General features: G+C 46.5%; 1 protein-coding gene across 1 annotated transcript; it reads left to right on the top strand.

Annotated features, from left to right (window-relative positions):
* Window positions 1–16,731: 16,731 nt before the first annotated feature.
* On the top strand, window positions 16,732–56,208 carry DUSP10 (dual specificity phosphatase 10). Its single transcript, XM_015061649.3, has 4 exons — window positions 16,732–17,206; window positions 19,409–20,247; window positions 50,920–51,291; window positions 54,881–56,208. The coding sequence occupies exons 2-4, from the start codon at window positions 19,452–19,454 to the stop codon at window positions 55,144–55,146; spliced, it is 1,434 nt and encodes a 477-aa protein (XP_014917135.2). The 5' UTR covers window positions 16,732–17,206; window positions 19,409–19,451; the 3' UTR covers window positions 55,147–56,208.
* The last annotated feature ends 15,498 nt before the right edge of the window (window positions 56,209–71,706 follow it).

The following is a 71,706-nucleotide window of genomic DNA, read 5'->3' on the forward strand; positions in this document are numbered from 1 at the left end:
TGCCCAACGTTTCAGAACAGGATGTTCCAGTGAGCAGGTACTAATCAGGTGGCCTAATTTCCATGACTGACTCTATTAATACCTGGCGGAGTTACTAGTTCTGCAAGTCGTTTGATAGTAAGGTTATTCCAAACATTGCAATTAACGCGCATCTAGTGATGACAACCAGAAATTACAGTCTCTAATATTCACTTTGTAACTAACGTTTTTGTGACCTTGAATAAGTCATTTAATTTAAAAAAAGTTTTAATGTTTATTTATTTTTGAGAGAGAGAGAGAGCGAGTGTGTGTGTATGTGTGTGTGTGCGCACGTGTGTGTGAGCGGGGGAGGGGCAGAGAGAGAGGGGGACACAGAATCCGTAGCAGGTTCCAGGCTCTGAACTGTCAGCACAGAGCCTGAGGCAGGGCTCGAACTCATAAACAGTAAGATCATGACCCGAGCCAAAGTTGGAAGCTTAACCGACGGAGCCACCCAGGTGCCCCAAGTCATTTAATTTTTATAAATTCCATGTTCCTCTCCTGAAAGAAAGGGGGGGGCGTGCATTACATAATTTGTATGTTGCCTTCCCACCTCACATAGTATCTCTGTAAGGTTTCATGAAAGAAATCATCACAGGGGATTAAGGACCGGAATGGAACCGAGCGGATGCTGGCATGTTGCATGCCAGATGCACGAGAAAAGCATCCCATCAACCAGAGAGGGGTCAGTGCTGACAGCCCGGACCTGGGCATCCTCTTGTATCGGGAGCCCTGGATGAGTGGTTATATAGACTATAGGCATCACTCACTCGGGAGATATTTTGTTCTTCTCCCCGTAGTTCACGGGCATGCTGTTCGTGACCATTTGTATAAATGCTGGAGGTGACTCAAAAGCAGCTGCACCCAGACGGGGCCCTCGGAGAAGGAGGCACTCTGCATGAGTGAAGTCCCAGAACACCCAAGCTTACTTCTGCAGGCATCCACACTCTTTTCTAGCATCTAACCTACTTCCTCAGGGCCAGCACGAGGAACACCTGCTACTGTTCTGTGTTGAGCTTTTGCAACACGCTGTGGCTTTTGCACCGGGGTTAGGTCTGCCCGCCAGATCACCGGGCACTTTTTATCTTGAAAGCTTTTATGTGTCTGTTTGCTTGCTTGCTGATTTCTTTTCGTTCTTCCCTCTGCAACCCCCTCTCTTATCGCCCTTGATTTTTTTTTTGTTTCATTTTGCGTTTCTTTTACATATTATCTTTATTGCTTGGATGAGGTCCCCGAAGGCACTCTTGCTTCCCGAATGTACGTTACCTGTTCCTCAGAATGAGGCTTTTTAAACTCTCTATCAGGGTGATCTACACGGCTGATCTTCATGTGGTTACAGGGTATAAAAAAAATGTATTTAGCAATAAAGACTTAATTCAGGAAATAAACAATCATTTGCTTTAATGAGTCAATTTTAAATGCGGAGGATGTGGGCACTGGGGATAAGACCTGGAGGGAAAAATCAGATGTTGTCAAGCCAGGACTAGCTCTTGCTCTGTGAAATGTGAAAGACTGCCTCCTTCCTTGCCTGTCACGCTTTTTTATCTGCAAAATGAGAATAGGAACGTGCACCGCAAGAGCTGTTGCAAAGTTCGTATGTGGTAAAAGTGTCTGAAATCACTTTGCAAAGGACAACAGGAAATACAGTTGTAACCATTCTTATGAGACAGCATTACACTATCCTTGTTCCTGGGCATACCTCATCCTGTAAACTGTAAGCTATTTTAGGACAGAAAGTTTGCCTTATATCCAAGGGTGACATTCAAAATATTTAACAACTGGTGGGGCATCAGCCAATTAGACGCTGGCTATAAACAGCCAGAAAGCCTAAGCCGATGCTCAGACCAGCCCTACTCACACGCATGGGAATCCCACGAAGGAACTGGTACAGTGCCTTAACATAAGGGATGCTCAGTGAATGAATTTAAAATATGTGAAACTTTGTGAAACTTTATTTCACTAGCAAAATTTTTAGAGGAACTTCAAAATAAAAATAAGCCATGTCCTCTCCATTTCCCCCTGATTTCTTAGGGGCGGGTGATCTCCCCCTGCCCTACTTGACTCCCCAACAGAATTGTTTTTTTTTTTTTTTTCCAAGTTCAGTTCCAGGTACTAATCCCTGAACACCTGAAGCCTCTTTTCTTTTACCTGAGTTACAGATTCATTAACCCAGACTTTTTAGAAATGTTATTATTAGAACTTTAATCACCCATGTCCTCCTTTTAAGGTCTTTCTAAAATTACTTTCTGGCAATAATAATTATGTCAATCAGGGGCCAGCCAAATATAGCTGTGGCCCTTGAGCCAAATCAAGACGGAGTTTCCAGCTATTATCTAGTATTTGGCTCCGAAAGGCTGTGCTAGTTTCCCTCCACCCCTTCTCTGTCCTACTATGATTCTTTTGGCATAAAGTGACAATGTGACAGCATAGCAAACAGAGTCCTGAAGACCAGGGGAGGATGTTCGACCTCAGCCTTTCTTACCAGCTAGTGCTACATTGGAATCTGGGGCCAGATTCTGCAAGCCATCTATTACAGGAATGCAAAGGAGGCCACGGGATGTTAAGTAACAGGATCTAAGTCAAGGGCAAAAGCCCAAAGGGTAGTGGTGTCGGTGGGGCTTGGGAGGAGGGTGCCACTTGGGTTGCAAGAGAAACCAGGAAGCCTAGACATGAAAAGTAGCCAATGATATGCACAGGTGGTAAGAATCTCATTGACAAAGTTGGTGCTTTCCAGAGGTCCAGGAGACTTTTCATGAATGTACCAGAGTCAGTGAGCGAAGCCACAGCCCGTGGCAGCATTGCGGGGAGAGCCCCCACCTCTACTGCTGGAGTTCTAGGACTCCATCCACAGGCTTAGTCCAGCCCCGGCTCTGAGACCACCTGGACCATAGTCAGGAAGCATTTCATGACCCCGCTTCCAGCACCTCTGCTCAGTACAAGGTCAACTAAGTTGTCCTTTTCTGCTTGATCCATTCGTTCATTCAACAAACATGTACGGGCTGTTTACTATTTTCTGGGGACCAGGCTAGGTGTTGGTATTGCAAAGATTCTAAGGGACTGAGGTCACAGACACCCACGCCGATGATCACATGTGAAGGGAGCAGCGTGCATGAAAACTTGGAGGTCAACCAAATGGCCAATGCCAGGGGTTCAGAATGCCTGGCTGAAGGGGAGGGGCCGTGAGCCACCCCAGGGTGTTCATGTGGGCTAGAAGGAACCACTGGAGGGGTTAGCCAAGGGAGTGAAGGGTTTAGCTGTTGGTAGCGGGGTGGAGCATGGCTTGCCTATCACCTGCGGAGATATCCAGGCAAGATGTCCGTGGTCTCGACTGGATCCTTCCAACAAGGATGGAGAGAAGAGTGGATCTGAGACCTATGTGTATATGTAGGCGGAGGGGGGCGGGGGGAGCAGGTTCTACCCGGCTGATGAATGACCATGACCGGTCAAGGTTGGAGAGGGAGATGTGAGATACAATACCCTCCCTGACATTTCTGGCTTGGAGACCCGGTCGAGGGAGATGCCGACTCACGGAGGACAATGAGGGAACAGGAGCAAGTTTGGAGCTAAAGGTGATGAATTCAGTGTGGTGAGAGGCACCTGTGGGGCACGGAGACTGAACCGCCAGTAGGAGACTGCACCGATCAGTGCTACCCAGGAGCACCTTCTCCGTGCACCGTGATGAGCAAAGGAGCCCAGCCAGAAGGTACAATAACGCTCTGCTTCATCCAGACAGAGGAAAACAATTCAGCTGAACTAAACAGCGTGCTCAGCAGTGCTGTTTATTTGCATCCGAACACAAGCTCCTTCTCTGAATTCAGAGCAGCAGCAAACAGTGTGTGGTCCGGCACTGGTCCTCAGACCAGACTTCTAGAAGCCTAGGTCTGGGTTGTAAGTTCAGGAGAGCCCGGGCTGGAAGTCCCCTGGGCTGGAACACCAACCTCTGATGCCCTCCTCACTCTCCCTAGAGGGTCCTGCCTCCTTCTTCACTTCATAACGGTCCTTCTCTCCCCTCAACATAGAACTGAATATTTATCACACTCCCTTTTCATCTCAGAAGCAAAGGTGCCCCCCACTTTCTAAGGCTACTGATCGCCCCTGTTCTGCTGACCCACTCGTCCCTCTCCCTTCTGCCAGGACTTGGGGCTCACAGCTGCTCTCGTCCTCTCTTGTACCACCTCTGCCTCCTTTTAACCAGCGGCTCAGCTCAGCTCAGCCTCCACTGCGCTCGTGTCTTTGGTTCTAAAACAAAACAAACGGGCATCTGGGTGGCTCAGTCAGTTAAGTGTCAGACTCTTGGTTTCAGCTCAGGGGTCACAATCTCCCAGCTTCATGGATTCGAGCCCCACATGGAGCTCTGTGTGGGCACTGCAGAGCCTGCTTGGGATTCTCTCTCTCTCTCTCTCTCTCTCTCTCTTTCTCCCCCTCTCTCTGCCCTTCCCCTACTTGTGCTGTCTCAGTCTCTCTCAAAGTAAATTAATAAACTTTCAGAAACAAGCAAACAAAAAGCTCCTTGGTGCTACTGCTTCCTCTGTGAGGCTCTTGGTTCCCTCCTTTTCTTAACCACAAAACATCCTAAAAGAGGAGTCCTTGACATTGTCTCCAGTTCCTCACCTCCACTGCCCCTGGGTCCCCACCTCCCGGCCTCTCTACAAGCTGCTCCCAGCTCTCCTCTGGCTCCAGGCACCTGCTCTCCTCTCCGACTGCTTTTCCACAAACTCTCCTCCTCTCCTTCCACAAGAGCCTGGCAGGTGTGACCGGTGTGTTCTCTCCCAAGAGGGATTGTTGGAACTGTGTTCCTGGATAAGCTGCATCAACTCTGGCTTCTATCACCTTCTGCAGATGAGGAGGTTTGTACCAGGACTCTTGGAAGGTCTGTCCCAGGTATAGTTTGACTCAAGAAATGTTGACTGAATGCTTCTTATGTGCAAAGAGTTGAGTTAGGCAATGTCGCCAAGAAGTTTGAGTTCCATCGGGAGTCAAGATTCACCTACCGTCTGCAATGTGACAACAGCCTACCCAGTTCCTACAGAACGCTTCGTAGAATGACGCATCGTCCTACTCACGGTTCTCCAGAGAGACAGAATTGACAGGATATATACAGATATCCAGAAAAGGAGATTTACGTTTGTAATTGGCTCACATGGTTATGGAAGGGAGGCTGAAAAGTCCACGAAGTGCAAGCTGGAGAACCCAGGAAAGCCGGTGATATAGGACAATTGAGTCCAAGTTCAAAAGCCTGAGAACCCACCTGGCAGCGGGGATGGGGAGGTTGGGGAATCATCACTGGTGTAGGTCCTGGAGTTCTGAGACCAGAGAATCAGAAGCTGTGATGTCTGAGAGCTTTTTCACCTGTTGGGTTCTGTTTGGACCCTCACTGGATTGGGTGAGGCGTACCCATGATGCTGAGAGCTATCTTCTTTCCTATCTACTGATTCAAATGCTAATCTCTTCTGGAAACAGCTCACAGACCACACCCAGACATAATGTTTATTAGCTATCTGGGCATCCTGTGTCTCAGTTGAGTTGACACATGAACTTGCCCATCACAGGCTAGCATATAAATAAGCAAACAAATAAATATGATCTGGGCTGCTCAATTTTATTTAGCCAGCCAGCAACTGTTTGCTGAGCACCTACTCTGGGTCAGACGAATGCTAGCTATGCAAATGTAATCGCTATATCTAGTCCTCACAAAACCCTGGAAGGGGGTGCCTTATTCCCGATCCAAAAATCAAACTGAGGCTCAGAAAGGATAAGGAATGTTTCACATGAAAATGAGAGATGCTGGGATTGTATTTTGTCGTCTCTTTATTATATGCTTTCTAGCTTAATGTCTGTTTTCTCTTTTGAACGTTAAGCTCTTTGGGGGCAGAGAGGGTGATACTTTTGCATTGAATCCCTAGCACCTAAAAGACAAGCGTAGTATAGCTTAGTGGATTAACTAATTAATAAATTGATCAAATTAAACTCCAGAGTCTCTTGGTTCTAAAGCCCAGGCTCTTTTTGCTAAGAGGCTCGGTCCCTTATAAAGACAGTTTGTGTGCCACAGACTTTTAGGGGAACACAAGAGAGCCCCATTAATGAATTTTTAAGAGTGTTTCCATGTCATGTTGGGCGAGGCCTTGCTAGAGAGCACTCACCCTGACTGATGGGACCCAAGCTGGCCAAGCTGGCAGATGACCCAACTTTGAAAGGGGTGGGGGGCAGGGTGCTGGGGGAAACACTAGAGCAACAGTCCTGAGGCACCACAGAGACGGATCAAGAGATGAATTCAGTGCCTGGTGAAAAGGAACCAAAAGAGTAGGGGATTCACTCCCTCACACATGTCTCCAGGGCCGGCTCTGTTGATCTGGAGCTGTTCCCTCCGAAAGACACTCAATGCAAGCCACAAATGCAAGCAATGCATGCAATTGAAAATTTTCGAGTAACTCCATTTTTAAAAAGTAATTGGTATTGGGGCACCTGGGTGGCTGAGTCGGTTAAGTGGCCGACTTTGACTCAGGTCATGATCTCACGGTCCGTGAGTTCAAGCCCCACGTCAGGCTCTGTGCTGACAGCTCAGAGCCTGGAGCCTGCTTCCGATTCTGTGTCTCCCTCTCTCTCTCTGGCCCTCCCCCATTTGCGCTCTGTCTCTGTCTTTCAAAAATGAATAAATGTTTAAAAAAACTTTTCTTAAAAGTAATTGGTATTAAAGACAGTAAAAGTAGTTGTAATATGTTATTTAACCCCTTTTTTCTAAAATGTCATGTCAACATGTAATCCAGATGAAACTATTAATTTGATATTTTGTCTCTTTTTTGCTACTGAACCTTCAAACCCTGGTATGTGTTTAATACTTAGAGTAAATGTTAATGCAGACTAGCCCCAATTCAAATGCCCAAATGGCCACACGTGGCTGGTGACTTCTGAATCGGGTGGTCTGGGTCCAGATGTGTGATCTGTGGACCAGCTCCATCAAAATCACTGGGAAGAGTGTTAGGCAATGTAGACTCTTCAGTCCTAGCCTCGACCTGCTGAATCAGAACCAGCATTTTAACAAGATACCCTGGTGATCTGTGGGTACTCAGAGTTGGAGAAGCTCTGGTCTAGAGAACGGGCTTCCAGTCGACTCGAAACCCGGGAGGGTGAGGCGGAGTTATAGATTCACAGTCCAGTTCTTCACACATTCCTGATAAAGAGCTAGGGAAACCTAAAACACGAGGCAGCTGCGAAAACAGAGTACATTTTTGTCTCCAAGGTGGTTTTGTAAACTGTGACCCCTTCGTGTTGAGAAGTCCACTCTTTAGGCCCTTGCACCGAGATCTTATAATAACCTAATTGCATGTCGATTACCTTGGAAAAGCAAAAGTAACAAGAAATAAGTAACTGCAACATTAAGTCTGCGATTTAAAGTGGCTCTTTCTTAACACATGATGGAAAATTGGGACTGCAATCTGTATTTACTATGGAAACTCCTGACAGGCTCCAAATTCAGGATGTTTAGCTAAAAGATTAAATATGCATTTGGAGGAAAGCAAACATATTCATATCTTTCTTCCTTCAGGCTAAATGGACACAAATAGGGGCTCAGAAACATGACTCGGGTTTATTTTTATCTTTCCAATCTCTGGATTGCTTTAGAATCCCAAAGCCAGAAGCCTCACTGGGATTTACTAGTTTTTCCTAATAAATTGTGGAGGGGGGGGTGAAGTGGGATATTTGTTTTCCTTCTGTATCAGTAATTCTATCTTAGATTAGATTTAAAAAGAATTTCTGTTTTTAGATTTATCTAGTGTATCCTCATCACCCTTTCACCAGTTTTAAACTCTTGTACCTAGAGGCACTGAGACAAAGATGCTCTCAATTCAGTGTCTTGAGTAATTCAGGACAGGAATGGAGATGTGTTAACATGTGATACAATGTTTCATCTCCCAAGCTTTCCTCTGCTTTGTCCACAAAAGGAAAGAAAGATATATTGGTCAGGGTTCTCCAGAGAAACAGAACCAAAGGGTGTGTGTATGTGTGTGTGTGTGTGTGTACCCAGAGACACAGAGCGATTTATTTTAAGGAATTGGCTCATGTAATTATGAAGGCTGGCAAGTCCAAATTCTTCAGGATGGGCAGGCAGGCTGGAGACCTAGAAAAAGCCGATGTTGCACTTCAAATGCAAAGGCCATCTGCTGGTGGCATTCTTTCTTGCCTGGGTGAGATCAATCTTTGTTCTATTGATGCCATCAACTGATTAGGTGAGGCCCACCCACGTTATGGAGAGCAACCTGCTTTACTCAAAGTCTATCAGTTTCAGGGTCAGTGTTATCCAAAAAACAACCCTCCTGGAAACATACAGAATAATGTTTGACCAACCAGCTTGGCACCATGGCCCAGTCAAGTTGACACATGAAATTAACCAACAGAGATGAAGATCACAGTAGCTTAAACACACAAAGGGAAAAGCTCTGCGTCCTCTTAGGAGAGAGGCACCATCTGCTCCTCCTACTCTGGGATCAGAGAAACTTGCCTTTGGGGTTGCCCTGGACTTCAATAGAGTGACTCTCCATTCACTTCAACCTCACGGAGCTTCCCTTCGCTCAGCTTTCCCAGAGGGCAGGGACTGGCTTCTTTCATCTTTGAGGCCCCGTGGCCCGGCACAGGTCAGCTGCTACCTGAGTCAGCGTCCTGGAGAGATGCATCGAGACCAAAGCCCAACCGCTTCCTTGCCACCCCAGTGTCTGCTGGGGACAACCAGGCTCAGCTTTGGTGCTGTGCGTGATCTCGCTGCACAGCATCCCACAACCCCTTGCAGCAGCCAGATTCTGTTTGCGTCTCTGTCTTGCTTGTGAAAACGAAAATGTCTGGAACCAGCAACATTTCCTCTATTTGTCCACTCTTTGCTTTGTCTCTCTCTCCAGGTGTACCCTTCCCGACCCTGTAGTCAAAAATACAAGCAGAAAAAAAAATATATATATATATGTATATATATACATATACACACACACACACACACACACACACACACACATATATATATAATCTCTGTCTTCCTTTTGCCTTCTTTCTTTCCTTCTTTTGGTCTTTCCTTCTTTCTTCCACAACCAAGTTTGATGATTGGAGGGCAGGAAGAGGGAAGGCAAAAGTTTGACCTTTTGGAAAATAGTCACGAATGTTAGATGGGCTGGGAGCAACCCTCGGTGCAATGTGTTGGATGAGCTTGGTGGGTAAAATGTCTAAGTCTCTATGCATATTCTGGAGAACGCATGTAATACGTGAGGATTGGGACTGTGCATGGAAAAGGGAATCAGAGCCTGCCCGCGTTTCTGTTCTGTGAAGAATACAGAGGAAACACTTCAATGGACGGGTTGTTGTTATTCACCTAATTTAAAGTTCACAACAGCAATTTCAAGTAGTATCCATTTTCCTAGTTCCCAGGAATAGGAATTGCACAAGGAAGCACTGCAGGAGGCTAAGAATTCCCTGTAAATTACACGTTAATGCATTCCTTCCAAAGGGGACACAGTCGCTCAGCCGTGCGCACCTGCTACGTCCACGCTCTGGGCTCTGGCAGGTGAGTGAGATGCAGCTCCGACTCTGTGTGGCTGCCTTCGGATCCAATCCACTTACCTTCCTTAAATTCTGAATTTTTGTGAACACTGGAAGTGTATGGCATCGATAACATTTCCTTCTTCTCTGAGATTCCTACTTGAACTAAAAATCTAGTCAACTTCAATAGGGATCTTACTCTGACCCATTGAATAACTTGAAGTGACATGACCTGACCTGACCTGCATTCATTTGGGCACCTATTATTATTATTATTCAGGGTGTTACAGTGGGCTCGGTCGTCAGCCCACAGGGGATGCTTCAATTCACCCAGAAGGGGACTTCTCCACCACATGTCTATATTCGTGGCATCGGAAGCCGAGAGCGTAATTCTAAAGTGGTTGCTTTATCCACCACATAAATCAGGGGCAAAACTGAACACCCACCACCCGCCCCCTCTGGGCAGGTGTCTAGGGGGACATGGGCCACATTATCACAGAACACTAGAACCAGGACTTTTCAGGTTGGAATAATGCCAGAATATCTTTCTTTTCTTTCTTTCCTTTCTTTTTCTTTTCTTTTCTTTCTTTCTTTCTTTCTTTCTTTCTTTCTTTCTTTCTTTCTTTCTTATTTTTATTTATTTTTTTTCTGAGCACATCACCGACTCCCAGGAGAAGGCAAAGTGAGCCTCCAGGCACCGGTCTGGATGCCATGCCTCTTTCTGAAAAAAGCGATTCATCAGCATCAGTCACATGCTGGAAAATAAACACTGGCCGGGCGGCAGGTCCGGGACAGGAGCACACAGAAACGGATGCCTTTGGATGCTAAAAAAGGGAAGATGTTGAAAGTGAAAAAGAACGTGCCTTCCTTCTGCTCAAACTCAAGCGAGCAGGAAGGGCGAATTTTTCCTGAGCGTGGAAGATAGCACAACACACAGGGGGCGGCCACATATGAAAGTTCGAGGATGGACCAGAGTGAGATGTGCGCTAATGGAGATGTGCGCTATGGACCAGAGTGAGATGTGCGCTAACGAGAAAGATGCTGATGTTTGTTTGCGTGGAGGCCAGGAGAAAAAGAAACTGAAGTTAAACTATGAACGGAAGACTGAGGAGCCAACGCGGCGATCCACAAGCAACAGGGCTCCCGTGGTTAATATCTGCGTTAAGTATTTCAAAAGAGGACTGAATTTAGGGACTTCCCAGGGGCCTTGACTTCCCCCTATCGCAGAAGGCCCAGATCGGTAGCTTCAAAGGCGTCAGCCCAGCCAAGCTGCGCATCTAGGGAAAAAGAGTTCAAGGGGCTGAGTTAAGAAAAATGCGCAGTGGGGCCATCCCCTTGCGTGGAACGTTCTGCGCTCCCGCTGCGCCCTAGCTCTGGGGCCAGGCGCTGGGATGGGAGCCTGAGCGAGACGCCGTCGGGGTAATGGAGTTGTCCTAGCCTCTTCCTGGACTCTGGCAGCATAGCCTGAAGCGGGGACCAAAACACTGACCGAGTTTAGAGCACTCTTTGGGAGGATTCTGGAAACACGGTGGAGGTTTTGATCCCGTCCCAAACGTGGAGGATCCAGCAGTGAGAGAGACCATGTGAGGACATAAAGGACTCCAAGAAGTGCAGGAGAAAGCAGGGGAAAAAACAGCGAAGTCTCACAAGCAGGCAATTAAAAGTACGCTGGCAGTCTGGAGGCTGAAGGGGATGTGATAGAAGTTTATAAAATCACAGAGAGAGTGAATTAAATCACACAGAATGGTTAAAAGCAGATGCTGTGGCGCCCGGTTGTCTGGGTTCAAATGTTGCCTCTGCTGCTTTGTAGCTGTGTGACCTGGGGCAGATTCTTGCCCGGTCTGTATTTCTGTTGCCTCCTCTTCCAATTAAGGCTAATCAAAGCAGTGCTTCCTTATAGCTTTCAGTGTGGATGGGAAGATTTCTACGAGTGGATGCGCCTAGATGGCCGACAACAGCAGTGGGCCCAGAGCAAAACGCTCCGTGCGTGTTAACCCGTTATGATTGTTTCCCACTGCCAGATCCCGAAAGTGCGGTCAATGCCGAATTGTAAAGAAAAGCGAGGCGCATCGTGACACGTTGGGCAAAACGGAAAGGAGTTTATTCTACCCAGGGGCGGTACCGTCCTCAGCCACCGAGGGTGTTAGATTAACGCCTTCACTCCTTAGACCTGAGGCAAGCCGGGAGGGGCTCTAGGAACGCTGAGCGGGAGTGTTTGCCTTTCGTCTTTGCAGCCGGCAGTCACAGCCTCCTGGGCTGGAGCCACTGTGGGTCCAAGAGCATTTTCTAATGAGAGAATGATTGCTCAGCCTGGCAAAGGGGAAAACGGGAAGCCTTTGATGTAGCAGCTCATAATAATAATAGGCCATCCACTGCAGAGCAAGGCATTGCTGGAAACCTACCGCCAGTGAGTTTTTGGTTTGGTATTTTCAGAAGGAAAATTGTGTCCGTGATCCACACACTCGGGCCTAGCCAGAATTCTCTCTTGACAAAGAGCAGTAGGCATCTCTGAGGTCACCAACGGAGGGACGAGCCGAGGGGGACGAACAGCTAACTGCTCGGGAAGGGGACCGGCTTGCCTCAGTTGACACAGGGAGTTTATTAATTCCCCCAAAGGGGCACTCGCTGCCTGCACTGTAGGGACCACGCTGGACCTTGAAGTGAAGTTGAGGTCAAGTCCTGAGGTCAAGCATGGCTTTGACTCAGTTATCGCCATTCGCCGGACCTCAGATTGCCTTACGGGCAAAGTGATGGGCCCTGAGTAAAACACCACAAAAGAAAACAAAACACCAGCCAGAATCCTTTCTTCAAAAGCAATCTTACTTTGGAGTCTCAGGAATAAAAGAATACATCTCCAGTGTGTGAGGAAGGAGGAGTGGTCCCAGAGCTCCTTCAGCTCACCTCTCAGGACTTTTTCTCTTCTTTGTTTTTTCTTTTTAATATGTACATATTTTTTAACGTTTATTTATTATTTAGAGACAGAGAGAGATAGCGCATGAGAACAGGAGGGGCAGAGAGAGGGGGAGACACAGAATCCAAAGCAGGCTCCAGGCTCAGAGCTGTCAGCACAGAGCCCGACGCGGGGCTCGAACTCACAAACTGCGAGCCGGTGACCTGAGCTGAAGCCGGAGGCTTAACTGACTGAGCCCCCCCCGCCCCAGGCGCCCCCCAGGGCTCTTTCTTTAATCTTCCCCTGGCCTGGGTGTCTCTATTCCCTGTGGCTCATCCTCACACGGTTTGAAAAACACCAGCCTAGATAAGCTCTAAGGCCGGTTCAGATCTAACACTGAGTGGTTCTGGTCCCTTTGGCCCCAAAGTGACCTCAAATCAAAGGAGAAATTGCAGGTTCTAGAACGGCACTGCCCACAAACCTATGTCAAGTGCATAAGTCTTTTTGAATTTTCTAATAGCTCTATTCTCAGAAGGAAAATAAACAAATACAAAAATAGGGAAAATTAATTTCATCAACATATTTTATTGAACCCAACATATCTGCACAGTTCCACATGTAGTTGATACAAAAATAATTGAGATATTTCACATTTTTACGTGAAATTTTCAAAATCCGGCATGTATTTTGTTACTTTATTTGTAAAGTTTGTTTGGGAAAGAAGAGAGAGAGAGCATGAGAGAGGGACAGGGAAGGGAAGAAAGAGAGGGAGAGAGAGAGAGAGAGAGAGAGAGAATCCCAAGCAGGCTCCATACTCAGCACGGAGCCTGACTTGGGGCTTGATCCCATGAACCATGAGATACTGACCTGAGCCGGAATCAAGAGTTGAAAGCTTAGCCAACAGTGTCACCCAGGCACCCTCGGCATTTACTTTAAACGCACAGCACATTTTAATTCCCATTTGCCACGTCGCCAGTGTTCAGTGGTCTCATGTGGCAAATGGCTACCCTACCAGAAAGCACAGAAGCACAGAATCTTAAATGGCTCGGGCATAGGTCCATCCCATCCATGACTTTACCGGGAAACATCTGCGGGCTCCCCGTTTCCAAACTCATGGAGAGAGACACGCAGATGGTCCCGCTTGTGTTTCCACGGCCGCACCAGATGCTGCCGGAGCCACTCTTCTTCTGGGCCTGGAAAGTGCTGCGCGACGTTTCATCAGGCTGGCCTCGGTGACCTCAGCTGCTCGACACCTCACCTTTCTGTCACTCAGCTCATGTTCCACCTCTTGTGGATCCGCGATCACCTTTACCCTGGGATTTATTCCTTCTAAGTTTTCCTTAAGCCTTTCTCTGCCTTCATTCTAGAATTCTAGAATTCCTCCAGGAATCCACCTTGACCCGGAGGAGTATTTTGAAAACCCGGCTGTCACACCCATCCCTACCTTCTGCCGTCATCATCTCACACTCATCACCATTTGAGTGCCCATTAAGGAAGTCGTTTAATTAGTACGTGTTTTTTTTTTTTTTCCCGACGTTATCCATATTATATCTTCTGTGTCAGTCTAAGTCGTCTCCATCTTTTGGCTTTAACACATAGTGCTTTGCGGTGAAACAGTATTTTCCTTATGATGTTTGTCGGAACAAAGATATGGCTCAGCATAATCACATTAGAACACTCAAATACGGCGAAGATGTTTTGCTGTCTCTTTGGGACTAAAACTGAACATTAAGGCTTTGCTGGTTATTTGTATACGGATCAGGTTCATAGCCATCGACTGGCTGGTATTACGGACAGCGTTCTCACATTTATGACTCAAAACAAAAAATTAAAGGAACACAATCACCTCTGTTTGTACAAAAGAAGCTCAGAAGTATAACGACTGAAACAACATCCACCTGTAAACTGTTTCCTACCATTCTATAATTTGAACATAAGCTGTACCTTTAGAGATGCTTAGTTAAAAAAAAAATGACATGTTTGTGTGTGAATGATCTGGTAATTCTTCCATGTTTCAAGTTTGATAAATGAGGAGGAATGTCGTTTTTCCTAATTTTGCAACTTGGATGGCTTCGATTCTTAGTCAACTAAATTATAATAATCCACTAGTTTGAAACTATAATAAAATAATCATCTCATTAAATGGGTTACATTTGTTTTTGAAGTGACATTCCCCTTCTGGGCCTGTGGCAGAAGCTGTTATAAACTCCTCTGTAATTGTATAAAGCCTACTTTGTTTGGGCTTAGTTCGTGAGGCATTAGCAATGAATTCATAATCTAGAGATCACAAGTGCTTTGAAACAGAGGCACCCAGTTATCAACACAAGTGTTCGATTCCCCCGCCCCTCCCCACCAGGACTTTTCCTTCTTCCTTCTGGGCTGGGGTATTACCGTTTTACAGATAAACAAATGAACACAGTGACTCTGGATGAACAGACACAACAGATGTGTGTCAGAATCAGGACTTCTATCCAGAACTCTCTGACCCTGAATTAGTGAACGCTTATTCAATAGTCGTCTATGGTTAAGCTATTAAAGCTCCAAATAGATCCAGGGTAGACCCTCTGGGAACTTCTTCTCTGAGGTCTATGGAAATTACCCAAAACCAACTTCCTCAGCCAGGACCTGCTGATCCCCAAGGTGTAAGGACGAACGGGCTTGCCCTAAGTACTCAGTTATCATGAAGGGTGTAGGTGCCTTGGTCTGTTAATGCAGAAGGGTTACACAAAAGATGATCATATGATTTTTTAAGATGACTGTATTCACTTACTGCACGTTGAAACCCTGGAGTGAAAGCTGGACTGTGTATGTGGACACACCTACGTGAAAAACTATACAGGTATTTTCCCTCCAGAGGAACCCGAAGGGGTTGCTCTTAGTAGCTCTTGGAGCACAGCCGGCCATCGTATGGCATCTTCTGATTTCCGATCTGCACTTAAAGCAATTATAAGAATATGTCACCGCCACTTAGCTTACTTAATAGGCCTGGAGCCTGAAGAATGTCTCCAAACACCTTCAAGCTCCTAAGGAAAAATCATCGCCAAATGTCTTCAGTGCTCCTAATGCAATGTCCTCCACTGTAATTATTTCACTCCTTCGCTCCCGTCTGAGACCAGTGAGGGGAACGGAAAAAGCTCTTTTCTCTTTAGGGCTCTGTGACGCAAGGCTCTCCGCAGTCCATTTCGTCATCTCCACCCCTTTTCGCACCCCAAGAAAACCTTCCCGCAGTGGCCCTGATATTTTCCCGACCAGGCGCGAGCCGGCTTCTCGCCCCCCACTCTTTTTCTCCGGACGCGTGCCTGGGCCCGCGACTTCCGCGGGCGGCAAAAGTCTGGAAAACCCAGAGGGTCGGCGCCGCCTCCTCGACGCTCCGCGAGCTGCACGCAAGCTGGTTGTTTACTCTCAGCTCCAGCTCCTGTCCGCCAGCGGCGGGGTTCCAGAAGCGCCGGGCTGACTGTCCAAGGCTCGCCTGGGGCCTTGCGGGGTGGCGGGGCGGCTGCCCAGGACGCGGGGAGGAGGGCGGCAGGCACGGCGCGGGGATGCCGCGCGCCGGGCGGCAGACGGGTCCCCGGGGGTGTGGCGAGCGCACTGCGAGCCCCGTCGCGACGCCGGGCCTCGTGGGCGCGCACCCTGTAGCTTCTGGCCTGGACGCAGGCCGCCGCCACCTCTGAGCAGCCCTCCGCAGCGCCGCCTCGGCCGAGCCCCGGGACGCGGGCGGGGGGACGGCGGGGGCGTGACCGGGGCGCAGATGCAGGCGAGCCAGAGGGCGCCGCGCCACCGCCGCGCGGGGTAGCAGCAGGGCAGCCGGAGGGGCAGCGACATCTGCGGGCGGGCGGGCGGCCGACGCTTCCCGGAGACGCAGAGCCGAGTCGCGCGGCCCGAAGACGCGGGGCGCAGCTCGGCTGGGTGGGCCTCGCTCCCCGGGGCCGGCCCGCCCGCCCACTCGCCAGCCGCGCCCGCGCCCCGGCCCCCAGCGCGCGGCGGGTGCTCGCGGGCCGCCGCCGAAGCGACGCCCCTGGCAGCGCGCTCACGTCGGTCCCACGGCTGGCGGCTCGGCGACGTCCGTGGCTCTCGGGTTCGCGTTTGTCAAAGCACCTCGAGCGACTCGGAGAACCCGGTTCGCCCACTGGGGACGGTGATTGTTCTTGTTTCTTGCCTGGAGAAAGTTACTCCGACACTTTTGATCTTCCGTCCCGAGTGAGAAGGAAAAGGAAAGCGCGGTCTGCCCACCGGGAGCGGGGGTGCAGGGGGCGAGGGGGGGGGGGGGATCCTGGCAAAGGGACCCAGCCAGTTTTAGCCGGAGCGGCGAGTCCAGCCCACTGACACTTCAGCCCCGGAAAGGGTTAACCGCATCCAGCCGGTTCGGTTTACATGTAAATAGAGAGCAGCTGCTCCGCGCGGGCCCCGGCTGGCCCTTTTAAGTTTTTGATTGGTTGCCAATGACATCACCGCCAGTGTTCTAACTCTGAGGACCCTGAGCGGCGTCGGATAAACCCTCCTTAAAGAGACGAGGCCACGCCCCCGGCTCCTCCCCCCAGGCTGCCCATTGGCCGCGGGCCACTGTGAGGCCGCGGTCAGCTTTCTCCTGATCCCTATTGGCCCAACGTGCCGTCGGTCGGCAGCCGGCCCGCCCCCCCAGAACCTTACATTTACAGTGTAGCAAAAGAGAAAGTAACTATGTTGCTGCTGGAGATCAATGAAGCCAAGTGAATGGGGGCTGAATGGGCGAATCCATAGCTGAAGCGGAGCGCCAGATGGTGGAGGGCTACGCTTATTTATGAAGTAAGTTGGAAGTCACCGCGGCTGCTCCCGAGAGCCTGGGAGTGTAAGGCGGTGTGAGTGTGAGTGTGAGTGAGTGTGTGCGATGCGATGCTCACGGGGGAGCCACAGCAGGTGAGGTTAGAGGGTTCCGGCTGTTGGCTCACGCTGCCCTGTGCGTTTACTCTGTCTGCAGTCCGGTTGGGTTTGGAGAGAAGAAAAAATGAGGTTTGTTGGGATGCTTTGCGGCAGTTTTAAATGCCAGGGGCTTGTTCGTGCGCTCTGTTGCGAAGGGGGATAAGCGCCCAGGAGTGGGGAAGTAGCATTCTCGAACGACTTAATTTTCTTTCCAGCCCCTGCCTTGAGGTGGAAGGACGACTAGCAAGGGAGAGGGGGTAGCTCCGTGTTTCGCTGGGAGGTTTCCTGGGCCAGTCTGGATGGTTTCACGGGCAATATATACGCCCGACCCTCTGCTGCAGGGATGCAGATCTCTTTATACACTCCGTGCGCGCGCGTGTGTGTATGTGTGTGTGTGTGTGTGTGCGCGTGTGAGCCGCGCACTCTGTGTGGAGGTGGGGGTCCCAGCCTGTGTCTCCGTGAAACACGCTTCTGCGTCCCTCGCAAAGGAAACGGGCTGTTGATCCCGGGACGAGCCCTACCTGGTAACACAATAGCAAAGACTTTCCCAGCTTGGTCCAGCTGGGAAACAGTTATAGCTTCTGGAATAGTACTTGCTCTTCAAAAAAAAAAAAAAAAAATACTACGCAAGGGAGGGAGGGAGGAAGAAGAGAGGGAGGGGGGAGGGAAGGGGATGGAACCTTCTCTCCCATCCAAAGGTGGGAGAGAGAAACCTGAGTCGGTGGGGATCTGTGGACGTGTTGGGTGGGTGCCTCTGTGTGTATGCGTGCGCGCGCGTGTGGATTCTGCCTGTGACACTTTGGCTCTGTGTCAGAGAATGGTGACGGTCGTGTGTAGACGGATGATAGATGACATTTTTCCAGCCATCTCTTAAAGTTCCTTTAGGTGAGCGATTCTTGCATGGGGTTTGGTTTCTTTTCTCTGTGCATGTCTAATAGCGGAGGACCCAGGAAGGTCTGGTCAGAGAGTGCCCCTGTGCCCACGGGAAGGAAGGAACTGTTCCTTTGCAGGCGTCCTCTCATGAAACAGGAGGTGGACCTAGCGGGCAACCCTTCCCTGCGCCCTTTAACAGGGACCGGCTAATCGGGAAGTCCTTTCTATGGAGTTCATCCTCTTCAAGGGGCAAGGGTCTATCTGTGGGGGATTGAAATGTCCTCTATGGTGGCTGCCTGCCATTGAGAGAAGCTCTGGGATGCACAGTGTGTGCCAACAGAGAAATGAAGGAGGGAGGAGAGTCGAAGTGGTCCTTTCCTTAAAGGCAGGAGTGGGGGTGGGGGGGGGCGATGAGGTCGGCAGCAGAGGAGCAAAGGGTGATGGGTCCGCCAGAGCTGGGGGGTTACAAGACTTGGCTCCTTGGCCCGAGGCTTTGTTTCGGGACATTTCGTTCGTAACAAAAGGGGAAATGCAGATTAATTTATAGGAGACTGACAGGAAACATGGGGGGGGGGGGGGGTTAATGTGACCGAGCTGTGCCTCTCAAAGGAGTGGGAAGCGAGACTAGCTGCTGGTTAAAGAGATTCACGAAGGGGGACACTTTCATTCTGATGTGCAGAAAGTTGCCATCCGCCCCCGATGTATATTTAGCTGCTGTATATTTTGGTGAGCCATGCCAGCGCTCTTGGTCATTGCTTTGCCTTTGCAGCGGGTGAGGGGATGAAATGGAAAGTATGTAAGGGTGGACAAGTGGCTCTTTCTCAGATGGCTGCCCGATGCTTCTGCCCAGGAGATGAGGCCCAGAACAGATGCCTCTGAAGAGCCTTCCTTTCTGTCTTCAGCTTGTCTGAGTCTTCGTGCCTTTGCTGTCTCCGAGGCCGACCTTTGCTGTGGGTCCGCGGAAGGTCGTTCGTCAGCGTTGGTGTAGATGGTCCATGCAGCCGTGGACTTGGTGACCACGTAGGCGGGGGCCCTCAGGTTGACATCCTCTTGGCAGCTCTAAGGACGAGCTCCAGGCTTGGAGAGTGGCGTGGTAGAGGGCCCTTGGGACCCCTTCCCTCAGAGGGAAGCGGAGACCTTGCCCAGGTTTTGGAGCCGACTGCCTTTTGTGTCACGTGACTTTATTCTCTCTTTCCCCCCTCCCCTTCTTTACAGACTGTCTTGAGTTCTTCTTGAATTGCCAGTTTTCAGCCTCCTCATGCCTCCGTCTCCTTTAGACGACAGGTTAGTGGTGGCATTGTCTAGGCCCGTCCGACCTCAGGACCTCAACCTTTGTTTAGACTCAGGCTACCTTGGCCCTGCCGCCCCCGGCAGTAGCAGCCGCCCTCCGGTCATTGCCACCACCGTCGTGTCCCTCAAGGCTGCGAATCTGACGTATATGCCCTCATCCAGCGGCTCTGCCCGCTCCCTGAATTGTGGATGCAGCAGTGCCAGCTGCTGCACTGTGGCAACCTACGACAAGGACAGTCAGGCCCCGACCCAGGCCGTCGCCGCTGCCATCGGAACCTCTACCGCCTGCCCTGCCAGCCAGATGGTCAACAGCAATGAGAACGCAGGCCCTTTAAGTCCGTCAGGTGGGGTGGGAAGCCCTGTGTCAGGGACCCCCAAGCAGCTAGCCAGCATCAAAATAATCTACCCCAATGACCTGGCGAAGAAGATGGCCAAAGGCAGCAAGAGCCACCTGCCGAGCCAGGGCCCCGTCATCATTGACTGCAGGCCCTTCATGGAGTACAACAAGAGTCACATCCAAGGAGCTGTCCACATTAACTGTGCCGACAAGATCAGCCGGCGGCGACTGCAGCAGGGCAAGATCACTGTCTTAGACTTGATTTCCTGTAGGGAAGGCAAGGACTCTTTCAAGAGGATCTTTTCCAAAGAAATTATAGTTTATGATGAGAATACCAATGAGCCGAGCCGAGTGATGCCCTCCCAGCCTCTTCACATAGTCCTCGAGTCCCTGAAGAGAGAAGGCAAAGAGCCTCTGGTGTTGAAAGGTAATGCCCTCCCTGCCCCCTTCCCCCGCGCAGTCCCGGTCAGCCTGGGTCCAGTGCGGGTTCGGTCTTAGAAGTTCCGGCAGCCTCCTTACCCTGGCGACCCGAGGCCAAGCCAGGCTTTCTTCTTCTCGTCTTCCCTTCTTGGCCCTTCGTTGTTCTGGTAAGAGTGAGAAAAGCCCAGTAACACAGAACTGGAAGCTAGAAGCCCTGGGTTCTAGTCTCAATTCAGCCGCTCGGTTGCGTGGTGCAAGCATCTCACCTCTCTGAGACTGTTTTCTCATCTTTCTAAAGAGGGGCTTTGTGCCACCAGATGGTTTCTCAAGTCCTATCTGGGCTGGTAGCACCATTCCAGTCAATAACCAGCTGGAAAGGTATTGTCTCTCAGATTTAACCCAAGTTGATGGAACGGAGGAAGCAGCAACTATGGTGAACTACAAGTAAACCTACAGGTACCAGTTCTTTTGGTGGGGAAGCTTCTTCCTCACCTCTCTGGCCAGCTGGGCTTTTAGGTGGTTTATAAAGTGACCTTCAAGAAGGGCAGAGACCCTTCTTATAAGGCCCCACAGAAAGCGTTAAGAGTAGCCAAAACGTGCATTCTTCTGCCAAAGCTCCAGGGGGACAGAGACATTTTTATGAAATACCTCCCCAACCCGTTGTTCTTTCTGGCCTCACCTGGCAACCATTGGCATCATGGCTCCTTCCAGGATGGAGTGGTGGGTCACTTGCCCACGTACCCTGGATGCGGAATAACTGTGAGGTCAGCGTTGCTGAGCCCTGGCAGGAAGAGTTAGTTACCCACTCTTTCCTGAGCTCCTTTTCACCCAGGGTTGCCGAACCCAGCAGGGGAGCCCTCATCTGGGATCTTTCCCTGTTGCTCCTCCTTGGCGTCCGATATTGTCCTTTGGGGCACTACGCACTGCTGTGCGTCTTCGGTGTCTTCTGTCCTTTGGTGATCGTGAGAGACAGTCATCCTCTCTCTTTTCTTCTCTTGTATTTAGAGCTAAGGTATACGGTTTCTGGGCCACATCACCACCAAGTCTCCTGAAGAGTGTTGACCAAAGGCATTGCTGGGTTCCTTTAAATACCTTCCATATTTCACTTGCAGCAGGCCACTGGGATGAGCAAGTCGGTTGTTCTGTCTTTGTGTGACAGTTCCGCCATTCTCCTCGTCTTCCCAGTGACGCATTCTGCCTTTTCTTAAGTAGTGTTGTTGGAAATACGGTTCTGAATTGCTCTGATATTGTCCCCCGATCCCATCCTCTCCTGAGCTCCTCAAGCTTGCTGTCATTGTGCTCCCACAAAGGCACAACTTTTCTTAGGGTCGGTGGGGTCTGGTGGGAAGGAGAACATAATGGAGGTCACATCCAGAGAGTTTCAGCAGGGCCCAGACTTTTTTGTTGTGGTTGATGGGTTTTCTCAGGGTTACGGATATATTCAGATTTCCTCTGTGGAGGAAAATCTGTGTATTTTATCGTTTCCTATTCTGGTTTGGTTGACTTTGAGTAATTCCCAGTAGGCTTACCCAGCTAGTGTTCTCTCACCACGGTCTTGGCTTGTCTTGTCTTTTTTCGGGTGGGAAAAAATACGACCTACAAATTTCCCATTTGTAATAGTGGGGAGCAAAGAGAGGGGCTAGCCGGTGGTCGTGCGGGGCATCTCTTTGCTCACGTAGAGGAGATGTTGTTAAGAGACAGTAGACCTTTTACGTCTGTATGATCTGAGGGCAGGCATCAAACAATAGAAATGAAGATGACCCTGACCTTGAACACGAGGGTGATTAGGAGGAGTTGTAGATCCTACCCTCTCGTTTGCTGCGGACACTGTTGTGTTTGGGGGTGGCTTGTCCATCGCTGGGAAATGAGTCTCCTGGGTGCTACTGATGGAAGTGGGGTTCCTCTCTGGTGGATGCAGCTTGAGAGTCCAAGCAGCCTGGGCTTGTTCCTCGGTGTCACTGAGTAAGACTGCCTCAGTGGGGCGGGGCCGGACATGCTGCTGACCTCACCACTGGGCACCCTGGGCAGCCGCCCCGAGGGCTCGTCATTTTCGGGTTGGTGAGACACAGCGGCGGTCGACCTGGAAGACGCGCTGGTGGTAGAGGTTGGATTATTTGTAGTTTTGGGGGCTTTTTCTTCAAGTATCTGGGAAGTTGGTTGAAAATACATAGTTTAGGAGCAAAAGGGCCTGTAATCTAATTATTTATTATTGTCGTCATTACCGTTTTGGTCTCTTTTGGGGGAACGGCTTAACATTGGGACCAAGATGGGAAAGAAAGGAAAGCGATCGCGATGAGAATCCCCCCCCTTACCTACGCTTTCATCTGGGTAAATAAACCAAAGGTTAATCCCATAGCACCACTGAGGTGAAGAACGGGGTGGGCCTCTCGCAGAAGCGCATGGCCAGCAACTTCTCCCAAGTTCTCGAGTGGGTCAAGCCGACCACTCTGGTCTGGGTTCTCTGGTGGGGTTCATTCTACTAACCCCTCCCTTGGTGATGTAAGATTTTATGTTAGCGAGGTGGGAGCGGTACCATTTTGGAATGAGCGATTTTCACAGGGAAGCTATGGGGGTGAAGGTGGTTGCAAGTCTAAGGCGGAAACTTCTGGGGCCTCATTAATTTCTCTTCAGAGATTTCGGTACAATCTTGGGTAATTTATGGCTGGCCCAACTGATTCTCCGGGTTGTGTTTGTAAACACTGGTTGCTACCCTCCCTGTCCAAGTTTCATGTCCCCCTATTTCAATGCCATGTTCTCCATTTTTGGTGCTATCAAATAGAGTGGCTGCTCAGTTACCATTTTAGTAATGCTGTGTCAGGTTGGGAAGAAACCGATCAGAGGCGCAGAAGCCCCTGGGATTAAGTTACTGTTCTAATTTACAGTCCCCTCCCTGTGGTGACCTATGTCTGAATCTATGCTTTATTCTCAGCTTCCGAAGAATAAATGGCATCAGACCAGTGCTTCTGCTCATCCTGGTGAAAATGATCCAAATGAATAAATACGTAGGGATTTGCAAAGTCTCTGAAAGGGCCACAATCTGTTTCACCCCAAGTTGCTTTTTGGTATAATTTCTAACCAAACGGAGTAAGAAGACTAGACCATTCCGGTCCCTTCCTTAATGGGAACTACCACCTTTGTCATGGTGTTTATAGGGTACCCTTACTTTTCAGGAAAGCTGGATTCAGGGAACTATTTTATCACCGATAGGCCTATGTTGGAAAGGATAGTCTATAGCTTTGCTCCTCTCGAAAGACGGTGTGTGCCTTTAAAACTTTAATAACGATTTTCAAATAGATAGAAAAGTAGAAAAGAGGTTAAAGAGCACCCACATGCCTATCACCTAGAGTAAACAGGTGTCACTATTGTCCCAATTGGCTTTCTCTTCCTTTTTCGGTTGCTGAAATATTTCCTAGCATAGACCATAATGTATTCAAATATGTTTCACGTTGGAACTCAGTGTCTTAGCCTTGAGAAGGCTGGGAATATTTTATAGTCTAGCGTGGACAACATTTGCACTCCTAAAACCTTCAGGGTCGTGTGACCATTTTTGAGAATTTTTCAAACTTAGAATTCCACTCTGGCTAGGTAGCTCTCAGGTCTGTGGAGAAGCGAGTGGGGGAGGGGGCTCTAGGCACTTCCTTGGGGGTCTGTAGGGCCCCTGCCCATACTTGCTCTGTGCTGTCAGGATACAAAGACTGACCAACTGCCTCGGTCCCCCACAGGCCTGCTGCCGTGGCTAGAGGTGTTGAGTGGGGAGCAGGGGAAGAGAGGAAATCACGTCAGGAAGGCTGATCCATAAGGAAGATTTGATAACATAGAGAGTTAGATTGTTATACCATAAAATCTTCCATCATGATTCCTGAGGAATGAACAACATAGATTGCACATTTTTCCATAATCACAAAGGATTCTGAAGTTAACACTTCTGGGCAATACTGAGTATGACAAAATAAATGCCCGTGCTTGGAAATCAGGGACCCTGTGACAATATTCTATTCCTGCTTTGTTTTGGGGGGGAACAAATAGTCTTCCTCTTGTCTCTCAGGGTGTTAGGAGGATTTTTTTTTAAGATATGTGAAATCAAGACATACCTACATGCACGAACTTATCGTTGTTATTCTGAACCTCCGCTTACCATCCAAACGTGCTGAACGTTTGCCTTGTAGCAAATGGTGGAGACCTTCAGGTGGGATTTGGGATCCCGTCTGTCTGAAGCTAGTCTTGGTCCCCTCTTACCAGCCATGCGCCCTTGGGCAAATTGCTAAATCCCTTACTTCCTTAGTTTCTGCACTTATAAAAGAGGATATAACAGTAGCTAGCTCATAGTGTTAGATTAGGAATCGAATGAATTCATGTGTGCAAACTGTCTAGACCGGTTTTCATATATGGTAAGCATTCAGTAAATGTGGCTTCATATTGTTATTACTATTGGTTGGGGAGAAATGGTGGTGCCAGTAAAAAGGCAATCTGTGCTCCTTTGGCAAAGGAGTACAAATAGCAAGCTAGATGTAACAGAGAGGGAGAGAGAGGGAGAGAGAGAGAGAGAGTGTGTGTGTGTGTGTGTGTGTGTGTGTGTGGTGTTATGGCCTAAAAATAACTTGGTGACTGTTACCTAATTTAAGTAGCATACGATTGGAGTGCCAAATAATTATAAAAACATGTTAGGTCAAGAGGCCAGGGTTATTTGGGCATATCCTAGAGTTATTTATTTGTAGGGGAATCTGTAAAAATGTGATGATAAATCTGTCCAACTAGCGTCCCATAACTAAATGATGAAAGTATAAAACCATTAAGCGTCGCTTTTTCTGGCCTCTCGGGCTGATTTATTTTTGGAAGAAGGATTGTAGTCTGACTATAAAAGGGTAGGTGGAAGGAGGGGGGGGGAATGTGCTTCATTTTCAAAGGTTCTGAAAGCTTTGAGTTGTGAGGAGATGGCATGTGAAGGAAAGGCGGGGAATCGTGGGAAGGCCTGTTCTTGAAGCAAGACCTGGGCCTTTGCTCTCAACTGGTTCACGGTTGCCTGTATTTTGAGCTCTTGGATATCCTGTCCTTCTTCCTAATTAAGCTGTAAGTGAAAGGATGTAAGTGAGCTCCCCGCCCCCCATCCCTGTCCTTGCTTTATCTGTTCCCCATTCGCTGTGTGCTCAGCAAAGTGTGGTTTAGCCCACTTACACCTGAGCTCAGTTCTAGGCTTTTCTATGGACCAACTGTAGGTGTCCTTAGGGAGCTCAGGTCACCTCCCAGAGCCCCGGTTGTTTCTCTGCTGTGAAACAGGAGTAATTCCAACATCACAGGATGAACTGAGACAGCGGAAATCAAGTGCCTGGTGCATGGCTCTCAATGAAGCAGCCCCTGGGCCCTGTTCCCCTACCCCTGTGCCCTTGCAGATCCTCTGAGGTTAGACACTGGTCACTGGGGAGGATGGCAAGTTGCCCTAAGCACGGTACTATGGGAGCACGTTAAATATCAACCACTTGTCCTTACCAATTCAGATCAGTTAAGTTAACCATCTGGCTTGTCAAGGACAAGTTCAAGAAACTGCTTTCCTGGCAGTAGTAGATCATGATTTTAGATTAGAAAAAGGAGGGTAAGGGGAGGGAGTTTTGACAGAATCACAGGCGCAGAAAAACTCTGCACAGCCTAGGTGTGAGCCTTTGACCAGGAGCAGACCCACTTCTCACTCCTTAGGCTCAGCATTGCCACCAGCCAGGCCCTCCTGCCCCAGCCTGGGGGAGCAGTTTGGGCATAAAAATGTGTCGATTTGCAGTGCTTTGGTGATTTAACTCAAGTAGGTAGGCAAGGATACACTCCACATTAGGGAGAGAAATTCTGAACCCAGGAGAGGTCTTCTCATGTTCTTTGAGCTCAAGATCCCAGTTTTTAGAACAGGAAGGGACTTTAGAGGACCCCTAGTCCCACAGTCGTCCCTGCAGGCTGCCCAGTGGAATCCACTGGGGTGATTTAAAACCTGCGATGCTCTGTTCCCACCTCTGGAGATTCTGGTTAAACTGGTCTGGGGTACAGCGTGTGCATAACGCTTCCCTGGTGATTCTGACGTGCAGGAAAGTGTGAGAACCATTGATCTAGTCCAGTCTCATTATGCAGTTACTGAAATGGGGCCTAGAGAGATTTAACTTGCCCAAGGTCACATGCATGATTAATTTTAGAGCCTTGGTCCTCAGTGCTAAAATAGGTCTTGCCAGGTTGGTAGAGTGTGCGTGTGTGTGTGTGTGTGCGTGTGTGTGTGTGTGATTATCTAATGATAACAGGATCTACTGTATAGCTTACAAATATGAAGTAACATTTAATCAATCATTTTTTGTATTGATACCATTTTTGTTGAATTTTGAGATTTCAGTCTAGAACTATAGGGACCTAAGTCTAAGCTCTTTTGAAAACCAGTAGCTCATGGACCCGATATTTGCCTGGGTCCTAGATTAATAGGTCAAATATTGACATTGACTTAAACCCATCTTCTAGAGAACTTAATGGTTTATGAAAGAGCTGGAAAACATGTATCAAAATGCACCCTTGTCCCAAAGTATCTCAGGTTTCTAGGGACTTTTTGATGTGTTGGTCTCCATGGATATACAGCCCGTGGGTAGAGGAGATGCATTCATTTGTTCAACAAATATTACTGAATGCCTTCTATGTGCTGGGCACTAATTTTTGAGCTGGGGAATCTGTAGCTGTAACCCTCAAAATCTAAATGCTAGCATGGGAGCATATACAGACCAGGCCAGTATATTCCAGATCCTTTCTACCTTGAAGATCATGTACCTGTTTGTTTTCTTCATCCTCTCGTGCTACACAATCTTGTTTAGGGAGCAGTTCATCTTTAGAAATGCCATTCTCTTGGGAAGTACATGTTTGTGAAGCACTTGGCATTTTTGTCCTTTATTTCTCCTTTGCAAGATAAAGTCTGGCCTTTTCTAAGCACATCTTCATGGGCCAACAGGATTTCTTTCTAAGACTTGATCCAAAGAGAAATGACTTTTTAAAAAAATGTGTTGGTTTTTAATGGAAAAGGGAAGATGCACTCTCTCTCTGCCTTAGGAGCTCAGGGCTGACAGGCCCTCTCCAAGCATTAGAGTGGAACTTTGTAATTTGGACCTAATTTTGGACATGTTGCTGATAGGAATGGACTGGTGTTTATTTTTTCCTGCATGCTCCCAACGAAAAGAGGGCATGTTAAGCAAACAAGCATTGTAAATGATATTTCAAAGACAAGGTTTTAGCCTGCTCAGGGAAAAAAAAAAGAAGAAGATGATGAAGAAGGAGAAGGAGAAGGAGAAGAAGAAGTTTGCAAGTACAATTAAAAACCACTCTAAGAGACAGGGCTGGGGTAAAAACACACGTCTCTGTCATTTCAAAGCCTGCGTTATTTCCCCTAAACCATATGGGTCCCTCTTGGGCAAATGTTCATTGGCTGCGTTTCCATATACTATTTACTCTTCATTCATATTGTATGACCTTACTAATTCAGAAAAATTGGAGGGAAGAGAAAATGACGAGTATGAATCACAGCCTGAATTTTACCGTGCATTTTCGAAATGTACATTTTATATTGAAGTTGATGTGTGTTTTCTAATTATGACGTCTTTAACTCTTGAGATGTTTTCATCCATAAACCAAGAGGAAGATAATAATATCTTTTTTTTCTAGCTTGTGCCTCATCTCATCTATTACTTATAAGTGTATACACACACATGTATATATACATTTATACACACACACACATACACACACACATATATATATATATATTTATACACACACACATATACACACACACACACACACACACACACTTTCCAATCTTTCACCCCAGCAAGACCCCTATTTTATATGTAAATGAAAGGGAAAAAAACCTTGAGCCTCTGCTCTCGGAGAAGGAAATGAGCCACACTGGTACTTTCATATAAGATAAAGGCTGTGACCCCAAGCCCTGCCTCTGGCAAAGTGGAACAGCACTAACAGGAAGAAAAGAGTTTGTGGATTCATCAAATTATCTGCGTTGCCTTTGAGGTTTTATTTGCAGTGAAGGCCTACTCATATATATATATATATATATATATATATATATATATATATATTTTTTTTTTTTTTTTTTTTTTTTTTTTTAAATTCACCTTCTAAGACTCGAATTTCATGGAAAACAAAACGAGGCCGAACATCCTCAGGGCTCCACCAAAGGGTTTCATCGTCTTTGTCTCACCATCCCAACAGGACCCCCGTGGGGCATCTGTTGCCAAATTTCTCCACCAGGTAAATAGATAAAGCTGTCTGGTCCAGGGGTAACACCCAGCTGGTGTACCCTTTGAGGCACATCCACTCCTCAGCTCATAATGGGAGCTCAGCTCACCTTCTGTGGTGTCCCCAGGTGATGAGGCAATCACCTCTTTGCATCAGAACATCAGTAGCCACTTCTTTAATACTTCATATTTATTCTATGGAAGGAATCATCCCACACAGTTTGAATCACGGCCCCAAGGTCCACAACCACTGGGCTAAATATCTGCTGCTGTTGCTACTGGCAGGTGACAAGAAAACACAGATTGGGACGTGCATAAGGAGAGGCAGTGGAAAAAAGGGGACACGACAGTATGAGGACAGAGGATACCTTCAGGGTTATGGTGACAGGATCGTCCAGGACCTGGACTTGAGTCCTGGGTTCTAGTGTTGAAGACAGTGAATTGTTGTCATTAGTTATTAGAGCATCTGCTTCCCTCTTATGAGAGGAAGTCTAGATGCAGACTTCTAAGGGGGGGGCTTCTTTGGAGGGATAGGGGACATTTTCTTGGGGCTTGTATTTCTAGTCTTATTAAAATAGCACATTTTTATGATAAGACTTTATCAGGATGGTTTTATGGTTCCCATGAAGTGATATTTTAATCTGACCGCAGAACACCATTTAATCACATATAACCACCCTGGGTCTGGCCAACCTATCATCCCTGAAATTAAAAAAATGAAAAATAAAAAATAAAAAAAGAAAGATCTTCCCGATAGTCTGGGACAAAAATTAAGAGCTCTTGAATGCTTTCTGTGTGCTGGGCATCGGGCTGTCCTTTCTGTGTCTTATTTCTCAGAGCAGCTTCATCAGAGCGGTCTCAGATCCCCAGTTTTACAGATGCAGAATCTGAGGAACGGATTCAATAGTTTCTCCCATGTTATTGACCAGTGAGCTGGCGAACAAGAACAGAAACCCAGTTCTTACAAGGTTGGGGCCCAAGTTCCTTCCAAGCTGGCCACATGCTTAATTATCAGGGAGCATGTATCTCATTCCCAATGGTCGCCTTAACTGTGTTTCATTCTCTGATGCGCCCTAAGTTATGTTTTACCTCCTCATCCCCTCTATTTTCTTGTATATCCTCAATTGAAAATGCTACTGGTGAGAATATTGGCCCCCTCTGTGTCCTCAGAGAAGAGCCGTCTTCTCCGTGACCTCACCCTGGGTTCTATCTCAGCTTTTGGCAACTTCAAACTTTTTAAGCTTGAAGCTTTTTAAGGAGTAACAGATTGATTAAAGAAGCTTTGAAAACCGCAACAATGATCTCCAACATTATGCGATGTTTATTGCCTACCAGACTCTGCGCTCGAAGCATTATAGCTCGTGATAACACTCCAGTTTCTATGCGAGTGCCTGAGACCCAGAGAGGCCCAGGCACCTGTCCAAGGTCATTGGACTGCGAGAGCCTGGGCACAACACTGTTGGGTTTCTGTCAATGGGGAGAACCTTAGGATACCTGCGGATGTGAGGGTGATGTTCTTTCTGCAAGTATTAATCTATTCACTTTCTAGAGTGGAATTAGAGCAGGAAGAAAGACGGGACAAAGTTAGATCTAGGAAGTGAGAAGGAATAGATGAAACACTATCTGATACGAGGTGTGTATAAAATGAGATAATGTGTGATGACAGCCCAAAGACCCTAACGTATCCATTATCCATTCTGTTAGTGTGAATAATAAACATTAACTATAGATTTCCCTCCCGCCCCCCCACCCCCCGCCCTGAATTGTGTGAAGAAGGAACTTCTAGTAGGTTCTCCTTATCCTTTGGGGAAGCTAATTCTCTGGGATAAGGGAACAGAGTTCTTACCAAACTATTTACTTTTTATTCTTTTTCCCCTCTGCTTTCTTTCTCCTTTCTTATCTTTCTTCTTCCCTTCTACAGCCTAAGTGTACAAATACAGCTCAGATAATCAGGGAGTGTGGCAGGGACGGACCCTGGAAAAAGCATAACTGACACCCTTGAAGGCTAGCAGAACGGCCCCCTGGGAACCTGGGCCAGAAGCATCATTCATTCAGGCGGTACTACTGAGCATTTGTTCCAACTCTCCCATTTTACCGATGGGGACGCTGATTATTTACCCAAGAGCGTCTAAGTAGCTGGTCGCAGAACTGGTATAGGATCCGTGTTTCCTAACTCTAGTTCAGTAACAAATTATTTATTATTATTTCAAGTTTATTTATTTATGTTTAGAGAGAGGGTAGAGGGGCAGAGAGAGAAGGAGAGACAGAACCCCAAGCAGGCTCTGCACTGTCAGCATGGACCCAACACAGGGCTCCGTCCCACAAACTGAGACCATGACCTGAGCTGAAATCAACAGACACTTAACCTACTGAGCCACCCCCCCCAGGTGCCCCGTAATTTTTTTTAACCCCAGTGGGACTGTAATCCTTTGGTTTGTATCTGAGTTGTTATTAAATATGAAAATCTCAGGGGTCCAAGTGTTTGGCCAGATCACTCCATGTTTTCGTTCCCTTTCCCTTTGCAGTGAGCTTGGTAGCTGACTTCTCAGTGAGTTGGTCCGCTGATCTGTATTTGTAGGCACTGTTCTTTTTCAGAATTTATATCTCTTCCAGCAGGCAGAGCGTAGAATGGAAGTTAACAGCACAGGTCCCACAGCCAGGCTGGCTGAGTTGGAAATCTGACTTGGCCACCTATTAGAAGCATGCACTTGAGCACATTAAATGCGGTGTGCCTCAGTTTTCTTATCCCTGGAATGGGGAGGGCAAGGGCACTTTCCTCGTGGAATTAATGGAGGATTAAATTAGATAATACATGTACAGGTGCTTTGAACAGTGCCAGACATATAATGACTAGCATTTATTAAAAAGGTTTCATGATTATAATATCAAATACCCACACAAATAATTCATCATTAGCTACTTGTGTCCAGGGGGTACAGGAGTGCTATAATTCAGAAAAATGACGTTGCCACTGGTACAATATAAATAGAAACAACTCTCCGTTGCTTCGTTTAAAGGTTTGAGACAACCCAGTGTTTCTGGTGGGGTGGATAGATACCTACATCATATTTTTTTCTGAATCAGTGCCATCCTGGAAAATTATATACTATTTCTATGTAAGGAAATCTTACAAAATTAAGTCTTAGCAGAGACTCAATTGTATACCCATTGTTGGAATATCAAGGACGTTTTAGAAAGGAGAAAACAGATCATCTACTAATCCCCCTGACCAGCCTAGTTTCATTTTTATATCTTCTCTTCATTCTTTACCCATATATGTGCATATTTTGCAGCATTTCTCGTATAGAAACTGAAATTCATTTTCCCTTTATATCGTGTGTCCTTTTGATTCCTGTATTACCATCAGATTTTCTTTTCATGTTGTAACATGTCTTATTTTATGGATGCCTCACGTTGTACTTAACTAATTTGCCTATTAATGAGGTTAAGGTTATCTCCAAATTTTCGGTATTATAAGAGAAACTTCTTAGGAGACTCCCTTGCCTGGAATCTTCTTCACCCCTGCCCCCACCTTGAGGAATGGTGGCTGGGGCCAGCTACCTTGGCTTTATGGTTCCCCCTCTACCGTGATTCCCTTCCACTTGTCTATTCCTGTTTTTCTCTTGAGGATACAAGAGCCAACTACCTATCAAAGTTACTGATTTTTAGGGAGGTCTTTGTCCTCGATCGTAGGTCTCCCTGCACATTCCAGCTGCCTGTATGGCACCCGCACCCTAGAGGGATATGTTGTAAATCTTGGACTTCTGCTTTGGTGGGCAGAGCGAGGAAGTATCGAGGCACCACTCAGCACTATTAAAATAACAGAAGCGTTTGTGGACGTGAACGGTCCGGCAGGGCCAACCCTATGTTGTGTCATAAATATGAGTCACTCCCAGTTTCATGCTGCTGATAAGACACTTTGGAAGGGACATCATTACAATAACAGCACAAAGAGTTAGACTTTGGGAGATGCTGAGTGATACGTGTTTCTGTGTTCCTCCCTCCCCCTTTCTTTTTTTTTTTTTAACGTTTATTTATTTTTGAGACAGAGAGCATGAACAGGGGAGGGGCAGAGAGAGAGGGAGACACAGAATCTGAAACCGGCTCCAGGCTCTGAGCTGTCAGCACAGAGCCCGACGCGGGGCTCGAACTCATGGACCGTGAGATCATGACCTGAGCCGAAGTTGGACGCTCAACCGACTGAGCCACCCAGGCGCCCCCCTCCCTCCCCCTTTCTTAAGCCCTGTGGTTTCAGGGCAGTGTTCAAGTCTTCTGAGCCCCGAAGCTGGTGCAGCCCAAAGAATGCATCAGAATGGAAAGACTATTCCCATTAGTTCTTTTTGCCAAATTGAGGTAAAATGCCCTTTAAATAGGAGCTAATTCTCCAACAGATAATTAGCTTGTCTTCCTTGATAAGGTATGTGAATTGGATTGCATTTATTATAATTAATCTTGCATGTTATGTAAAAAGTGCATTCGCCTGCCCTTCTTAGGGGCCCTTTATTCCTACCTTGAGGGTGGCTGGCACCCCCCACCGCAACTCCAGTGAGAACTGAATGAATTGGAGGAATGCCAACGTGATGGGCCGCTCTCCCTTGTAAAAGCTGGGAGAAGCTGAATGTGGGGCACCACGATTAAGACACAGAGCTTTCATATTAATATCAGCATCGTTTCCACCCCCCCCCCCCAAAAAAAAACCCAAAACCAAAAAACAAACCGTAGAGAATGTTTTGGGGCCTGAGAATCTCATGCTACAAAGCGGCCTGAATAATTGCTTGAAATCGGTCTCCTGCTAGTGATATTCTTCTGGATTTACAGGACACAGCTTTTTCTAGGAAGTGAAGGGGGTGGGGGGGGGGCGGGTAACTGGTTTGGTAGACTTAGCTGGTGGCTGGGCAGTGACTCTGGGAGGTGGCCTGGGGTGAGGAGGGGCTGCTCAGTGACTCAAGAAGCCAAAACTCCTCCCTATGGTTTTTCTCCCCCTGCCCCCCTTTAGTCCCCAGCCATTCACACTTGCCCCTTGCAAGTGGCACTTCTTCATCTGGCCGCGCCGTGATTTTGGGCATCTTTCCCCATTGAAAGCTGTTGCCCACAGTCCCTTGATTTTGCCGTATGAAATGTACGTTGGGGGAACGCCTGGGTGGCTCGGTCAGTTGAGCGTCCAGCTCTTGATTTCGGCTAGGTCATGATCTCACAGTCGTGGGATTGAGTCCCGCATCACGCTTCTGGCAGAGTGTGGAGCCTGCTTGGGATTCTCTCTCTCTCCCTCTCTCTCTGTCCCTCCCCTGCTCTCTCTCGCTCTCTCTCGCTCTCTCTCTCTCTCAAAATGAATAAACATTTAAAAAACAATGAACACGTGTTGGGGAGACACGGGAGCCTGGGAGTAGAAGAGCCCACTAGGGATGATCTATCCGAAAACCTCTCTACTCCGAGCTACAGTGGTTCTTTTTCTGAGAAAAGAGGGGCTCTTTCCTGTTCTGTGAAGCTGACCAACAGTGTGGCTTTTGGCATTTCAGATTTTAGTCATTTGCCACTGCCTCTACCTACGTGTGAGCATGTGCACATACATATTTGAGTTAACATTTATAAAAGGGGATGGGATGGCACCAAGCACTAACTCATTTAATGGAAATAACAACGGCTGTTTTCTCTGTCTGTGCTATCCACTACGGGAGCCATGAGTCCCATGTGGCTACTGAGCCTTTGAAATGGGGCTAGCCCAAACTGAAATGTGCTGCACGTGTAAAATAACACCGGGTTTCAAAGACGTTGTGTTAAGAAAAAAAGTAAAATATTTCATGAACTGTTTTAACATTGATTGCATGTTAAAATGATACGATTTGAGGCATGTTGAAGTAAGAAAAATGTATTGTTACGGTTAATTTCATCAGTTCCTCGTTACTTTTTTACATGCAGCTACTAGAAAGGAATTTTGTTACATAGTAGCCAGCATTACATTTCTTTTGAGTGGTGTTGATCACTGTATTACAGTAACAGTATTATCTGGATCTACTTCTTAGATGAGGAAACCGAGAGCCAGGTTAGGTCGATAGCCCAAAGTCACATAGCAGGAAGTCAAACTCAAGAGCCGTCTGACTCCAGGGCCTATGCTCTTCCCCACTAGTGAACTATACTATAGAGAACTTGTCTGGCTTTTGTCCTTGGTTCCTGGGTCATAACCTCTAATGGCAACCAAGCTTATGCTAATGAGATGGCTTATGCTAATGAGACAGCTTATGCTAATGGGATAGTTTTTGCTAGTGAGATGATTCACAATAGGGGTAGGCCATTGGACAGACAAAGAATGCCATTAGAGGATGGGAGCTTTGTATTAGTTAGACCTCCTCCTGGTAAGAAAGGGGAGCTGGCAGTTGAGTTCAGTCATGTGACCAAATGGTTCAATCAGTCAGGCCTATGTGATGAAACCCCAGCAAAAACTCTGAACACAAGAGCTCAGTTCAGCTTCCCGATTAATGAATGCGCTGATGTGTTTGGAGGGTGATGGGGTCCTCAGGGCATAGAAACTCCCGTGTTTAGGACCCTCCCAGACCTTGCTCTCTGTGTCTCTTCATTTGGCTGGTTCTTATTTGCATCCTTAGAATAAAACTGTAAGAGTAAGTATGGCATTTTTCCTGAGTCCTATGAGTCATTCTAGTGAATTATCCAACCTGGGGGGTTTGAGTGTGGGAGTCCCACAATTTTTGCCTATCGGTCAGAAGTGTGAGTGGCCTGGGACTCCCAAACTTACGGCTGGCATCTGAAGTGAGGGCAGTTTTTGGGGGACTATGCCCTTAACTTGTGGAATCTGTGCTGATTCTGTTGTTAGTGTCAGAGTTGTGCTGTAGCCTTACAAGAATAGACACCTTTCATCTGGATATATATTTTAGGGGCACAGTGCCTGGGAAAGCAAGGTTCCGTACCTTCACTTGCTGATCTCCCTAACCCCATTTCATGGGTGATGGTGGCTAGTTCCATTCTAGACATGCAGAATGACTCAGCCTTTGAGTCATTAACCACTAGCCAATGCTTTTGACCACTAGGTTCAACCCAGAGACGGGAGACGGGGAAGTCTCTGAGACCAGCACAACCAGTCCCCTCCAGCCTGCAACTCGTAGGGTCCCCTCTGTGTCTTCATTTCCAAGACAGCACCACTCGAGTGCTGGGGACATACGTACTGGCATCTACTTGATTCTGGAGACTTTTAAATATTGATGTTGGGATGGAGATCCTTATAGGAAACTGATGTAGGTTGATGCTGTGAGTAAGGAGTGTTTTCCATGGCATGTTTTTTTTAACAGTTTGCATCGTCTAGAACCATACTTTTGTAGTCTGTGTTCTGCTACATCTCATAAATGCTGTGCTCAAATCAGCTGTTGTCTTTTCTTTGGAAACTTTTGTTTGGATTTTTAAGCCATGATCCCGTGTGTTTTATCTATTGATTTTTGTTTGGTTTCTCCTCCTCTGCCTAAAATAGACCCTGTCTCTTGCCTGTGGTCCTACTAACCATTACCCTTCTGGTCATACTCAGGCCTGGCCCCAGTCCTGCAAGGCCCTCTGAAGTCACCAGCTCCTGGAAAGTGGAATCCTGCAAGGGCATCTTGGGGCTGCCCTCAAAGGCACATTTCTAAGAAGAGACAAACTTAAACTCTGTATTGTTATATTGCAATGTATATGTATATATATATTGCCTATATATATTTCCTGTATATACATTCAGGTTTGAGGTTCGGGGAACAGGTTACTCTCAGGCACCTCTCCCTGCCACTCTCAGTGACTGTGGGGGTGTCAGCCAGTCCTGGTTTCTAAAAGGGAAGTGGGTTCATCAGAAACAAGTAAAGAGGTACAGAAAGTTAGGCGTTCCATTCTCACTCCCTGCCCCTGAGCCTCTCACCTTTCAGAAAACCAGAGGCCCCTTGTCTGCCTTTCGAGAGCACCCACAATGTTATTCCTGGGAGAGATCCCACCCCCCTTTTTTAGGGAAGAGGAAGCTCCTATGTTTGAAGAAAAAGCTCTTGTGATGTAATCATGCTTTACAATTTACAATGGCCTTAAGATTAAGTAACTTACCCAAAAGTGCATGGTTAATGACAGGGGTAAGAGGAACCCAGAATTCCTGATTTTAGATCCAGCGTTGTCTCCCTTCAACAGGAAGCAGAAGAAATAGCCCCCAGGGGTGGTGAGAACTCTCTGTCTGCACCATCTATCTGTTCCTGCTCACTGTGCCCCAGTGGGAGGGCCAGTCTGTATGCTCAGTACCAGCCTCCAGCTCATATTCAGTGCTTAGTGAACGTGTGTAGAACTGAACTGGGGGCCCCTTCCACTGTCCCACGATGTCCCACAGGCTGCTGTGCCCTCCTGAGCCTTTTTTCCTCCTTTCCATCAATCTCCACTTCGTCTTTCTTTTTTTTCTTTTTTCTTTTTTTTAATGTTTGTTTCTTTTTGAGAGAGAGACAGAGTGAGAGCAGGGGAGGGGCAGAGAGCGAGGCAGACACAGAATCGGAAGCAGGCTCCAGGCTCCGAGCTGTCAGCACAGAGCCCGATGCGGGGCTCAAACTCACGGACCGTGAGATCATGACTGATCGTGACCGACTGAGCCACCCAGGTGCCCCCGTCCTCTCTACTTCTCATCACTCAGATAGAATGTCCAAGGGAGAGGCATGGAGAGAGGAGAAAGCGTTAGAAGCCACCAGATATAAACTGTCTTGGGTCCCAGCCCTCCCACGTCATAGCCGGTCCCACGTAGGCTGTTCATCTCCAGAGACTTGTTGGCCCTCCTTCCTAGCCAGAGAGTGACAAGATTTCTGTGTCCTCATGTTGAATTCACCTGTTTGGTCCTACACTGCCTTCCATGAGTCACAGCTTGATGGTGCCATTTCAGGTTACTCTTTAGCAGGTTCTTAAAAGATTTCTGCCCGTCCCTTTGTTTTCTCTAATGTTCCTTTATCCTTCCTTCTTTGTCTCATTAGATTTATCTTCAGAGACATATGTCTGTTTTTTAATCCCTCGAATCCCTAACATTATGCTGAACCACACATAATAGGTGCTTGCCAACTAAACGGCCTTTTCTCATCTCAAGCCAAAGGTCATGTAATCTAGAAACATTTAATGAGCGTCTGTACAAATCAGGTATTGCTCCAGGTGCTAAACAGTCAACCCCTTTATAATTTCTTTTCATAACTCCCAGTATTAGCTCATTAAGAGTCGCAGTAACTCCCTTGTTCCCCGTTGGCACTATTATTAGCCCCATTTGACAAATGAGGGAACTAGGGTACAAAAAGGGTAAGGCAGCTTTGCTAAGATCATACTAGAAAGTGGTGGAGGCAGCCTGAGCCCCGGCACAGTGAACTGTTAGGCTCTGTTTCCTCAAAAACAAACAGCATATGGACATTCTCGGGTGGGGGTGAGGGTGGGAGAAACTACATTTTACTAACAACAACCCACCGGCAAAGAACTAAGAAGCAACTTCAGATTGTGATAAGTGTTTTGAAGACAACAAAACTTTGAAACTGGATGATGTCACGGAAGAGTGCCATCAGAGGTCGGTGGTAAATTGGAGGCCGGGACGACCCCCGTGAGGAGATCACATCTGACCTGCGTTCTGAGCCACCTACGTGAGAAACGAGGGGAAGAGGGTTCCGGGAGGAGGGAACAGCGTGAGCTAAGGGAGGCAGACCCCCCCCAGGCCTGGCACACTCCGAGACCGCTGCCCTCGTCCTTGCCATCGTCCATCCATATCTGGTTTATGGAAGCTGTGTTGAAGTTATAGAGTGCCAGACCTTGGGGCACAGATTATCCACACTCCCGACTTCATAGAAGTGGCAACAGGGGCCCCCAAGCTAGAACCCAGGATCACTTCAGCGCAGGAAGAAGGGCTGTGTTTCGAGCGCTGGCCGTTGGGACTTCTGTCGCCCTGAGCAGTGGTGGGCATTGGCATCGCATTCAAGGGCATGTCGCCGGGAAGTCCGATGGTGTCCCATGTGGGGGGCATCCCAGGCTGGCTCTCCATTGCACATGTCCCAGGTTGAACCGACCACTACTCGGCTGGCCCCCCACCGCATCCCTATACCCTCCCAGCCCACCTCCTCAGAGATGTACTGACCTCTTGGTTGTTTCCCCCTTAATTTCAGAAGGTGGTCCACTAGGTGGAGACGTGCTACCTTTTGACCTGGTGTGACCCCCTATCTCTCTCAGTGCTCCAATGAGGTCTTCCCTGGCTTCCGGCTGACCTTCCCAAGCTCAGCCCTCACTCTGTGATCTAACTGTTGGGCATGGGCGGCTGGGTGAATCCATTGCAAGTGGGGCTCACGCCCGCTCTTTCTGGCAGTTGATCGCTAATGCTCAGGCTTGCTGAGTATTCTTGCCAAATATAGAATTCGGCTCCGTGACTTGAGGAACTTGTTGCTACGCCTTTTGCGAACTGAAAACATTGGTTCTGTAAAACAATTCAGATTTTGATGTTGACATTTAATCTTTTCCCCTACCACTTCCTGAATTCCCTAAGCTAGAGCCTTTGACCTCCAGATCATATTAAACCATCGTCATACAAGCTGTCCGGACACAGGCTTTCATTCAAAGCAAGCTAAGAGGCACACAGGATTTTTGGCCGGGCACTTCTTCCAAACACGATGATAGTGAACCCCCACCCCCACCCCCACCCCCCTGGGGCTTTATTTGTGTAACTTTGCCTTGCTTCCTGCCTTTCCTCCCCTCCTCTTGTCATGGATGTTTCCAGATGACCTTTTGTGAATGTAATTTCCAATGAGAATGTTTCACAGTAGAAATATGCTCTCCCTTGAGGCTTGTTCTTGATATTTCTAGAGATTTATTTAATTGGACTCTACCAAAATCCCATTGGGAAACATACTTTTGCTGTGAAGTTGTGATGTGTTTAATTTGGGGTCTTAGACAAATGTCGGTCCTCAGGGGAGGTGGACCGTTAAGCAGCCGTGTTCCTTATGTCCAGTGGGGTTGTTTAATGAATAGCTTCACTGGGCTTTCCTCTGTTTGTTTGTTTAGCAATGCTTCATTATTTAAACTTCTGCACTGAAAAGCAAAGAATGTTTTCCCTCTCTTCAGAGAATTAAACAATAATGGAGAGTATCTGGTTGAGCTCTTGGGAAAAATATGGCTTTGTGTTTTATAGCACTCTCCTATTAACATTCTTCCCTCTGCAGCCTTCCAGTATGATCTCATGGATTTTTTTCCCCTCCCTTAATCCGTCTTGATGGATTAACGGGTATTGAGCTTTTTAGGGAACGGAGAAGGTGGAGCCCTCGCATGGTATAGAGTAGCGTCCCAAATACACGGAAATTCTCCAGCAAAAATGTTCTTTGGCCCAGGAGGATGTAGCACGGAGGGTATTGGGTCAATGCTGATCTGCAGGGAGGTCGGTGTCTTTGGGAAAGGAATGGGCTTCTCTGCTTGCAGCTGGTTCATGGAACTAAGGTTCTGGGAGGCTCCATGGACTTGCTTCTGATGGCTATGCTGGTTCTTTAGGCACCGTCTTCCTCCTGACCTTGGAACATTTCTGGCTCGATTTTAAGATCTTAAAATATGGTACCAACTTGGTTTGGCTCCCAGGGGCCAGGGTCTCAGGTAATTGATAGGTTTGGGTGTGGTTCTTCAAAAGTAGGAGTTATAGTTTATATTTTTAAAAAGAAAGCCTTACTGGGAATTTAAAAGACTGTATTAGTCTGCAAAATACCACAGACAGAGTCACTTAAACAACAGAAGTGTATTTTCTTACGGTGCTAGAGGCTGGAGGTCTGAGATCTGGGGGCCAGGATGGTCAGCTTCTGGTGAGGGTCCTCTTTTCCTGGCTTGCAGATGCTCGCTGTGTCCTCAGTGGTCACAAGAGAGTCACCAAGCTCTCCGGTGCCCCTTCTTACAAGAGCATTAATCTCATCATGAGGACGGCACCTCCATAACCTCCTCTAAACCGAATTATCCCTCAAAGGCCCCATCTCCAAATACCACCATGCTGGGGGGTCGGGCTTCAGCATGTGAATTTGTGGGGTGGGGTAGGGGACACAATTCAATCCACAGTAGGTGCAAAAGATGTAGTTTGGGAACGAGAAGTCATGATTTGGGCCCAGATTTTAGAGTATAGGTAAATTGCACCATCTGGTAAATTAATTTTTTTCCCTTTCTCTTTTGATCCCCTTTTCTTTTCAAACACATGTTAATCCCCCATTACGGACTTCTGAACATTCAAGAGCTTCCCACTGAACTTAGAATAAAATCCTCGCTGCTGAATGTCCCTAAGAGGCCCTCTGCAGACTTCTTTGACCTCCACTGGTCACTCCCTCCCCCCATCCCTCCACCTGCTCATTAGGCTTTAAACATTGGGCTCCCTTGAGTCACCGCAGACCTAGCAAATGTCCTGCCCTTGCCAATGGTGTGGTTCTCCCTGCCTCGTCTGCCCTTCTGGGCCCCCTCCCCTCTACCCCTTTCCCAAACCAGCTAATGCCTTCTCATCCCCAGAGAGGCCCTCCATGGACCCCGTCTAATTAGTTCCCTCTCCTAGCACCCGGGAACTGGAGGGCGCCCCATGCCCTCATCATAATTAATCATTACCTTTTTCCTTGTGTGTTTTAATGTTTATCCTCCATCTCTTCCCACTGGACCCTGACCTGTGGGCAGGGAGAGAGGTGGAGAGAGGGAAGGGGAATCTGTGGCACGTCTCTCCAATCCCAAAATGTTTGGGAGGGCTTGCTCTTAGATAAAAGAGATTATAAAAGTGAAACGTACGTAATATCTCTGGTGTGTCCGTTTAGAACAATCCAGAGACTTGAGCTGAGTGTTTGTGATGCGCCTTTCTCCCTGGGAACCGGTTGGTCTGTGCTGAGGCTTTGACACAGTTCAGGGCTGGACGGTCAGAGAAACGAGAAGGGAATCTGAACTTGCAAGTTTCCGGGGACATGGGGCTCGAACTTGGCTGTCCTCCTTCCTGTGCATTTCCCTTCCGTATACCCAGCCTGTATTTTGATAGGCACAATTCTTTTTTCTTTTAGGTTTAGTTATTTATTATTTTGAGAGAGAGAGCGCACAGGCGCGGCGATCAAGGTGGGGGAGGGGCAGAGAGAGAGGGAGAGAGAATATCCCAAGCAGGCTCCCCACCATCAGCCCGGAGCCCAACGCGGGGCTCGAACTCACAAACCACGAGGTCATGAACTGAGCCCATGTCGGACGGACGCTCAACAGACTGGGCTCAACAGACAGGCGCCCCGATAGGCACACGTCTTCGTGGAAAGCTATTTACTTGATTGGATTCCAAAGCCCTGTCATGAAAAGAAAACAATCACTTTCACTCTCTTTCATTGGCAGTTTTGTTAGTGGGAGTGAAGCTTGATGTAGAGGCAGGCGAACTCCCCATGAACATGAGATTCCACAGGCTGGTCTTCCCATGGTGCCAGAGTGGGCACCCGGACCCATCCGGCATGGCTGCTCAGACCAGTCCAGACCAGGCTGAAGGGTGAACAGAAGGCTTCTCCCAGCCCCTCAGGCAAAGGGATCGACCCCTAGGAGTCAATGATGCCCACCCCTGCCTTCCAGATGGTTCTTCCAACAGAATGGGGAGAGTGAGTGTGAAGGTGGGGTTCTCCATTAACAGGGCCTCGCTATGTAGGGGTGGGGTAAGGGGGCCTGACCACTTTTCCCACCCTTACCCTGGATTCTTTAAAAATAGGTTTCAGGGGCGCCTGGGTGGCTCAGTCGGTTGAGCGTCTGACTCTTGACTTTGGCTCAGGTCATGATCTCACGATTCATGAGTTCGAGCCCTGCATCGGGCTCTGTGCTGCCAGTGCAGACCCTGCCTGGGATTCTCTCCCTCTCTCTCTCTCTCTCTCTCTCTCTCTCTCTCTGCCCCTCTCCCATGGGCTTGCTCTCTTTCTCAAAAGAAATAAATAAAGTTTTAAAACATAATAAAGATAAAAATCGGTTTCAAAAATATTCTGTGGATTCATTGGCAGTCCAAGCAGAAACCAGTTCTGGGTAGAACCTCTCCCTCTCCTCTTTCCTTCCCCTGTTCTCCTGTGGGTTTCTGAGGGAGAGGGAGGAGGTAGGGAGGGAGGCAAAGAGAGGGAGAGGGGAGAGAGAGGGAGAGGGACCCAAAGCTTGGTCTTCCTTCAAGTCCCAGGGACTCTGGCAGATACCTGAGGCGGGTCCCGGCAGTGGGAAGTCTGAAATCCTAGTTTGATTCCCACTCACTCAGAAAAGTCATCTGCTCGCTAAAATAACACAAAGCTGTTTAATTGTTGTCTTTGTGGAAAATTACATGACTGTCATCAGCTGTTGCTTCTGGCAGTGCTTTCTGTTCTAATGTAAATAAATGAGGTAACAGATTTAAAGAAACAGGCTGTATTTACGTACTCGTGAAGCGGCCTCCCAAACCAGCTGCTTGCGGTGTTCAAGCACACACAAATGAGACTGGTGGTATCCTGATCTCTGGGTGCCCGCGAAAGTCTCAAAGTTGGGGGTGATAGGAAGGGGACATGAGAAGGGCGCCTCCCCTCCTGGGAGAAGGTGCCCCTTTGGTGCATTTGGGTGACTTCAGCGGGCTGAAGTGGAATCCCCAGCCCTTTCCTGACCGGTTCTGGGGCGAGGGCACGGCACGTGTCTACACCAGAGGCCACTTCCGAGCTGGGCGGTGCGGGGCGCTGGGGACACAGGGAGAATCTTTTCAACTTGGACAGAAACATGCCGGGATCAGCGTTTTTTGGAAGGTGTGCAACCAAAGCTTTGTCTTCAACGTTTAAAAAAAAAAATTTAATGTTTCTATTTGAGAGAGACAAAGTGCGAGCAAGGGAGGGGCACAGAGAGAGGGGGGACATGGAATCCGAAGCGGGCTCCGGGCTCCGAGCTGCCAGCACAGAGCCCGACGCGGGGCTGGAACCCATGAACCGGGAGATCCTGACCTGAGCTGAAGTCAGACGCTTAACGGACGGAGCCACCCAGGCGCCCCTTCCTCTTCAGTTGTCGGAAGTCACGGTTCTTCAGTCATTGGATCTTTCCAACTCCGTTCACTTTTTTTGAGGTAAATATTTAGGCAGGGATTTATTAAAAGTTCTTTCTGTTGAGGACCTTACAAAGATTTTATCAATCAAAGAAGAGAGCAGCGCGTCTTAAAACATAAGAAAGAAGAGCCCCCAAGCAAATTATATACAGAAGTATCTAGAGATAAAAATGAAGCTAAGAGCTCGTTGCCAATTATACAAAGATTAGGAAGGAGCAAAAGTGGAATTTCGTTCTTGGTATATATTATAGTCAAGTATTAGCTTATTTGCAGAATGCTAGACTTTATAATCTACCAAGCTGTTTTGCTGGGAGCAATGGCATGTCATCTGAGGGGTACACAAATAAGTAAATTACCCGAGTTATAATGACTATACAAGCAATGTCTTGCCGGTAGATTATACATGTGTATATATGTACATATACGTGTGTGTGTGTGTGTGTGTGTATATATATATATATATATCTCCAGAAAATTTGCCAGAAATGCATGTATTTTATGCCTGTTTCACAACCCTATATATCTCCCCCTCCCATTCTATTGAAATCTTAGAACATGAATAACTAAATATAATGAAGTTTCCAATGGAGACCACCAACCACAAGACCCGCCTCCGTTCTGCACGCGACTTCCTCCTGCGTTTATCTAAGCTGGGACCCAACAGCACTGAACCTGACCTTTACAAGAGCAGAGCTGCAGGCCGGCAGCCCGGTGGCATCTTCCAGCACCCTTTCCCTTGGGACTGGCGCTGGAAGATGGTCTCCGATTCCCTCCGCGTACCTTTCTTCAAGGTCCCCCCTCCAGCTAAACCTACGACAGCTCTAGAGCAAGGAAAGGCCCCCAACGTCTCCCCCCCTGAAGTGCTCCTCATCTTTGTCCCCCGCTGACAATTCTTCTCCAAATAGCCACAGGGTTTGAATACCTTCTTAAAGATACCAGGATGGATGTTTCACATACAGTTTCACTGAATCCCTACCACCCACCTGAACAGAAGTATTCCAGATTTATACTTATGGAAAACTCATCCAGGAGCACCCAGTAACGTTCACAAAGCCCCACAGCTGGCACACGACAGAGTCATTTTTCTGAATCAAGGCAAAGCTTTGCCCCTCTGCCTTATATATCACAGATGGCCTTCTAGAGCTGGGTTTTAAGATATATCTGTAGATAACGTGTATCTCCTACCAAAGAGATCAGACAATAAACAAACAGATAAAAACAAAAACCCGTGAGGCAACATGTATCTATCTTTCTGGAACACTTAACGGTATTTACCCAAATAATCAATATGTACTCAGTTGGCATCAAGATACTGATTTGTTGAGAATTTTAAGCTTAACGTACCTCTTGTATATGTGTTGTGTTTTTTTTTTCACACTTGGACATTTCACACGTAGGCGATGATGTGATAGGATTGTAGGGATCCTAGGGAGACTCATCTCTGACTCGTGGTCCCGGCCACCATGGCTGCTGGACCCAACCTCCTAAGTCTCTCTCTTCCCTGGGTAACAAAAGTGTTTCTTAATCCCTTTGTGTCCTCGTCTACCTAGTGACACAGTGCTCTCACTTGACTCATCCTCTCTAAGATAGCCTCCCCACGTTGCCTGGGGACAGGATCATATGACAGCTTAGGTGACACCACCTGGCATTGAACTTGAAATCATTCCTACTATGAAATCCTCAGTTGTGTCTGTGGACTATGAAGTCTGTTTCATATGAAACAAGCCAGGGACAGTAACCTCTGTGGTTCTAGCTGGCATCCCCAATATTTCCCCTGTGAGGGTGGCTAATTCTCTGCCTCGAAAAGTATGAATTGACTGTGACTCCCGCTCTATGAGAGTTTCAGTGCTAGAAGCCTGACATCCACTCTGGTTTCTCCAAGCTTTGTTTCTTCCACAAGGATCCTTGTGTGTATAGAATCTGGAGAATCTGCTTCGATATACTGCAGTTTCCTTGGAGGAGCCCCAAAATAGGATCCATTAGGGCCCATTTTACACCGATATCTTTCTCATTTGTCGTAATATCTAACTCATATAGCATCGTATCCATATGAAGAGACCTATGAGATAGATACTGGAGCTAACTACGTGGATGTGGACACCGAGGGGCAGGGACGTTACGTAACTTGCCCAAGGTAACATAGCTAGCTAGTGATGGCAGCCAGAGGTTTAAACCCAAGCAGCCTGGCTCCAGCGTCTGTGTTCTTAACCACGGTCATCAGAGCACCAGTTTGCTTTAAAAGACTCATCACCCAGTAAGGAAAAGTAGACAACAAAAAGGAGTGATCAGCATGCTGTCACTCTTCGAGAAGAGTTCCATTTTCATCCCCCTCCACCTTCCTTTGGGGGCTAATTCCATCTGCTGACCTTCAGTGAGGGTTTTCCTTCAATTTCTGGAAAGTGCTCACTTTCCGGCCTAGCATGAAACGAAAAAAGCGTGTGCGCGAAAGTGCTGTCCATCCCCAGAATACGGAAATCTCTTGCTTGTAGATTCTGCGTTTGGATGTGGTTCTTTAATTTGCCGCCCAGAGCCCTGCTTCTGAATCACATTACAGAAGGCTCCTCTGTTTCTAGGACGGCAATAGTCAACACGGCAATGGGAACTGAAACAAATCTGCCGGGAGGTTTCCCACTCACACTGGGATCCATTGCTTCAGCGGGACGGTCGCCTTGCTGTTGGGGGAAACCAAGGCGACCTGCATTCCTACATATTTTTCTCTAGGGGTTGGGTATGCTTGGTTGTTGCCATTCGGAATCAAAGTGCTGACCATGCTCATTTTGGCAGAGAACCTAGTTTTGCCGATAAGGTTTGAAATGTTTGCCCCCAGCAATGGTGCTCCTGCCTGGAAAATATTTGCCCGGTAACTGCAAGCAATTGTGTGCGTAAGAAGGTCAAGATCGCTCAGCCCGGTGGGGACTGGGGAGGCGTGGGGGGTGGGGGCAGGGATGGGTGTAGAGCACTTTTATTTAAAACACCATCCGCCTCTGGAAAAAATAAAATAAAACAAAACAGGAAGTCAAAAACTATACAGTCGTTATTGGGGAAGCTAGGGCCAACAAATGAAATCAGATATATTTGTTTAGGCAGGATAGGGAGCTATTTGTGTTCTTTATGATGAAAGTATATTATTTCAGTGTTAAAACTGCTCAGATATGTTTGTCCCTGGTTCTTTTTAGGTAAAAATTTAAAAGGAAAAGCTCTGGAATATTAGCTTCCTGATCGTTGTTTAGGGTCTTCTTTTTTTTTTTAATTTATTATAATTTATTGTTAGATTGGCTACCTATAACACCCAGTGCTCATCCCAGTAGGATCTTTATATTAAGAAATTTGGGGGAGGTGGCACCTGGGTGCCTGGGTCGGGTAAGAGTCCAACCTCGGCTCAGGTCATGATCTCGCAGTTCGTGGGTTCGAGCCCCGCGTTGGGCTCTGTGCTGACACCTCAGAGCCTGGAGCCTACTTCGGATTCAGTGTCCCCCTCTCTCTCTCTGCTCCCCCACCCCCCACTAGTGCTCTGTCTCTCAAAAATGAATAAACTTTTAAAAAATTTAAAAAAAATTTTTTTAAAAGATCTTTAAAATGGTAGTTTCCCAAAGTAATAGAAGTAGAAAAGTGCTCACCATGGATAGTTGTTTTCAAGTACTTTATTTTTACTACGCAGTTTAATCCTCAAAATAGTAGTGTGAAGTACTCTTATTGCCCCTGTTTTCTATCTGGGGGAAAGAAATTTGCTCGGGGTCCGGAAGCTAGTGTTGGCGGTGCTGGCGCTCAGACCCAAGGCGGCCGGCCTGAGGACCGACCACGCATGGCACTTAGAGTTCTCGCGGAATGCAGTGTAGATGATCAAAGGGAGATAAGGACAAGGAGGGTAATGATTGTGGGGTAAGAAGACATTACGTATCAGATGCCTGGCTATATATCAACATGCTTACCTAGGCTGCTCAGACCACAGCCCTGCGGGCAGGTGACATTACGTCCACTTTACAGATCAGTAAGCCGAAACTTAATGAGGGGCAGTGATTTGCATCAAGACTCACTGCTCTGATGGGGCAGAATCAACATCACACCCTGGGTCTGTCTGCCTCTATCAACTGCTCTTAACCACCAGCCACTTTGTCTCTACTTTGCTTGTCAGTTATCCTGCTGTAATGTTCTTACGTAGTGAAGGACCAACAGGATGGAATCAAAGCTCCTCACTAGGTGATCAGGCAGTTCAGCCTCTAGTGATACATGGTAGCGTAGGGTCCGGGGAAGGTGGTTGGAAGAGAAAACCATATCAGCCTTAGTCTTCCCTCTCCTCCTTCCCCGGCTCCCAATTCCAATTCCCTAAGAGCAGAAAAACCATCCTCCCCGCAGACATCTCTCTGAAGAACCACCACGGTGAGATTCGACCCGTTCATTTTGCCTGAAGCTCCCTCCCAGGAGAGTTGTGTAACTGCGGATGTGCATGACCCGTAGGGGGACTGATGCTGAAGCTGGTCAGCAGACTGACAAGTGAACAGGAGGCGATTTCTTCGTGCCCCTCAATGAGAATTCCCTTGTCCAACTAATGTATTTGAGCCCGTGGTATTTCCTTTTCTAGCCTCGTCATCTTCCAATATTCTATGAACGGAGTCCCCACATGGCTGCAACATACAACACACACGTAGTTTTGCACGTGAGCACCCCCTGTGAGTCGGAGCCTTCTGTGTCTGTCTCACATTCCCTCCTCCCCTCCCCCATGGGTTTTTTTCCCCCATTAGGCAAATGCAAGGCCCATGCCACCTGTTAGCATTACATCATTGGCTCTCCAGAACACAGTTGCACCAAAGGCCTTAAACAAAGTAGTTCTTCTTGTATTGTTTGTACTCAAAGAGCTGATATCATGCCAACTGATGTCATTGTATGTCTTTGTGTAACTGCTATGGCAACTGGGCAGGTGGGGAGCCTCCAGCTGATGTCATTGGGAAAGGAGGTATAGAGACAGAATTTTAAAAAGCTGTACGGTGCTTTTTTTCTGTGTGTGGGTTTTTTTTTTTTTTCTTTTTTGGCCTGCGTTTTTTTTTTTTTAAACTAGCCGCTTTTAAGACAAATTACAGCTTGAGAACCCTAAATAAGAACAGAGAAAAGTCCCCTCCCCACCCCTTCGAGACTTCTTTTGAGTTTATTTGGTTCTTTCCTCTCATCTTAGATGAAAAAGTGTAACGACTGCCTTTTTCTTAAGGGGAAAAACAAAGTGAATTAGGTTCCCATCACAGAATCAGTGTAAATCATTTACTTGGATTTTATGGAGGCAACGTTAAGCGGATTTTAAAATAACTCTTTAAAGTCTCTTTCGTGGCATTTGTGATGGTAACAGTGGGTGATTTCAATTTGCTTTTTTTTTTTTTTTTAAGTTGTCACTAGTGAAGTCTTTCTGGCTTTCCATTTCCTCTGTCTAGTTGACAAATAATCTCTTAGGGCCCAAACTTTTTAATCATGATTTCGTAGCAGAGTACGCTAATAATATTTAAGGGCAGAGTTTAATTCTAGAAATCCACCAAAATGAATACATAGCTCCTGTTTTTCTTTTTGAAAAGCAAAGATAGGTTTTGACACTTACAGATGAATGAAATGACCATAATATTACCCTCTTTGAATGATCTTTGTGTCATCGCTGGGCCTTGATGAAAATATGACTTAGCCTGTTGTCACGCCTGGCTGTGTGTGTTTGGGGCAAGAACAACCTGAGACTGTCTAGGTTGTGGCCTGGAGATCCCTGCCCTAGTTGCCAAAGATGAGACTTGAAATGGAGTAGGGCATATGTTAGGTTCAGAAACTAGAGGACAGATAGACTTCCTGTGTTTATTTCAACACAACGGTATCCTGTTCACGCTTTGTGTTTCCTGCCTTATCTCCTGAAACTATCAAGACAGATGTAAGGCCTGTATCAGGAGGCATAAATGTCATGTTCCGGAGGCTTTCAGCTTCTAGGAGGTCTCTAACTTCCCCCTCCTTTTAAAAGGAAGGCCAGGGTATCTGGTTGTTTGATTAGAATGGGAGCCCACGCGGCGGTAATCATATCAACTCAGGTTTCATAGCCCTTACACGTGTATCATGTGATTCGGCTGTTGTAACAATCCTTTGGGCTTAACCATGTGTGCGATGTATCTAACAAATATTAAAGGAAAAACTTAAACGATACTCTGCGATCCATAAATTTCCTACCTCAGATTCTTTTTTGCATGGTCCTTTAGCTTTTCATCACGTGTATGGTGAATGTTTTGGATTGGATCTGTTTCGCTTAACGTTAAACAGAAACATTTTCTTTGTTTTCAGATCCCTTTCACAACTTTCAATGGCTACGTCACATTCCCTGGGATGAATATATTAACTTTTCCTTTTTTTTTTTTGTAATTTGTTTTGGTTCTTGGCCTTTGCTATAAAACAATAATGCTGTGGTCAACGTCTTGCCACATCTAGCTGGATATGTTTGGTTAGGTGATTTTCTTAAGATACATTCCCATAAGTGACGCTGCAGTCGTTGATGGGGACGTTTGCACACTTTGCCCGTGTGCATTCATTCCAGACCCCCAATCACGCTCAGGGGTAGATGCCGTTACCCTCAGTTTGCAGATAGGGAACCGAGGCACAGAGAGAGAAATTAACTTGCCTAAGTCACAGAGCCAAGAAGTTGTGTTACTGGGACGATAGCCAAGGGAATCCGGGCCTTCCAAGGTCCCTGTTCATAGCCACTTTGCCGTGTTGGGAGCAAACTTCTCATTCTGGGTGAGGTAAGCTTATGGAAGAGTGCAAGGCACGTGCCTCCAGTGCCGGGGGAGGTCGGCCATGCTTTCCCTGGCTCCCGAAGTACAAGGTTCTATGTAGGCCACTGAGCATATGGCTCTTTGAAGCAGATCAAATCTGCTGCTGATAAAATTGCCTGATGCTGCATGGAACTCTTTCCAGGGGAACATGGCCACAGTTTGTAGAAAGAGCACATTTCCAAAGTACTGCCTGCCGTGGGATCATCTGAAGCTTGTCCTGGATCTCCAAAAGGACTCGCATTGTTGTTCTCTCTCTCTCTCTCTCTCAAGTTTATTTATTTTGAGACAGAGAGAGAAAGAGAACATGGGCGGGGAAGGGACAGAGAGAGGGAGGAGAGAGAGAATCCCAAGCAGGCTCCCCACTGTCAGTGCAGAGCCCAGTGGGGGGGCTTGAACCCACGAACTGTGAGATCGTGACCCAAGCCCAAATCAAGAGTCTGACACCCAACCGGCTGAGCCACTGGGGATGCCCCCGAGCTGGCACTTGGGGTCCGATTTTATTTTCTAAGAGGTGCCTAGGCAGCAAAGCATAGTTTATTTCCCGGGGGTGGGGGGGCGGTGGCACCGTCTTTCCGCCGGCTCCGAAGTTCTAGAAGTGGTCACTCTCACCTTCTGTGTGTCTGCTCCAGGTGGACTTAGCAGTTTTAAGCAGAACCATGAAAACCTCTGTGACAACTCCCTCCAGCTCCAGGAGTGCCGGGAGGTGGGGGGCGGCGCGTCTGCAGCGTCCAGCGTGCTACCTCAGTCTCTCCCCACCACCCCTGACATCGAGAACGCGGAGCTGACGCCCATCCTGCCTTTCCTGTTCCTCGGCAACGAGCAGGACGCTCAGGACCTGGACACGATGCAGCGGCTGAACATAGGCTACGTCATCAACGTCACCACTCACCTGCCCCTCTACCACTACGAGAAAGGCCTGTTCAACTACAAGCGGCTGCCGGCCACCGACAGCAATAAGCAGAACCTGCGGCAGTACTTCGAAGAGGCCTTCGAGTTCATTGGTAACTATCTCCCGCGGGGGCGGCTCATCTTCAGCCTTCCTTTCCCCCTCCAGCTTTCGCTTTGATAGCGAGTCCAAGGTTGATGCTTGGGCTGCAAAAAAAAAAAAAAAAAAGGCGGCTCAGAGGTGTTTCCAGGCCTCCCCCACCTGGACCAGCCAAAGTATTCTCCCAAGTCATGGCCCACGGAATGCATGGGAGCCCCTGGGATGGCTTGTAACGAATCGGTGATTCCCTTTGGTCAGGATCTGGTCAATCAGAAAGCCGCATCCTTGTGGTTCTCCAGGAAAAAGACGGTAGGGCTTGGCGTAGGTAAGTTCTGGCACGTCATTTCGAAAGAAGTAATGGGGAGGGAGGCATAGGAGGACAGAGCTGCTGCCATGGCCATCTGGTCTACCGTGGCTGTGGGCGCCTTGCGGGAAATGAAGTGCGAGGAAAATGACACCGCCTCCAAACTCGCCCCCACCTCCCTTACCCCAGGTTAAATGAATTTGCAGTTGGTATAGCTTCTCTACATGAGGTTGAGGCACAGGTAGCATTTGCTGAAAGGCCGCTTCTGAAGAATGTTCTTCAGGAAAGCGGTGCTGTAGCGAGCATCCTCAGGTATCACATCGGTGCGGAGGAGAGGGAGGAGAGCGGAGGGATGAGTTGGTTGTTTTCCCCTTCTACTTGCTTTGTCTCAGTTCGTAGACATGGGGTAGCGGAAGCGTATGAACGTGTTAGCAAAATGGTACTAGGTTTCGTGAGACAGCTTACCCCAAACCCGCTAAAGTAGGAAAGATCAGGTTGTGTAGCCTGAGCAGTTCCCAAGGAGGGGAATTCTAACCACAGCAGACTTTAGTCTCCAGAAGGAGGTAACCGCCAGCCTCACCCTGATCCCAATGGAACCTTCTGCTGCTCCCAGAGCCTCGAACTGTTTTAAGGCTCTAATGATCATTTGGGGAAATACCTAGCCCATAACCAACAATTTTTTTTCAAGTGACTCCAGCCTTCATTAACCACAACAAGGTGATTGAGTTCTTTCCCTAAATACTGTAGCAGGTTGTTACTGGCCTCTGTCCCAGGAAGAATGCACTCATGTTTGGCGATCCTTTTTCAGAAAAAAAAAAAAAAAAAAAAAAAAAAAAAAGCCCTGGGTCTGATAGGTTTACTGTGGATTTCGCGGTTCTGGCCACATCACCCAGCTGTTTTCCTGGCCGATTGTGCCTTCAATGCAGGACCATGGAATATGCAGTCTGGAAGGAAATTCTGAGTGGTCCCTGAACTCAGAAAAGTAAAGTGACTTCTCTAAGATTATAAGAATTTTAGTGGCCAAGAAAGGACCAGAACGCAAGGCTCTTGACTCTGAGGCAGGAGCCTTTCTACAATATGCTGGGGCGATGTTTGTTGCTCAGTTGGTTCCCGAATGGCAACACTTGTGGATGCAAAGGTGTCTTAGATATTTTATTCATAATATTCGAGTCAAACCTTGAGACCCGAGGAAGAAATGTATGTCACCAAGTTGACGAGGAACTTTCCGGTTGATATATGGTGTTATGACTGCAATTTTATCTGATTTAATTCCAGTTGGGGGAAGTTAAGAGATTGTTTCCCATTTAAGGAGAAGCATAAGACATGCTTGTTCCAACAGGATTTCAATCCAAGCACCTGCATTCCTTATAGGTTATTCAGGCTTATCTGATTTTTTAGAAGGAAAACAAAACAAATAACAACTAGCATTTAACCTGAAGAACAACTCAGCATCACAGCCTGCAGAGACACAATTTCATTTTTGTCCTTGTATCATTAGATAAACTGAAATTGTGTAGTCTTGCTTTGGGGAAAACAATAGGCTTTAGAAACATAATAACATTCACTGAGAGTCTCATATAAACTAAGCAGAGTTTAGGGTTTCACGGTGCCAATTTATTTATTCCTGAATTGGGGGATATTATTCCCAGATTCCCTGAGCCTTGTTAGTTAGTATTATTCCCATTACACAGACAGGAGGATTGAGGCTCTCAGGAGTTAGGTGATTCACACAAGGTGTTCATCTACTGTGCAGTGAAACCAGTGGTCAAACCTAGCACTTTGCAGCTCATTTTCCTACAACCATGCTTCCCAGTCTTGGTGTGGAGGTGAATAAATAGCGTGTGCTGAGGAGCAGAAACTAGAAAAGGGAGCTGCTTTCTTCAGATACCATCATCTAGGAGAAGTAAGCTTCATTCATAGATGTTTAAGATGGAATTTTGTGTGAGGTTTCTTTTCGCAGTTCGCCGGAGGGTAACCCATAGAAGTGGTTTAAATTAGGGGAGCCTTGGATGGCTCAGTCAGAAGACCATGCCACTCTTGGTCTAGGGGTTATGAGTTCGAGCCCTATGTCAGGTGTAGAGATTACTTACATAAATAAATAAACTTAAAAAAATAAAGCGGTATAAGTTAGATCACTCCTCTTTGCACCCCTCCCCTATTCCTCATCTAATTGATATCCCTTCAGAGAAACTTTCTTTGGGATGCCTTTTGGTCTAGAATTGTCATTAAGAATCCATGTAGGGAGTGCCCACAAAGCTATTCTCCCGAGCTTCTAATATATCTGAAAACTTACAAAGTATTGCTTCTTTCAATCGTTCCGGGTCCTGGACCATCACTAGAATTCCTCCATCTTGCTTCCCATCGCCATGTTGGAACAGCATACATGGATGCGGGGAGGGATTGGACAGTCACACGTAGGTGATGCCCCCTGTGCCCGAGCACTGCGACTCTTTAGCTACATTTGCAACAATAGACTTTCCTGGTAAGAAGCCGCACATAGCAACTTTCTCGTTGCGTTTTGTTTCTTTGGCCTCGGAGTTTAGCAGGACGGAAACCCTCATCGATTTAACACCAGTTCCTACAGATCAATCCTATAATAGAAAGAAAGAAATGCAGGGCTTTTTTTTTTTTTTTCCTCTCTGTCACAGCTGGGACGGACATTGTTAAGAACACTAGTGTTGAAAAGCGACACAACCTTGAGATCAGAATTAACATCCTTGATCCAAAGGGTCTCCTTCATCAGTGGCCTGCTTCACGGGCAAGTTAACTGTGTTGTGACTCTGGCTGTAAGTAGGTTGTCACCACCTGTGATGTGAACGGTTCCTTTAAATGATTCTTTTACCTCGTCCTCTCTTTATTTATTTATTGTTTTTTAAGTTTACGTATTTATTCCGAGAGAGAGAGAGCGCGCACAAGTGAGGGAGGGGCAGAGGGAGAGCAAGAGAGAATCCCAAGCAGGCTTCATACCGTCAGTGCAGAATCCAGCGTGGGGCTGGAACCCACGAGCTGTGAAGTCATAACCCGAGCTGGAGTCGGACCCTTAACCCGCTGAGCCACTCGTTCTCTCTTTAAGTGTAGACGTGTGGCATCTTATTCACGTTCATATTGCTGTCAGCCAGTTCTGGAGGTTGTGCCATAAACACACACAATTAACTAGCAAATTATAACTGAGCTCTAAAACCGCTGGAATTTATTCTTTTCTCAACAAAATATAGCCTTGTCACGTCTGGATAAAAGCTAATCTCTCTTTTCCCGTCTCTCCCTTCTTTCCTGCACCTGTCGCCTCCCTCCCTTTTCCCAGAGGAAGCTCACCAGTGTGGGAAGGGGCTTCTCATCCATTGCCAGGCGGGGGTGTCCCGGTCCGCCACCATCGTCATCGCGTACTTGATGAAGCACACTCGGATGACCATGACTGACGCTTATAAGTTTGTCAAAGGCAAACGGCCAATTATTTCCCCAAACCTTAACTTCATGGGGCAGTTACTGGAGTTTGAGGAAGACCTGAACAATGGTGTAACACCACGGATCCTTACGCCAAAGCTGATGGGTGTGGAAACGGTGGTGTGACAGAGGTCTGGATGGAAAGGATTACTGTTCTCCACTAGGAGACGAAGAGAAAGGATGATGGATTCTGTCTTTTTCTCTCTTTTTCTTTCTTTCTTTCTCATTTTTTTTTTTTAGATGGGGGTAACGTTTGTGAATGGAAACAAAACTTGTTTAAAAACTCTTTATTTTTAACAAGTGTGAGAAGAATTTAACTTTTGATGCCCATTGAGATTTACTTCCCATGAACTGACGAAGCAGGGAGGCTAAAGGAGTAATTTTTTTAAGCCAACAATAAAAATATAATAAAAGCTGTTTCTTCCCCCTTTTCCTTTTAAGCTATTTGTAGAGTTTATGATTAAATAGTCTGTGCAGGTTCATAGACCGAAGATACTACTACAATTGCAACAAATTAAAAAGAACCAAAAGGAAGCGGCAGAAAAAGATTGAATCACAAAGGCCCGACATCTGTCTGGGTCATCCACGCAGAAAACAAACACCCAATCAAACCAAGCCCAGGCGTGCTCACTGGTGCAAAGAGAAAAATGAGGGCAACTTAAGTGGTCTAAGAACCCTTCACATTCTTTAAAGAGACAAAAGATACTGTTGATTTTGTGTGTTTCATACTCTGGATTATTCCCCCCCCCCCCTTGGGTTTAAGAGATTTTTTGAAATAGCAAGGGACTGACCATGTTACCATAAGCCTTTACTGGCTTCTCGTGCAATAATATGGGGTTTTGAGTGTGCAAACCAGTGAGAGCTGACAGCCAAATAATAGGCAAATAGTGTAAATTTGCCAGCTTGGAGATAGAAAGGAATTCAATAAAAATCAGTTACTTTCCTCCCCACCTTTTTTCCTTTATTATTATTATTATTATTATTATTATTATCATCATTTTTTGGATTTGATTCTGGTTACAGTGCCATAAACCTTGTTACATATGTATATCAGAATGTAAAAAAAAAAAAAAAGACAAAAATTTATTTAAAAATATTTTTCGCAAAAAACAAAACAAAACAAACTTGATGTGTTTCTGTTGATTGTGTAAAAATTTATTTTCATTATATAAATGAAACTCATTTGGGGGTGTGTCTTTTTTCCTCAACTCAGGTTCAAGCATCTCTTACCTCCGGTACCTTGTGTATGTAACGTAATTTGGAAAGAAACACATGTTTTTATATGGGGAAAGAAAGATGAGGAAGGGAAAACATTCTGTGTTCTCAGGGTGAAGCGGAGAGAATTAGCAAGGAACCCAAAGAGCCCCGGTCATCGGCGTGCCCAGTCGTCACCCCCTCTTCTACCAATGAAATTCTCTCCAAATTAGGGGAAATGTCAGGTGAAGTCACCTTTGAGGTTTGGGGGGGGGGTTCCACTCCAGCCTTTGAGTTTTGATGATCAGGTCACTGCTAGATTGATTAGTTAGAATTCTGTGATCTTTTGCAGTGGCTATCTGATAAATATGTGTGAGCATCTGCCATTTAGGGGTCTTGACGGTCCCTCCCCTGCCCCATTGCCACTTTCTCACTTGGCATCTTTGGTAACATTAACCACAGAGAGTACAAAGCAGCAAAGTGCAATTTCCTGCTCTTTTGACAGCAAACTGAACTCAGCTCCATGGGTACAGTGGCTTTCCCATCACACCTGGTTAATCCATAGCTGGTATCCCAGGGGTTCCCAAGCCACAGAAAAGAGGGTGTCGGGGGAGGGGAAGAACACGATCTCAAGGTTTTCTGCGTTTTATTAAAATACATGTCTAGAGGGAGCTGGCCATAGGGAAGAGTCACAGCAAATTGGAAACATGCCTGGCGTGAGTCGCCAAATTGAAGAATCCTGCCATGTCCTGTTCTAGATGACTACGCTTGATGTATTTTTGTGAACATTGCTTAGAACTGTTGTAACAAACTATTTTTGCCAGTTATTTTTTTAAATAGCTTTTCTACTAGAAGTGAAAAAGAAAGCGAAGACTGGATTTAATGGGAATTAGCTGAGAGCTGTTTGAATTATTTTTACTATGAAGTGTTAATCAGGTGAAAAGTAAATTTCTCTTTTGGTGTTTTCTCTTCAGACTAGTACTTTTCTTGGTGTCAGAACATATTTAAGGAGTCAAGTTGTTATATAATTAGTGATTTAAAATACATGGTGATTTCCTAGGCGTTTCTTTTTGTTTACTCTAAATCCAAAAGTTAAATTTCTGATAGAGTGTAAGGCTTTTTTCCCTTTATTTCTTTATCTTTTCTCCCCCCCCCCCCTTTTTTTTGTAACAAAACAAGGAGAAGAATCAATACAATTTCTCTTCTTTAGCTACGTGGAAATGATTGATGGTCTTTGAACTTGATGATTTTGAGAAAAAGACTGTCCTGGGGCCCACAGGAATCCTGCCAACCCACATACCAAGAATTCTGAGAGACCCAGGACTTTTTTGCTAATCTGTTTTGAGTCACTTAGCCTCTATTTCTTCATGAGGAATGTTAACCACTTCATGAAAATAAAGTGGATTAACCCAACTATGGCTCTAAAAACCAGACTTCCCAGGTTTCTGGGCCTTGCTAGGTGCCTCAGCTGATTGGGAAATAATTGAGTGTTGTCTTCCCGAGAAAGCAGAGCTTCTGACCGACCAGTGCATGCGTCATTCTCAGCATCCAGCAAGGGTTGCTTTGTGCTGAATGGGTGTAATGATTTAATAGCAGGAGTCTGTTATGTACAGATTCAGCAGATACAGCTGCCATCGTTAACCTTTAGTTGAACAGCCCAACGGGTCTAGCCCCTCGATATACATTCATTACAACAGTTAATACTTTTCCAATCAATGCATATTAACCAAGAGATGGAGGTTGCATTTCTTTTTTTAATTTTTTAAATGTTTATTAATTCTTAAGAGACAGAGCATCGGGGGGGGGGGGGGCGAGGGGCAGAGAGAGAGGGAGACACAGAATCTGAAGCAGGCTCCAGGCTCCGAGCTGTCAGCACAGAGCCCGATGCGGGGCTCAGACCCACGAACTGTGAGATCATGACCTGAGCCAAAGTCTTATGCTTAATGGACTGAGCCACCCAGGCGCCCCTGGAGCTCACATTGCAATGAACAGCTTGTGCTAACTGCTTTGGGATCAGGACAAGCAGGAGGGAGGTGGGGCATGAAAGCTGTCAGGTGGAGGAAATATGAAAGAAGAAACATACACAACCCAGCAATCACATGTTGACAGTAAATGAGCAAAGGCGACCTTCTGGAAAAGTAATAACGCACGGGAAAGAGAAAATTGGAGGTTACAGTAAAACAAAAATGAAAAGCTATATTAAAATAAAGAACTAGGACCTGAATCACACTTCAGAAGTTGACTAAGACAGAGCACTGATAAATTGCTCTAACTAGGTCTCCTGGAAGGTAAAATGAGTGTCAAGCCAAATTGAATGGATATAAGCAATATGGCCAACACCTTGCTTGTGAACAGGCTTTTGTAGATAAGCCACAACACGTTATATTTATGGTTTAGCCCCCAAACATACAACATCCGGTCTCAGGAAATGGGGGTTGATGTGTGCTTTCAAGCTCTAACTGGAGACAGTCATTATGTATGGATGTGGGCAGAAAGTGAGTATTAAGCACCGGCCCCCAGAAGAATGGGCAAGAATAAGGTCTTTAGATGAAAAGTCCCAAGGTAAACCTGTCCATAGAGGACTGCCTGCCCGTGCAGAGGTGGTTGTGAATGCTGGTGTTTTCCAGGGTTCCTGATTTCCTTTTCCTGCCGATGTTTAGTGGAAGACACATGTATCAAGGTCCGATCAGAAGCCAAAGTGCGGAGAGAGAGAAAAGGAGGGGCTCGTCCCGGGGAATTAGCCGTGGGTCTAGTGAAGAAGTCAAGGGGAGTGTGTTGCCTCCAGGTCTGATAACGGGCTGAAGTCCCTGTGGGTCAGTGGAGCCAACAGCCCGGGAGAAAAGCCGGCCATGAAGTCGAGGAGGACAAAGAAGTGGAAACTGGAGGAAGAACTGGAACCCACATTTGCCTTTTATCAACCTTGATGATGTGGGTGACCTTGGAGAAGGATCTGGGGCCCTTTGCCAGGGAGCTGACCACGGACTGGTGCAGGAGTTGCAGAACTGAAGGGGGGGATCGGCAGCAATCACAGCTGCTGCCTGAAGCCGGGGTGAGCCACCAGATCCCTGAGAACGGTGCCCTCCGCAGAGCGAGCGGGCGGCTGCTTCACTTCTGCCTCACAAGTCTCATGTACATTTCTCTTCCGGGGAACCCTAGCCCCGTGTGAAACAGGAAGGGAGAACGCAGTTTCCGATTCAGCTAAGTTGCTACTGTAGGAAACCGCCACAGTCCATCCTTGCCAACTCCTTTTAAACCTCCGTAACTTCCCAGCCAAGACGTTAGAAGATGATGTTTCTGTCTAATTAGATGCAACTGACACTTCTACAGTTGAAAACACATTAACCCTGTCTCCAAAAGAGGCTATGTAGCCCCCTGCGTTGTTACTGTATCCGTTTTTGGGTGATGTTCGTTCCTCCTGTGGTTGAGATCCACTCTCTCTTTGCTATTCTCGAATTCATTCATTCATTCATTCATTCATTTATTCATTCATTCACTTATAATGTTTATTTATTTTTGAGAGAGAGAGAGAGAGCACAAGCAAGGGAGGGGCAGAGAGAGAGGGAGACAGAGAATCCAAAGCAGGCTGCAGGCGCTGAGCTGTCAACACAGAGCCCAGCGCGGGGCTCAAACTCACGAACCGTGAGATCATGACCCGAGCCAAAGTCATGTTAACCAACTGAACCACCCAGGCTCCCCTGATATCCTCTAGTTTAAATGCTGAGATGTAAGGATGTTATAGATGGATTTATGTTTGCCAGAAAGATAAGCTTTTGAAGTCTTAAATCCCAGGCCTCATAAATGTGATCTTATTTGGAAATAGGGTCATTGCAGATGTAATCAGGTTTTAAGGAGGTCATACTGGATTAGGCGAATCCAATTACTGGCATCCTCATACAAAGAGGGAAATTTGGACACACACAAAGGAACAAATGTCACCTGATGAGGGAGGTAGCGATTGGAGAGCTATGTCTCAAGCCGAATAATCAAAAGTTTCTGGATTCCACCGGAGAAGCTTGGGACAGATTGGCCCTCAGAGCTTCCAAAAGGGGCTAACCCTGTTGATACCTTGACTTTGGACTCCTAGCAGCCAGACTCTAAGAGAATATATTTCTGCTGTTTTAATCCACCCAGTGTGTGGGACTTTGTTATGGCAGCCCAACAAAGCTAAAACAAAGGATAACTACCTTCCCCACGTTCTATGTTAGATGGGAGCTAGAGGCGAAAACAAGAATTGGTTAACATAGAATCAAATATATTTATAGGAAAGTAAGAAATATTTGTCACTCTTATCACCCGAATTTCTACCACTGATCATGTGCTCTTGGCTGATGTTTATAGCCTCCTTCCTTCGCTACCCATTCCAGGTACCCTTTGCCCTCAGCAAGTACATCACCTGGTCATGCTTCTTTGCCTCTTGGGGTGAACGACATCTTCACCTTTGAAAGATCTGAGCTTCAGGCTGTCCTGTGTGCATTGGGTTGTTTTCCACTTTGGTTGCAGGACGTGAGAGTACAAAGGCTGCCCTTCATCCTGATACACTTCTACTCCTATAGTCTAGTGGTAATCCGATTTCCCTCTGGTGGCCACAGTCATCCCAGCCAGTTCGGGAACCCCATCTTCGTTGGCTGGTTCTTTCGTATGAGGAGCCCAGCGTGGCCAGCACGCAGCGTCAGCTTTCAGTGTAATGGAACTTTTGCTGGATCTCCCAGCAGAAGCATCTGCCCCTTCAGAACTAAGCCTCCTAGACCGGCAGAACCCAAAGTTGCAGGACAAGTAGGACGAATTTTACAAATGGATCATGAGGCGTAGCATCGAGAGGAGCTTTTCCCATTTCTGTCCCTTGATTTGGGGACCCACAATCCTGGATAAGGGAGAAGGAGCAACATCTATTGGTTGACAATTTAGAGAATTTGCTGCATCTTACAGAACATTACCCCTATCCTGAAGAGTGTTTTTATTCACATAGCACAGTAACTGAATTATCAAAAGGACCGTTCCACTGCTTCAGAGTGATGGATAACATGGTAAGACTAGTGAATTCCACACGCATGAGCTGGTTGCCACACTTTATTTGCTGTAAAATAAGTTCCTTGGCCAGAAGCAAAGCATCATGAAATACCACGATGGTGAATAAGATAATAATTCTATACGTTTGCAGATACTGACTTTGGCAAAAGCATTTCAGGCATTTGCCTTCAGGGAAGGCAAATCCACCTAACAAGTAAGTTTCTATGGAGTGTGAACAGGAGACTTCCCCTTCCATGATAGAAGTGATGTGATGTAATTAACTCACCATCAGAGGCCGGCCGATTCCCTAGAAATGGTGCTATTTTAGGGGCTCAGTGTGGGGCTCTGCTTTGGATGGGTTGGACACTCAGCAGTGGCTAGAGCCAGATCAGCCATGGTGAGTAGAATTTCACGTTGCTGAGCCCAAACATACTCTCCATCTCTGCCCCCATGGCTACTTTGTTCATGATCCCGTTGGTCAAAGACAATGACTAAAGAAAGGGACCGGACAGGTCCACAGAATGTGTCATCTCGACCATTATCAAGATTCTTCTGTGCTGAGTTTGAGCTTTGCTGAGTATTTGCATGTGACATTCTGTGCTCACTGAGAGAGTTCCATCACTTACTTCTCCCCCAGACTTTCTCATCACCAGTGTTCCAGGCATGTTGAAGTCCCCGATCATCATCTAAACCATTAGCCACTGCCCATGAGGCAACATAGATTCATACCTCTGGCTATCTCTCCTTCCAGACACAACGAATGACCAGGGACACTGCTGGACATTCCACCCACTGGGGAAATTCTCCATTACTATTCTTCTGGGCCATGCCAGAGTGTGGCTGAAGTGATATAGCCATTTGTTTTGGATGAAAACTAGGATATCACATAAAACTTTCTATAAACAAGGTCAAATCTTTTTCTGTGAGTCTGCTGGTCACAGAGAACATCTCATGAAGCCACGAGTGAGTTCCAACAATAGAGACCATGGGTATCCGGATCACTGGCTCGTTCAACCTACTTCTACCTGATCTCATAGATTCCGTGTCTACTTAAAAATGACATGTTGTTCATGCCCAGCTTAGAGGTTTGGTGGGTTGACAACACTTAGTTTTTCATGGTGAGTCCACTATAACTTGATGGTCCATGATCAAGCTTCCGGTTTCAAACTGCTATTCAAAAGGAGAATAGTTTTTCTGAAGAAAGCATCACAGTTGAGCTCCAAGATCCTAATGCTCTAGGATTTACCTAACAGGTGAATGGCTCCACACAGGATCCCTGTCTAACACACACACTTCTCTGACACTGTGGGATATACTGGATCTATGGAAAAGCAGCTTGCATGAGAGTCTTGAGCTATTGCAGAGACTTTTCTTGTTCTGTACCCCACTCAAAATTAATGATCTTTCAGGGTTCTTGTAAACGGATTGGGCTAGCATGCCCAAGGATGTAAGTGTTTCCTCCAAGATCCCCCAAAGCCCGTTAGACATTGCGCCTTTTTCCTAGTGATAGGAGGGTTCAGGGGCCACAACTTCTCCTTCACCATGAGGTGATATCTTGGCATGCTCCAAACCACTAGACCTCTAGACATTTCACTTGCTGTATGCCTCTGCATTTTGTGGGATTGATTTCTTATCCCTTGGTAGGTGTGCATCTTAACATATCTAGAATAGTTATTTCATCCTCATTACCAGGTATAGTCAGCATGATATCATTAACATAATGTACCTGCATGATGCCTTGTGGAATGGATAGTCATTTATGGCTCCTGTGGACTAGATAATGACAAATTACAGTTATGATTACTATAGAATAACACTAGCTCTGAGGTGGGACAGTGAGAGTATATTACTGACTATGCCCGCTGAAAGCAAATTTCCTCTGATGGTCTTTACCAGGGCTTAGCAACGATTTTTCTTCCACGTAAAATAAACATTTTAGACTTTGCAGGGCATATCATTTCTGTCGTAACTATTCAACTCTGTTGCTATAGCACAAAAGGAGCCAGAGACAATATATATATGAATGAGTATAGCTGTGTTCTAACAAAACTTTATTTATAAAACAAAAACAAAAAAAACACCGTAGTCCAGATTTTGCCCACGGGCTGTAATTTGCCAGCTCCGGGTCTTCACTCATGGGTAGAGAGAAATACGCATCTGTCAGATCAATATTCCTAGCCTGGTGCCAGGAGCTGTGTTGGTTTCTTCCATCAATAAAGACCACACAGGTAATAGGAGCTCTAATTGGAGCCAATACCTGACTGGGATCTTAAAACCCACTATCATTCTTCAAAAGTCATCTGCTTTCTACATACGGCAAATATGAGAAATAAATAGGGGCACGGCAGGAATCACCATCATTGCATTGTTTTTAGTCCTTGTTGGTGGCCCTAATCCCCACAATCCCCTTGGGAGTCTAATATTGTTTTTTGTTTACTATTTTGGCATGTAGCTGATGGCTGTATGACAAAGTGCTCTAAAATTTAGTGACTTAAAACAATGGAAATATATATTTTTTTTATTCCTTAATGTGAAATTCGGTTAGGTTCGACAGAGACAACTCATCTTTGATGAACTCATCAAGATAAGAAATGTCATCTGGGGTTGGAGAATCTACTCCCAAGATGTCGTGCTCCAGTATTTCTTATAGCTAGCTTGGACCTCAGCCGTGGTTGTCCACTGGATATCTTGGCTTCTCCTCACGTGGACCTCTCCATGGGGATACTTGGGCTTCCTCAAAACATGGCAGCCCTTCTTCAAGAGGCCTGGAGGAAACCTGCAAAACATCTAAGTCACCTAGACTCAGAAGTCCCATATCACCTCTATCATATTCCATTTACCCAGTGAATCACTAATAGGAGTTCAGATTAAAGGAGAGAGGCATTATACTCCACCTCTCAATGAGAAGAATGGCAAAGAATTTGTAGCCATCTGTAATCCATCACTGTTCCTTGCACAATAAAGCCAGTATATGGAAAAGTAGTCTGCAGGAGGCAGTAATGTGGGAATGACGGTAAAGAGAGGAATGCCGTTAACTTCCTTCTTAAAGTACCTCAAATAGTGTTGGAGTTCAAGGCTAACATGTGAAATCCACTCTTGACCCAAAGATTATCTTTTTCCATCCTCCAAACCCAAACCCCAGAGGTATGGGGATAAAGGGCACCGGAGGACAGAGATCTATTTGGTGGATGCTTGTGCATCTGGTTCTGACAGGACTATCAGTTTCCTAAGAACTAAACCACCATATTCTTATTTCACCCAGAGCAGAACTTCTACAACATAATAGATTTTTGAAGTGACAGGTTTGAGAGGAATTTTATATTCCATAACTCATGGCTAATTCTCTGAACTGCCTTTCCTCCCTTCAGCTTGATATACTATAAAGACAAACCTGAATGTTCCTCAAGGGAAAAAAAATCCACAGATCTGTTGTATCTCTATGTGCTGTTAGAAAATGTCTAAAGAATTAGTGACCAAACTACTGGCCTGGTATTGGAACTTGGAATGACTCCTCACCCCTGGGAGAATGGATGCCCCACTTGGCTATCCACAGCATGAACTTTTAGCCTTTGTGCCTCGGTGCTTGGACTCTTATTGGCCAACTGTGGGATCTTGGAAACAGTTTCTGCTTATCTTTGGTTTACTCAGAAGTAGACCACGAGGATGGATTCCAGACCAAGTAGTCAGTTAGGTAATCTCTGCTAAAACCAGTAAGGGAGAGGGGAATGGAGACGGGGTAGGGAAAGAAGCCAATAAAGAATGAGTTATCAATAGTTGTCATTGTGGTAGAGCTTAATTCCAGGGTAGATGAAACTCAGAATTATCCTCCCAAGGAGTGAAGGAGTGCGTGAATTTAGATGAAGGTTAGTTGGGTGGGGGAGGAGGCATCAATTGCCCAGCACTTCTAGTCATAGAAGGCAGTCAGAGGGACCAGAGGAAGCCCTTGGGCAAAGAGTCACAGTTCCTGGCATTTAAAAGATAGGCTGGCCTCTTCTGGAAATGGTAAGTGACAAGGAATAAGGGAGAGCACTGACTGTGTGCATGTCTTACAGGCCCCATAGCTGGCAGTGCAGACGATTGGTTCCTTGGGGTTCCTTGCCCTTTTGGCCAGCTACTGAGTCCCAATGAAAATAGACATATTTAGAGAAGAGTGGAAAACCTTCCCATAATAGTTCAGAAATTCAGAATGTTTGTTTCCTATCTTATTTCATTCACTATCTATCTATCTATCTATCGTCTATCTATTTACTAATTGGACCCTATATCTCCATTCTATTTCTTCTCTCATTTCTCTCTCATCCTTTTTGCTAAGAGTTAAACTTGCTATATCACAGTCTACTTCCAAAGGATATTTGTTCTCTGATCAGTGGCTCTTTACATATTCAGACCCAAGGCCCTGGACACTCTATTTTTCTCTTTCCCTGTGCCTTTCATTCAGTCAGCGCATGAACCATTCAGCACCTTGTTTCCAAGGTTTCTTTGTTCACTAAAACCAGTGCTCCTTCGTGATGGAGTGTATGGGGGAGGGGGTGGCGAGGGTAAGTGGGAAGATGTGGTTGAAGAGAATTCTCTAGAAACCAGTTGTCTTGGGTACCAGGATAAGGTTGAGGTGTTTCTCACGGGGCTGCTGACCCCTCTGCAGACATATTTGACATACAATCCCTTTACAAAATGTTTACATTATAAGTTTGCTTCTGAATTATTTTATGAGTGGTTAAATCCTAAGTTCAAAGGGTAAGAGTCATCTTTTTCTTCATCCCCACTGTTTTCATCTTAGAGGGTAAGTGTGTTCTCTTCAGGACAAATGCCAACTGAAACGGCCTGGAATACCAAACGCTACATTTTTTTTTTCTTAAGGACTCCTCTTGTGTAGTAAAAATTACTTAGGCCTAGAAGTCAGAAGTCCTGTGTGACATTGACCAACTCATTTAACATCTCTGAGTCTTAGTTTCCTACTTCACGTGGTTGTAAGAATGAAATGAATGAATGTGGGCAAAGCACCTAGTGTGGTCCTAACACAAATCTAGAAGACGGATAAACGTTACTTCTCTAGATGAGAGGTTTTTTTTTTTTAATTTTTTTTAATGTTTACTTATTTTTGAGAGAGAGAGAGAAAGAGAGAGAGACAGAGCATGAGCAGGGGAGGGGCAGAGAGAGAGGGAGACACAGAATCCGAAGCAGGCTCCAGGCTCTGAGCCATCAGCCCAGAGCCCGACGCGGGGCTCGAACTCACAGACAGCGAGATCATGACCTGAGCTGGAGTCGGATGCTTAACTGACTGAGTCGCCCAGGCGCCCCAGATGAGACTTTTTGTAAGAAAATGATTTCAGTTTTCCTACATCTGCTAAATCACTGGGGGACCCACGGACTCATACTTTCATTTATTATTTTTTTAATCGAAGTGTAATTGGCACACAATGTTACATTAGTTTCAGGTGTACAACGTATTGATTGGGCAATTCTATACATTACTCAACGCTGGTCCCCGAAAGTGTAGTCACTACACAACGTTACAATATTAGTTTCTGTATTCCCTGTGCTGTATTTTGCATCTCCATGACTTACTTATTTTCTGAGAGTCCGTACCTCTTAATCTCCTTTATCTGTTTCCCTCATTGCCTCACCCAGCCCTCTCTTCTAGCAACCACAGGTTTGCTCTCTGCACCGGAGAGTCTATTTGCTTTTTGTTTGTTTTCTCATTTGTTTTGTTTTTTAGATGCCACATATGGTGAAATTATCTGGCATAGAGAGTCCAGAAATAAAGCCACACCCGTACGGCCAATTAATCTATGACAAAGGAGGCAAGAACATCCATTGAGCAATATTTTACATGACTTATGTTCTAGTACATTAAGAGGAGAAGCCAGAGAGGCAGAGGCAAAGGCCGAAAGAAGAGAAGAAAATGCAACTATGGATCTGTTAGCTCTTGCTTCTTATATCTCACTTCCCAAAGGGTCATCGTAGAGACCTTTCCTTTCTCCTAAAGTGGACACGAGTGGCGAGAATTCTCACGAAAGTGATCTTCCCAAGCTAAGAAGCACCGTGCCTTCACCATTTGCCCACTTATCTGTTCATTCAACAAACACTTGCTTTATTCATAGCTTACAGTGGCTCAGGGTATGACAAGGGCTTATCAGCGTTATACCCGTCAGGGGGCTCAGATCCTTTTATGGCGTGTTTTTGACAAAGGGATGGGGATGGGTCTTTGAGGAGAGCGTTAAGCATGGATGCTAACACATTTCCACATCATGATGGGGTAATTGCCAGGAAGCAGATTGAGATGAAAAGCAAGAATCAGCATCTCTCTACCCTCAGCCCCACATTCTTGCTAGAGATGTTTTAAATGACATGGCTCCAAGGCTCCAATATAAGATGAAATCTTGTGTTCCAGGAATAGCAAGAGAATCTAGGAGTATTTCTGTAAGATGGCAGGCATATAAAAAGAATTCGATCCAAACAAGTACCTAAGACAGAGAGCAGGCAACAGGTGAGCAGGGTGGGGGGAGGTATAGCCTAGAAAGGTTCTTCTTTGGTCTTTGGGCCACTACAGAGATTATAAATAGACTTCAGGGTCTGTGAACCCTTAGAAACCACATGTAAATTGAGTATGTGTATGAACACATTCATTATGATGAGGGTGTCTGTACTTTTACATCAGCTTTCCCAATGGTTCTTTAACCAAAGGAGTTAAGAACTGCCAGCCTAGAGCAGTGTCTTAAGGACGTGGATTTGACATTGCTCCTCCTAGAAGTGACCTCCAAATTTCACTAGCTGCTGCATAATTTGGACCTTGCCTATCCCTCCAGCCTCAGCTGAAGGGCAGCAGAAAGAGGGCGTAATATGGCAGCTTTTAATGGATTCAACTCCATCCCCTACCACTTTGCAGTGACACGACCTTGAGCAGTTTACGTGCTTACTCATCTCATCTGAAGCTCTGTTTCCTTATGTCTAAAACGGGGATAAGGAGAATAGTGTGTATTTTGTCCGGTCTGAGGGCCTACCAGGCTCTGCCACATGTCTTCTGTTACTTCAAACCTCAGGGTCTTTGCCCGAGGGATTCCTTCTGCCTGGAAAGTATTTGCTCCATTCTCTCTGTGGCTAACTTCTGCTTGCCTCAGCTTAAATTCCACTTTCCCGGGAAGGCCCTGACCCTCGTAACTTGGTTCCATCTCTCTCTCTTGCATTCCAGGTGACCCGGTGGTATGTTCAGGTTGGATCACACTGACTATTGCAAGTTGATTGTTAAATATTCCAGAATTTCATAAGTTGGCAACTGCTGGTAGCCATGCAAGTTGGCAAATGTTGCATATCTTTTTTTTTTTTTTGTAATTTACATCCACGTTAGTGTACATATAGTATAATACTGATTTTAGGAATAAAATTTAGTGATTCATCACTTACATATAACCCCCAGTGCTCATCCCAACAAGTGTCCTCCTTAATGCCCCATCACCCATTGAGCCCATCCCCCACCCAATACCCCTCTAGCAACCCTCAGTTTGTTCTCTGTATTTAAGAGAGTCTCTTACGGTTTGCCTCCCTCTCTGTTTTTATCTTATTTTTGCTTCCCTTCCCTTATGTTCATCTGTTTTGTATCTTAAATTCCACATATGCATGAAATCATAGGATATTTGTGTTTCTCTGACTTATTTCGCTTAGCATAATACACTCTAGTTCCATTCATGTTGTTGCAAATGGTAAGAACTCATTCTTTTTGATCGCTGAGTAGTATTCCATTGTGTGTGTGTGTGTGTGTGTATCATATCTTATGTATATATATAATATCTTATGACATTATATACATATACATAAGATATATGGTATATACAGATACCATATATCTTATGTGTATATATATAACATCTTATTACATTATATATATATACACATTATATATATGGTATATACATATGCCATATATCTTATGTATATATATAATATCTTATGACATTATATATATACATATGGTATATACATATACCATATATCATATATATGTATACATACCATATATCTATATGTGTATATATATATATAATATCTTCTGACATTACATATATATACATATAGATATATGGTATATACATGCCATATATGTATATGGTATATACACATACCACATATCTATATGTATATATATAATACCTTATGACATTATATATATATACACATATATATGGTATACCATATATATGTGTATATATATATATAATATCTTATGACATCATATATATACATATACATATATATATGGTATATATGTATATATATACACCACCTCTTCTTTATCCATTCATCCATGGATGGACATTTGGGCTCTTTCCATACCTTGGCTATTGTCGATAGTGCTGCTATAAACATTGGGGTGCATGTGTCCCTTCGAATCAGCAGTCGTATCCTTTGGATAAATGCCTAGTAGTGCACTTGCTGGCTTGCGGGGTAGTTCCGTTTTTAAAGCTAGTCTACCGACAACCACTGTGTAGCATCCTGTACATCTTCCGTCATGCGATTGTTTCTTCGGTTTATTTAAGGTCTGCCTTCCTCACCCAGCTGTAGGCTCCACCAGGCAGGAAGGAATTCACCTATTCACTGCTGTCCTTGCAGTTCCTAGTACAAAGTCTGGTGTGGGCCCTTCAGTCTGTTAAGGAAGCAGATCCTCAGAGAAGACAGTCTGGCGATGGCACCTTAGCTGCTTCCTTGGACAAGAAGAGAATTGCTCAGGAATTAAGGAACTACTATGGTGTTAGCCCTCTTCTTGGGACACGCCCATCCGTGGGTCACGTGACAGCTGGCCGTGTCACGCACCACACGGTCATTGACGTGGGGCTGTTAGAAGCTCCCGACACCTGCAGGACTTGAACGACTACAAGGAATGAAAAGATGGCCTATGTCCACCATCCAGGTTTGGAGAAATGTAGCCTCTTTCTTACCTTATTAGAACTGCCCTTGGTAAGCTGGAGAGCTGTAGAGCTCTCAGAGATGCCTCTCCGTGTGTGCCCCTTTGCCGCCTCCCAGCCGGCGGCTTCAGATGGGTCCCAGTGGTTGCAAAATTGCCTGTGAATACGTGCTCCAGAGTGGCGCTTGGGTGTGCTACCCCTTGGTACTTTGCAGCTAAGAGAGGGTATCCCGTGGGTCGTTTGGATTTCCTGAAGCTCATTTTGTAGAAAATCTACAAAAAAGACATCTCATAATGCTTATTGAAATGGAGAAACTGGGCCAGACCCACCGGCCGAGCTACAGTGGCCTTAGTGCCTTTAAGCCCTAAGAGTGAATCTCGTGGCCAGAAAGCCCCCTCAGGCACCTGCACAGTCAGCGATTTCGGTGGCCTCTGCTGAGGCCAGCTGCCACCAATAACTGACTCTAGCAGATCTGCCTGGGGTAGAGAGGCGCCCGCTACCACGCAGAGGCTTCCCAAGGCCAGGCCAGCTGGCATGAATGAAAAGTGGGTCTGGGGGGAGACGAGGCACACAGCTGCAGGAACACAGCAAGCTGCTTCTCCATCTTGAAGATGCCAGTCATTGAACCTGAGATCGGTGGAGAATGAGCCCCTCTAGTAGCCAGTAACCACAAACACAACCAAATATCCTAAGTAAGTTAGGAATGGCCCTCCCAGTCTAGAACTATCGAATCCTTATTAGGCTTGATGGATGAGTGGGCCTTGGTCCAGAAACTCCCTTGGGACCGTCAGATGGGCGTATCTCAGGGCGGTGTCCAGAGGTCAAGTTGCAGACAAACAAGAACTCCCAGACTGGATACTAGATGAGTTGAGTATACACAGATACTATCCTGGGAGGCTGAGAAGTCCTAAAATGTTCTGATTGAAAGGCAGTAGGAAACCCAAACAAATAAGCAAAGAAACAAAGAAGCAAATGGTTAGGCAGTGCAGCAAATGACCTCACGGCCTGTCCAGACTGGCCGAACTTATCTGGAAAGCCCACTTCTATCCACTCCCCTCCCAGGTACAAGGCAGTGAGCTTTCTGGGGAAATTGCTCAAGTTTTGATGTTCTTAACAGATGTTCTGGGTACCTTGTTCAAAAGCAGGTTCGGACTCGCTAGACGAGAGAGGAGGTGCGGGCATTCCGCATCTCTACCCTGCCCCCCAGGGCTCCAGACCTGCTGATCCAACGACCCCACTTGGGGTAGCGGGCCCCAGAGGACATAACTTACAAGGAGGTCATCACCACGGAGACGAGTGGTCCCAGGTGCTCCGGAGGCCCTTGGGACCTACTGTGGGCTCTGCTGACAGGTCTAGATTTTACTCTCCACACTCCAACTTCTAGAAAACAGAGACGATAATAAAATCTGTGAAATGGAGAGAATACTTGTTCTTTCTCGGCCCCTAGTCAATGTCATGGGAACATAAGTCAGTGGTCGCTGACTGTTTCCAAATCTAGAGTACTTCCAGCTCCCACTTAAGAGTACCTTTGCACAGGGACAGAGAAGTGCTTTATAATGAATGACGCTGTGTCCACAAAACTGTTTGG

This window comes from Acinonyx jubatus, chromosome E4 (assembly GCF_027475565.1).
Source record: "Acinonyx jubatus isolate Ajub_Pintada_27869175 chromosome E4, VMU_Ajub_asm_v1.0, whole genome shotgun sequence".
Taxonomy (NCBI): domain Eukaryota; kingdom Metazoa; phylum Chordata; class Mammalia; order Carnivora; family Felidae; genus Acinonyx; species Acinonyx jubatus.

Bases quoted from the DNA above. Each gene is read 5' to 3' on its own strand.
- DUSP10 (XM_015061649.3), top strand. From the start codon at position 19,452: ATGCCTCCGTCTCCTTTAGACGACAGGTTAGTGGTGGCATTGTCTAGG. The intron at 20,248-50,919 runs GTAATGCCCTCC...TGTCTGCTCCAG, and splicing joins AGAGCCTCTGGTGTTGAAAG to GTGGACTTAGCAGTTTTAAG. The intron at 51,292-54,880 runs GTAACTATCTCC...CCCTTTTCCCAG, and splicing joins AGAGGCCTTCGAGTTCATTG to AGGAAGCTCACCAGTGTGGG.